The sequence below is a fragment of the Phoenix dactylifera genome, chromosome 2, assembly GCF_009389715.1.
Source record: "Phoenix dactylifera cultivar Barhee BC4 chromosome 2, palm_55x_up_171113_PBpolish2nd_filt_p, whole genome shotgun sequence".
Taxonomy (NCBI): Eukaryota; Viridiplantae; Streptophyta; class Magnoliopsida; order Arecales; family Arecaceae; genus Phoenix; species Phoenix dactylifera.
This window is the reverse complement of record NC_052393.1, coordinates 22458898-22526099: the sequence shown is the minus strand read 5'-3', so window position 1 is coordinate 22526099 and position 67202 is coordinate 22458898. Positions and strand designations below refer to the sequence as shown.

Sequence of the window (67202 nt, the reverse complement as noted above, 5' to 3'; positions counted from 1 at the left end):
AGATGAAAAACTGAAACTAACTAATAAAACTGAAACCTTAATTAAAGAAAATCAAGAACTAAATCAAAGAAATCAACTTCTCACTGAAAGCCATGATAAACTTAAGAAAAATAATGAATTACTTTCAGAAGATAACAGAAGATTAACTAAAGAAGTTGACAAATTAAAACCTGTTGTTGAAAGATTTACCTTCAGCTCTGAAAAATTGAACCTTATGATAAATAATCAAAGAGCTGAATTTGATAAAGTTGGATTAGGATATCAACCTTGGTACACCCAAAAATCTTTCAAGAATATGTCTGTTAAAACAGTTTTTAATTATTCTAAAACAGATTCTTATAATACTGATAAGCAGGAACAAAAGCTAAGTAAAATCTCTTCTATTGTTCCTAAATCTATACATTACAAATTTGATGAACCTAAAAGGCAAAAACAGAAAACTGAAAGTTTATCTACTACTTATGTTAGATCTATGTTTGTTAAATTCAACAAGAGGATACATAAATACATCCCTTGTAATCCTAAAATCTGTAAATTTATGGACAAAATAGCTATTAAGAAAATATGGGTTCCAAAAGGAACAATTATAGCTAACCTACAAGGACCCAAAAGAGCTTGGGTTCCTAAGTTGAAAATATGATTATTTTTCAGCAAGTATGTCTAGCTATCCAAGGTTCTAATGAAAGATGTTTTCTAAATAATGGGTGCTCTAGACATGTGTTAAAGAATTGAATTTAAAATGTAATTAAGAAGAATGATTTAAATGAAAGAAATAATCAAATAAGTAATTCTTGCATCCTCTCGTATTGAAATTACTTTATTAGTTGATTAAAACATAACTTGCAAGAATTAATCATTTTTGTGATATAAGTGATATTTTTGGTATGAAAAGAAAATATATTCAAATCACTTCATTTTATAGTATGCTCTACTCACTATTGGATAAGTTGCTAAATGATTAATTAATTAAAAATAACATTATGAATTCTCTATATGCTTGATTAAAAGTTTTTGTCCATGGCATTATCTTCTATTGATCATAGACATAATAATGTGTACTTGGTATGCTTTTGAATATATGCACTATGAATACCAAGATTAAAGAAACCATCTTTGGCCTATAAAATCAACTCATGCTAGTATGTACTTAATTTCAAGAGACCTTGCCATTGGCTTACTTAGATTATCTTCTGAAAGGTCAAAGTTTGCTATGCATGTTAACTAAGGAAACAAACAAGAATCAATCTCTAAATCTAAAGATGTTGTTTCCATCACTAAGTTTTCAAAAGCTTACATTGGTTTTGTTCTTGGCAAATAAAATTGAAGTATTTTCTGTATTTGCTAAATCCTGTAAAAGTGTTTCAAATGAAAAAGGTTTCCAAACTGTGAAGATAAAGAGTATCATGGCACAGTGTTGAAAACCAAAATCCTGATAAAGTTTATACAGAAAATAATTATTTCAGCACCAAGGACACCTTAAGTAAAATAGGGTTAATAGAATTCTTGAAGAAATGAAAAAGACAATTGTGTATGATAGTCATCTACTTAAATGATTTTTAAAAGCTATCATCACTGCTTGTCATACATATGATTTCTATTAGATCTATTTTTGATGAAAACTCCTTTTATTCTTCTGAAAAATAGAAAATGAACTATTGCATATCTTTCATATTTTTCAGTCGTACACGTTATGCTTGATATGTTCTTATGAAAATAATGCCAAACCTGATAAAGATATTTCTATCCTTGGATATCATTCATCAAGCAATACATATAGAATATTCAATGAAAAGATTCGAGTTGTAGAAATATCAATTCATTTTATTCTTTATGAGACTAATGATTTATTATCAAGATACTAAAATTAAATTATATATGTATATGGTTCTTTTACATATAACAATCTGAAAACTTGTTAATAATTAGAACCAAATTGAGTTTTTCAGAAATGGACTTAATGAAGAAAAATTGATAACTACTAAAAGACTAAATCAAGAAAAGATGAAATAGATCTTGAAGAAACTCTTGCATGATTAGAAGTAAAGATCACCATTATCATTCGCTTGCTTTATTAGCTTTATATTCTATCAAATGAATGTGTAGAATGCACTCCTAGGTGCTTATTAAAGAAGATATATGTTAAATAACCACCATATTTGAAAACACTCATTACAAATATGATAAAGCAATACATAATTTGGAACAAGCATCAAAAGCAGGATATAAAAGCCTAAGTAACCTTTTTTTTTATAAAAAGTAATAGTGATAAATCTATGCATCAAAAAGAAGAATTTGTGATATCTTATTTGCTCAAGGTATGCATTGATGACATTATTTTTGGTTCTACTAATGAAGAGTTATATGAAGATTTTACTAAGCTCATGCAAGGTGAGTTTGAAATATGTATGATGAATGAATTAACATCTTCTCATAAACTCCAAATTAAGACAAACAAGAAAGGGGATCTTCATTGACCAAAGTTAGTCCATAAGAAAACTCTTATAGAAGATTGGCATGAAGAAGGTATGTCTATGACCCCATCTTGTAGAATTTGAAAAGGGTGAGCAAAGTAGATCTATTGTTTTAAAGCTGTATTGAAGCATGATAGAATAATTATTTTATCATACAGCTAGTAGACCAGATTGTATGCTCATTATGTGCACTTGTGCAAGACTTCAATCTAACTCTAATGATTCATAATCTGAATTTTGATAGAAACAACTGTTTAAGATAAATTGATTAAAACTTAGCTAACATGTCTTATTGATAATTATCTTAAGCAAATAGAATCTAAGCTAAATTGATTTTGAAAACAAGAAATTGATTTGATCTTGATAAATCTTCCTAGTGCCTCACATGCTTGTCCTTGAACCATCTTGGTTAATGAAACTATCTTTTTAGTTCAAGTGATATGTGCTTGCTTATATTTAGGCAATCTCTTGAGTAAAGTGACTCAATATTCAACTATTGTCATATCTTATTTTGAGTCACCTAGTTAAAAAAATATGTTGGATGAATGGTTTGTATCTTGAAGAAACTAATGACTCTCTTTCAGGAAAGAAAAGGAGTTTGTTAATAATGCAGGATCCTTGAGCAAGAAAATGAGAGATTTCAACTTGAAGGACACCTCCACATAAGATACAATAAACATTCACATGCAAACAAGAGAGAGGACCTTCTTCAGCCAAAAGTTCACACATAAGAAATCTAGTTTGGCTTGAAGAATATAAAATGAATAGGTAATTTTAGATACCTCTCTCATAAATTAATTGAGCAAAGTCAATAACTTAATCTTATTATGGCATGATTAAATTCTTTAATTATTATGTGGAGTGATTGATTATAACCCTATTTGATTTTGATGAGCTCAAAGCATTTGAGTATATCTTTTGTTTACTAATGAATTCAATCTAGTGTTTCAGTAAAAATCTTATAAATTTATGGTTAAGTGTCTCTAGATTTGGTTCAAGACATTTTGGATAAGTTAAGAAGTCAACTTGAACCAAAGTCTGAGACTCGAGTCGACTCCGGGGTATTACGAATCGACTCCAAGCGTATCAGAAGCACTGGCACAGGCTCGAGTCGACTCCGGAACATTTCGAGTCGACTCCGACTGAGAACAGACAGACGAACAGAAAGACCCAACTCAAAACCTGTCAACGAGTCGACTCCTGAAGAGCGCGAGTCGACTCCGATACTTGCCGAGTCGACTCCAGAGTAGGATGAGTCGACTCCAGGAAGTTACAGACAGAAAGACAGAGAAGTCATTTTGGACCCTGAGAGCCCAGTCGACTCCTGAGGTACACGAGTCGACTCCGATGGTTGGCAGGTCGACTCCAAAGGAAGCGAGAGTCGACTCTCAGTGTTATACAAGACAAAAGTCAGAGAGCAACTTTCGAACACTGAGAGCCGAGTCGACTCCCGCAAAGCTCGAGTCGACTCCGAGACAGCGCGACCCCAAAAAGACAGAAGACAGTATTTTTGTCTCTGAGACGCGAGTCGACTCCAAGACAGTTCGAGTCGACTCCAAGGCAGCGCTACTCCAAAAAGACAGAAGACTGGTTTTCGGATACTGAGAGCCGAGTCGACTCCCAAACAGTCCGAGTCGACTCCAAGACTGCACGAGCCAAAAGAAAGAAGACCGGGAGTTCGGGCTCTGAGCGCCGAGTCGACTCCCAGAATTTCCGAGTCGACTCGAGTGAGCGAAGTTGAAGAATACCTCTATGGATTCCTTGGAATGAGTCGACTCCAAAAGTACTAGGTCAGCTCCAGACTTTGGGGAGTCGACTCCGAGTTAAGTCGAGTCGACTCCCAGTCGAGAAGACTACTTTAATTCAAATCCGGAACAGTTGCCGAGCCGACTCCAGAAAAGCATGAGTCGACTCCTGTTACAGCCGAGTCGACTCCAGATCGCGCGAGTCGACTCCGATCCCAACGGACACATTGTCAGGATGTGCAGAATGTGCAGAACGGCTAGTAAAGTGTGTCTAACGGCTAGTTTCCGTGGGGAATGGCTTAAATAGCCACAGAGGACTGTAGCAAAGTAGAGAAGTAACATTCCTTTCAAAGAAAACACAAAAACTTCATCTGCCAAAGGGATTTCAACAAAAAGAAGGAAGAGGGCCATTAACTCCAGTCAACCAACTCTTCCCAGCATTAAAGAAGTCTCCTTCAGCCTTCAAGTCTTCAAGACATTCAAGAGGAGACCCAGAGTTCAAGAAGCCCTCCACTACATCATCATAAACTTGTTTGAGGGCTCTTAACTTTTCTCTTATTTATATCGCTGTACATCTGCTTTTTAGAAGCTCTATTTTTCTGTTTGTCTTTGTTCAAACTGTTTGGTCCTTACTTGATTCAATCAGGGGATTGAATCAAGGGTGTAAAGGTTTGTTGGTGAGCCTAGGTTGAAACCAACGGTGTAAGGGTTCGATTGTGATCCCGGGAAAACAATCGGGTGGTTCTAGTCGGTGAGCCTGGGAAAACCGACCGAGTTCGTTGTGACCTCGTAAAATAACAAGTTGGGTTGTGAGCTTGTAAAACAACCGGCTGTAATCCGAGGGATTATAGTGAATTCCCAAGTGAGGCTTGGGGAGTGGACGTAGGAGCAAGGGTTAGCTCCGAACCACTATAAACTTCTTGTGTTTGTGATTGCTCTGTTGTTCCTTATCCTCATTTCATACACAGCACATAGCATCTAATTAATCAACTTGCAAAAGGTGTTAATTAGTATTTCATAAATCATTTAATTGTAATAATTATTTTAAAACCCAATTCACTCCCCCCTCTTGGGTTGTCTATCTGGGCAACAAGTGGTATCAGAGCCGGAACTCCTTTACCCAAAGAGTAAAAGATCAAAATGACAACCCCATTTGGATCTTCCCACATTGAGGGCCAGTCCACCCAAAGACCCCCATTCTTTAATGGATCCGACTACTCATATTGGAAGGCTAGGATGAGAATATTTATCCAAGCCCAAGACTATGAGATGTGGACCATTATACTAAATGGACCATACATCCCATCCATTTATGTAGAGGGTGTCACTGTACCCAAACTTGAAAGGGATTGGGATGACAATGACTTTAGGAAGGCACAACTCAATGCCAAAGCAATGAATGTGCTTTACTGTGCATTAGATAGAAATGAATTCAATAGAGTCTCTACTTGCAATTCTGCAAAAGAGATTTGGGATAGACTTGAAGTGACCCATGAGGGCACGAATCAAGTCAAAGAATCCAAAATAAATATATCAGTTCATAAGTATGAATTGTTTAAGATGGATTCTAATGAAACAATCACTTGCATGTTCACTAGATTTACTGACATTGTCAATGGCCTAAAAAGCCTTTGCAAAAATTATACTAACAGTGAGCTTGTCAGGAAGATTCTTCGTTGTCTACCAAGGTCATGGGAAGCCAAGGTGACGGCAATCCAAGAAGCCAAGGACTTGAACAAGCTTCCACTTGAGGAGCTTCTTGGATCCCTAATGACGCACGAGCTCACAATGAAGCAACACAGCGAAGAAGAGTCCTCCCACAAGAAAAAGGTAATAACTTTAAAATCTGTCTACTAACAAAGATTTGTCATGCAGCAGTAGCAGTGAAGAGGAAGATAATGAGGGAGATGATGATGAGGCTCTCCTTGTAAGAAAATTCAGAAGATTCATCAACCGGAAGAAGTCCTCACATCAAAGGAGAGGCCCCTCAAGTTCCTATCACAAGGATAAAGGTAAGGAAAAGGAAAATGAGGGGATAGGATGTTATGAGTGTAAGAAGCCGGGGCACTTCAGAGCTGAGTGTCCTTTGCTGAAGAAGGGGAGCAAGTACAAGAAAAAGAAAGTCCTTGTCTCCACCCTATCGGATTCCGACACATCATCATCATCATCGGATGAGGAACAAGAAGAAAAGGCCAACCTTTGTTTTATGGCTAACGACAATGAGGTAACATCCGGAACACATTTAGATTTTACTTTCGATGAATTATATGATGCTTTCAATGAATTAATGGACGAGTACAAGACAATAAACCTTAAAAACAAAGAATTAAAAGTAACTAACCAAACTCACCTCCGTAAGTATGATACATTAGTTAAGGATAAAGATGTTTTTATTAAAGAAAATGCAGAACTTAAGACAAGCAACCAAATCTTGATTCAAAAGAATAATACCTTAACTAAAGATAACGAAATGCTGAACAAAGAAATATTAGAACTTAAAAACAATAAACATATCTTAAAAGAGAGTCTCACAAAAGAACTAAATAATCTAAAAACAAAAAAACAAAAATTGACACTAAAACTTGAAAAGTACAAGCCTTTTGTAGAAAAATTTACATATAGCTCAGAAAAATTAGAGATGATACTTAATAGTCAACGAGCTGTATTCAATAGAGCGGGTTTAGGGTATAAACCTAAAAATAAGCAAAAACTCCTTAGTAATTTTTTTGTTAAAGCATGGGAGAGTAAAACTAAGAAAATAACATGTTTTTGCTGTGGAACATTAGGACATAAAGCAAATGTGTGTGATTATAGAAAAGAAAAAACTAAAAGAAAAATTAAAAGGGTTTGGGTTCCAAAAGGAACCAACATTACTAACCATGAAGGACCCAAGAAAACTTGGGTACCTAAAGTTGTATGATTTGCTTGTGTAGGAGTGTCTTGCAGCCAAGGTAGACAAAAATTGTTGGTACTTGGATAGTGGCTGCTCAAGACACATGACGGGTGACAAGGATCAATTCTTCACCCTTGAAGCTAAGAAGGGAGGTGCCGTGACTTTTGGAGACAATAACCAAGGTCACATCATTGGTATAGGTAAAGTACAAATTACCCCTTCAACCTTTATTGATAGTGTTCGATATGTTGATGGTCTTAAGCATAATCTACTTAGCATTAGTCAATTATGTGATAGAGGTTTTGATGTTTTGTTCAAACCATCACTATGCATCATAACCAACTCAAATGACAATAGTTTAGTTTTTAAAGGAATAAGACGTGGAAATGTGTATGTTGTAGACCTTGAGGATCTTGCCAAACATAACCCATGTTTAGTTGTTAACGAAACTAAGGATAATGATGCTAGTTGGTTATGGCACCGTAAGTTAGGTCATGCAAGCATGGACACAATATCAAAACTAGTTAAAAGAGATTCCGTGATAGGTTTGCCAAAACTAAAGTTTGAAAAGAATAAAATTTGTGAAGCTTGTCAATATGGCAAACAATTAAGGAACTCCTTTAAATCCATAAAGTGTGTCTCTACCTCTAGACCTCTAGAACTACTACACATGGATCTATTCGGACCAACTAGAACCACAAGTCTAGGCGGAAATAAATATGGTCTAGTTATTGTAGATGATTTTTTTAGATATACTTGGGTCATGTTCTTAGCTCATAAAGATCAAGCATTTTCGATATTTAAGAAATTTCATAAGGAAGTAACAAATGCTAGAGATACTTCAGTAATAGCTATTAGAAGTGACAATGAAACCGAATTTGAAAATCATTTATTTGATGAGTTTTGTAGTAAAAAGGGGATAACTCATAATTTTTCTGCACCTAGGACACCACAACAAAATGGAGTTGTGGAAAGGAAAAATAGAACTCTAGAGAAAATGGCTAGAACCATGTTATGTGAAAGTAACCTCCCTAAGTACTTTTGGAGAGAAGCCATCAATACCTCATGTCATATATTAAATAGAGTTTTATTGAGACCCACTATAAAGAAAATACCTTATGAACTTTGGAAAAATAGAAAACCAAAAGTGAAATATTTTCATGTCTTTGGATGTAGGTGTTTTGTTCATAATAATGGGAAAGATAATCTAGAAAAATTTGACTCCAAATCTGATGAGGGTATATTCTTGGGGTACTCTACAACTAGTAAAGCCTATAGAGTCTTTAATAAAAGAACCCTAGTTATAGAAGAATCCATACATGTTGTTTTTGATGATTCTAGTGATATCTCTTCTAGTAAGAGAGTCAATCTTGATGATGATGCTGAAATTCTTGAAGAAAAGATTGATGAGATGACATTACAAGATGATGAACAAAAATTAATTGGAAATGCATCATCAAGCCAAGAGGCTATTGTGGATCATGGGATGACTAAGGCTTGGAGGTATGCTCACGGGCATCCTAAGGAATTAATTTTAGAGGATCCATCTCAACCTATTAGGACTAGAGCATCTCTTAGGAACTTAAATAATCATCTAGCTTTTGTCTCACATTTTGAGCCCAAACACATAAAAGAAGCTGAAAAAGATGTAAATTGGATAAATGCAATGCAAGAAGAATTAAACCAATTTACTAGAAACAAGGTATGGAATCTAGTTGAACGACCTTCTGAATATTCAATTATAGGTACCAAATGGATATATAAAAACAAACTTGATGAAAATAGAATTATAATAAGGAATAAGGCTAGACTAGTAGCAAAGGGGTATAATCAAGAAGAAGGTATAGATTTTGATGAAACCTTTGCTCCTGTAGCTAGACTCGAGGCAATTAGATTATTATTAGCATTTGCATGCTCTAAAGATTTCAAATTATTTCAAATGGATATAAAAAGTGTATTTTTAAATGGGTATATTAATGAGGAGGTGTATGTAGACAACCTCCCGGTTTTGAAAATCATCAATACCCTAATCATGTGTATAAACTGAACAAAGCACTTTATGGTTTGAAACAAGCACCTAGAGCATGGTATGAAAGACTTAGCAAATTTCTACTAGAACATGAGTTCTCTAGGAGAAATGTAGATACAACACTGTTTCTAAAGAAGAAGAACAAAGATATGTTAGTAGTGCAAATTTATGTTGATGATATTATTTTCGGTGCTACTAACAATCGCCTCTGCGAGGAATTTGCTGATTTGATGCAGAGTGAATTTGAGATGAGCATGATGGGAGAGCTGAACTTTTTTCTCGGGCTTCAAATCAAACAATCTGAAGAAGGGATCTTCATCAATCAAGCTAAATACATCAAGGAGATGCTTAAGAAGTTTGATATGGAGGGAAACAAGTCAATCAGCACACCCATGAGCTCATCATGCAAATTAGACCAAGATGAATCAGGTAAATCTGTAGATCAAAAGATGTATAGAGGTATGATAGGATCTTTACTGTATCTCACTGCAAGTAGACCTGATATCATGTTTAGTGTACGCATGTGTGCTAGATATCAGTCTAATCCTAAGGAATCTCATCTAATTGCAGTCAAGAGAATCTTTAAATACCTAATAGGAACAAAAAATATAGATTTATGGTATTCTAAAGAATCTAGCCTGAACTTAATAGGATACACAGACTCGGATTTTGCTGGTTGTAAACTTGATAGAAAAAGCACCAGCGGGTCATGTCAATTTTTAGGAAAAAATTTAATCTCATGGTTCAGCAAGAAACAAAACTCGGTTGCATTATCTACTGCTGAAGCTGAATATGTTGCAGCCGGAAGTTGTTGTGCTCAAATCATGTGGATCAAACAACAATTGGAAGACTATGGCATTAAACAAGATAAAATTCCCATTAATTGTGATAATACAAGTGCCATTAATCTAACTAAAAATCCAATTCAGCATTCAAGAACTAAACATATTGAGATAAGACATCACTTCATAAGAGATCATGTACTGAATGGTGATGTGACACTTCAATTTGTTTGCACTGATGATCAATTAGCTGATATCTTCACAAAATCCTTGAGTGAAGAGAGATTTAGTGTGCTTAGGAGAGGATTAGGAGTGATTGATCCATCCTAGTAATAATCTCTTCTAGTTCATTGATTTTGATGATTAGATTGTGCTAAATATGGAGTTTCTCATCTATAATCATCAAATCAGATCATAACTTAGTGATTGTCCCTTAGTTGGTACGAAAATAGCATGATTTTTTGGTGCGTGCCAGAGTTCGAGGCGACTCGAGTAAGTTTCAGAGTCGGCTCATAAGGGGGAGTCGACTCGTACATAGACGGGAGTCGACTCGAGATCGATGGCAGCATAAGGGGAGTCGACTCGCCCAAAGACGGGAGTCGACTCGAGGTCGATGACAGCATTAGAGGAGTCGACTCGCGCATATTTTGGAGTCGACTCGAGGTCGAGCCGACTCGCAACTTACTGGAGTCGACTCGCGGTCGGGATCCAAGTTTTTAATCCTAATCCAAGCATTTAATCAACACTTCTATTCACCGCCTCCACTGTTCACAAACCCTAGAGCCGTCTCCGACAACGTCTCCGACCGTCGTTAGGCCTTGTCCGTCGACCTTCTTCCGTCCCTTAGGTTTTTACCCCATCCCTAGGTCAACCATGCCCCGTAAGTCGGTTGTCCCAAGCCGGAAGAGGCCCCAACCCGCGAGCGGCACCGAGCGACGGTCCAAGGCTCGGAACGATCCCGTGAGGCCACAACCTCCGGTTCGTTTCCCGCCGAGGCCGGTTCCCTCGCGACCGTGCGCCGGGAAGGCGGTCTCCACCGGGAGATACGTCAACTTCGACTATCTCTCCCGGGAGGGCTTCACTATAGGAGATAGGTTGAGGGCCCAGGGACTCGAGTTTTTTTGTTCATTAGATCTCCCCACATACCCAGGTCTAGTTAGGGAGTTCTATGGAACAGTGCATAGGGGCAATGGGGGGATACAGGGAACCGTAGCGGGTGTCCCGTTATTTATTTCGGAGGATTTCATTGCTCAAATCCTCCATCTTTCCCAAGTTGGGGTATCTCCTACACACCCAGAGGATAGGACTGAGGCCCTTACGACGGCCATTTTAGGGAGTCCACCCCAGTCCCCACTAGATGAGGTGTCCGCTGGCTCCCTTTCTGTTGAGATGCGGCTCCTCCTGAGCATTATTTCTAGGACACTATTCCCTAAAACCGGCCGTTTTGACTTTGTGTCTGAGAGGGACCTAGCCCTCATGTATTACATTCTCCAAGACACACCTATTAACTTCCCCAAGATGATCTACAAGTACCTTTGTGAGCCACTAGATAGACCTAGGCTCATCCTTCCTTATGGGATGATGTACACCCTGATCTTTAGGGAGTCCGAGATCCCCATTCCTGAGGGGGAACCCTCTCGCGCACTGCGATGGATAGATCGCATGGGTGAGGGAACCCTACACAGGATGGGATTTCATAAGGTAGAGGGAACCTGGGTCAGGAAACCATCCTCCTCCACACCTACCACTAGACGCTCCCCCAGTCCTGACCCTGATTCAGACTTCCCCACCTTTCCCTCCACCTCAGCTCCATCCACCTCAGCCGGACCCTCCACCTCAGCTCCACCCACTCAGCCGATGGAGGTCCAGATTTCTCCTGAGCAGCTCCGGGAGTTGCGGCAGGAGATTGTACGGGATCTTCGGGACGACCTGCTGAGGGAGCTCCGAGGTCCAGCCACTGCCCCTTCTTCTGCATTGGTTCCCTCACTTTCAGCCGTGACCGAGATGACGGCTCATCTGAGGGAGGAGATCTTCAATGTCAGAAGCCTGATACAAGCCCAATTCTCCAACATGAGCGATGTCACAAGCAACACACGGAAGATGCGAGATGACATCCGACACGATATGGGCACTACTAGTCAGGGGGCCGAGCGCTTGGCGAATGTGCTGATCGCCAAGCTGGATACACTTCAGGAGACTCTGCTTGAGCTCTCCACGACCCACAGTCGGGCCACCTCGGCCATTATCACCCAGCTGGAGAATGTTACGGATGGGGTCAGTCTCCTAATGGAACAATTCAGACTGAGGGGAGGAGCCACATCCTCGAGGAAGCCCTAGCTTATTTTATTTACTTTGACATGTATTTACTGCTTTACTCTTTGTATTCACAAATGTAACTACAAATACATCAATACAATGAGTAGACAATTTTCTTCAATACTGTGCACATTAATCTCTAATTGCTTGTGTGTTCTGCCTACTTCCTTTTTGATACGATGACAAAAAGGGGGAGAAATATCTTTAATAGATATGTAAAAGAAATCAATGAAAATCAAGAAAACTTTTAAAACACACAATAATTTGTTCTTAGTGGATTCGATACCTCGAGGCTCATTATCTCTCTGTTGGGGCTCCTAATAGAGTAATCTCCAGAATCCATTCAAGGGATATTCGGAGATTAGTTGAATCCTACTTAAGAACAAATTGGCAGATTTTTCCTCTAAAAATCAAAAATTTAAGTTCAAAAGCTTCAATGCACTAAAAGAAAATTCAGAGAATCAAAACAAAGTTGAATGCATATGTTGAGGGAGAGAATCTGAATTATTAAGAAAGCAAAATCATTAAATATATATAAGCCAAACAATTGATTGCATGACATGAAGGCTTATATAATTCCAAATGAAAGGGGGAGCTTTAACTTCGAAATTTATTGTTTCACACCTTTCAAGTTTGGATAAATTAAATAACCAGACACTTGAATTCTTTTTAAAAATTTTATTATAAATTTCCTTGTTTGTTGAGCAATTCACTTTACATATACTCAATGTTTTGTCATCATCAAAAAGGGGGAGATTGTGGAGTGATTGATTATAACCCTATTTGATTTTGATGAGCTCAAAGCATTTGAGTATATCTTTTGTTTACTAATGAATTCAATCTAGTGTTTCAGTAAAAATCTTATAAATTTATGGTTAAGTATCTCTAGATTTGGTTCAAGACATTTTGGATAAGTTAAGAAGTCAACTTGAACCAAAGTCTGAGACTCGAGTCGACTCCGGGGTATTACGAGTCGACTCCAAGCGTATCAGAAGCACTGGCACAGGCTCGAGTCGACTCCGGAACATTTCGAGTCGACTCCGACTGAGAACAGACAGACGAACAGAAAGACCCAACTCAAAACCTGTCAACGAGTCGACTACTGAAGAGCGCGAGTCGACTCCGATACTTGCCGAGTCGACTCCAGAGTAGTATGAGTCGACTCCAGGGAGTTACAGACAGAAAGACAGAGAAGTCATTTTGGACCCTGAGAGCCGAGTCGACTCCTGAGGTACGCGAGTCGACTCCGATGGTTGGCAGGTCGACTCCAAAGGAAGCGAGAGTCGACTCTCAGTGTTATACAAGGCAAAAGTCAGAGCGCAACTTTCGGACACTGAGAGCCGAGTCGACTCCCGCAAAGCCCGAGTCGACTCCGAGACAGCGCGACCCCAAAAAGACAGAAGACAGTATTTTTGTCTCTGAGATGCGAGTCGACTCCAAGACAGTTCGAGTCGACTCCAAGGCAGCGCTACTCCAAAAAGACAGAAGACTGGTTTTCGGATACTGAGAGCCGAGTCGACTCCCAAACTGTCCGAGTCGACTCCAAGACTGCACGAGCCAAAAGACAGAAGATCGGGAGTTCGGGCTCTGAGCGCCGAGTCGACTCCCAGAATTTTCGAGTCGACTCGAGTGAGCGAAGTTGAAGAATACCTCTATGGATTCCTTGGAATGAGCCGACTCCAAAAGTGCTAGGTCAGCTCCAGACTTTGGGGAGTCGACTCCGGGTTAAGTCGAGTCGACTCCCAGTCGAGAAGACCACTTTAATTCAAATCCGGAACAGTTGCCGAGCCGACTCCAGAAAAGCATGAGTCGACTCCTGCTACAGCCGAGTCGACTCCAGATCGCGCGAGTCGACTCCGATCCCAACGGACACATTGTCAGGATGTGCAGAATGTGCAGAATGGCTAGTAAAGTGTGTCTAGCGACTAGTTTCCGTGCGGAATGGCTTAAATAGCCACAGAGGACTGTAGCAAAGTAGAGAAGTAACATTCTTTTCAAAGAAAACACAAAAACTTCATCTGCCAAAGGGATTTCAACGAAAAGAAGGAAGAGGGCCATTAACTCCAGTCAACCAACTCTTCCCAGCATTAAAGAAGTCTCCTTCAGCCTTCAAGTCTTCAAGACATTCAAGAGGAGACCCAGAGTTCAAGAAGCCCTCCACTACATCATCATAAACTTGTTTGAGGGCTCTTAACTTTTTTCTTATTTATATCGCTGTACATCTGCTTTTTAGAAGCTCTATTTTTCTGTTTGTCTTTGTTCAAACTGTTTGGTCCTTACTTGATTCAATCAGGGGATTGAATCAAGGGTGTAAAGGTTTGTTGGTGAGCCTAGGTTGAAACCAACGGTGTAAGGGTTCGATTGTGATCTCGGGAAAACAATCGGGTGGTTCTAGTCGGTGAGCCTGGGAAAACCGACCGAGTTCATTGTGACCTCGTAAAACAACAAGTTGGGTTGTGAGCTTGTAAAACAACCGGCTGTAATCCGAGGGGTTATAGTGAATTCCCAAGTGAGGCTTGGGAAGTGGACGTAGGAGCAAGGGTTAGCTCCGAACCACTATAAACTTCTTGTGTTTGTGATTGCTCTGTTGTTCCTTATCCTCATTTCATACACAGCACATAGCATCTAATTAATCAACTTGCAAAAGGTGTTAATTAGTATTTCATAAATCATTTAATTGTAATAATTATTTTAAAACCCAATTCACCTCCCCCCCTCTTGGGTTGTCTATCTGGGCAACATATTAATTTTTGATATCATGTCTATATATGTATTGATTGACTTATACTTTTAGAAAGTGTTTCATGGTTTGCCCAAACTAAATTATTTCTTTGCCTATATCATAACCATGAAATACACAAGTATATGCTTAAAATTTTGATGAAAAATAACTTGTGAGAAGTTATGAATCCTTGAGCACAATGAAAATGTTGTTTGCATGATATACATCTATATGATACATAAGATTATTTCTTTATTCTGCTCTTTCATGTAAATTACTTGAGAATAACAAAAAGAGAGAGAGATAAAGAAAAGAAAATGGATATTATTCAAGAGAAGTAAAATCTAAGTAAAGGCAAATACTTCAATCTTAAGGAAAAGCAAAACAAGCATAATATATTTGGCACATTTATGAGACTTGTGAAAGGGATAAAATCCGTAATTAATTACACTTAAACAGGAAGAGTTTGAAGTGAACATTTTAACCTTTCTATATTGCTCATCATAGGGATGGTGCCAATGGGGAGGCTAGTGGTAGTACCCGGCACTATTTGACCCAACTATTCGGTGTAGGGTATATTAGGGACGGCACAAGAGAGAGGCTAGTGGTAGTACCTCGTGCCCCTTCCAACTCCACCGGATAGGGAGCAAATAGAGTATAGAGCATAAGAAAGTAAAAAGGAAAGACAAAGTTAATGAAAGTATATAAGAAGAATCAAGTCAAAATTTTTAATTACTTGAAAACACAATTTAAGGATGAAATCAATGCAAGAGTATGTTTAAATAGGGAGAGTTTATTTGAAAAGAATTGATTTTGATCATTGACATGCTTGTTATTTTAATGTATGACTTAACACATAATATATTTTGCATGTGGCATGATGTCTTGAATTATGGGTTCTCAATATTTTGTAATGCTCCATGCTTGGACAATTTGATTGAATGTTTGGAATACTACATAAAATTTTTGTTTGGTATTATTGAAAAGAAATTTCAGATTTGTCGTTCACAATCATCGTTAAAATCTGAAAGTTGAATAAATTTGTAAAAAGGAGAAGAGAAGGATATCTCGATTTAGGCAAAATGAATTGAGTTTGTTTTATCCTTCAACTTGCTTAACTTTGGTATATAATGTTCTAATTCATACCAAAACTCAACATAAATACAAATATTCTAAATATGTTCTTATATGTTTGAAATATGTGTTTTCAATCGTAATGATTTAAGATGAGCTACAATGTGGAAGATACATATCTCAAATCATGACTTTGAAAGCCTCTATTGAAAATCTTTATGAAATTCAGAATCCGATTTTGTATAAAAGCTTAAACTCAATATGATTTCTAAATAAAATCTTAATTTAAGAAAAACTGAATTAATTTTGATGCCTTGGTTGATTGCTCCGATACGCATCCGAAACATATCATTTCTTATCTTCAAAGTGTACTAATATTGGTCCAAATGATGTGTCTTTCGATGATCTTGATTGCAAACAAAAATTTCTAAATATATGATTTTATTTTGATATTAAAAAGATTTATTATGTTTCATGTATACATTGCTGAAAAACTATGATTAAAAAATTGAGTTCTATAAATATATATACCTCAATAATAATCTATATGTTTTTCTCTCCTACATTCTTAAAGACTTCCATCAGAATATATATATAGAGTGAATGATCTTAAAGCTAGAAATAATTCAGCTCACTCAAATGATTCTTAAAAGAAAGAAAATGTAAATGCTTTTGAAAGAAACTGAGCTTCAAATGAATCATTTTCTGATTAATATTTCTATACATTTTTTCTAAGATTAAGAGAAAGCACAACTTGTTCTTGAAGGATTAGAAAAAGTAATTGCTACAAATTTTGAATAATGCTAGATTACTCTACATTCTCGATATCATAGAATTTCAGTTTTATTCACGTTTATCATTAAAATCTGAAATTCAACAATAGAAAAGAATGATTAAAGAAGAATGCATCTTTTGAGGGGGAGCTTTAGATATTCAGTATCTTTTGATGCATACCTTGATTTTTATGGATTGATTTTGATGAACCTCCTTATATTGCAAGACTTGCTTTAATTATATAATAAGTTTATACCTTGAGATGAGTTCTATAAAGGTTGTCTTATCTCAAACATTGAGTCTTATGAAAATAAGCTAAAATTTATAGAAAATATATTTTTTTTGAGATTGACAATTTTATTGAACATTATCTTCAAATTCTAAACTCTTAAATGGAATGATCAATTAAGGGGGAGAAAGAAAATTTCAGAAGGAGAGATCTTATGGAACTTAATCGCATAAATCTATAACTAAAGGAGAAAGAAAGAATACTAAATGAAAAGTGATCCTAATACTCTCCAATATGTATCATCTGAAATCTAAATCTGAAAATCTTTATGATACACCTTGAGGCTTATTATTTGGTTAATATATCTTATGCATAAATCATGAACCAAATTTCAATTCAACAGTTCATCCTAAGAGCCTCTAACTTAATGAAAAAGGGGGAGAATAATGTGTTGAATTTTCTTGAGTATCTCTTAGAAAACCTATTTTTGGAATTCACTAATGAGTTCTTATTGGCTTGTTCTTTAGAACTTCAATTTTTATGCCAATTCATTATTATATGTACCAAAATGTGCATCTTTTTTTTTTAAAGGATTAAAGTTTTCATAAGAACCTTCAAAGCTTTGAATTTTATGTATGCTCTAAGATATATCATAAATTGCATGAATTCATGTTTTGGCATTTATGCCACAATATTTTTACACCATAAAAGAACTTTGCAATCATACTTAATATACTGCTCTTATACTCTGAAAATTAGTTAAATTGCTCTCATGTTGCTAAAATACTTAATATATTGGGCAAGAGATCTTAAATGAACAAGCTTTCATACTTATTATTGAAGAGAGGTTAGATTTCCATTCGTGCTTTCCTTGAATATCATTTGTGGTACTTCTTGAATTAACTTAAGAAAGATTCCATCTACACTTGAGTTGCACACTATCCTTGGAATCACATTCAATGTGCTCTCATCATAATTTGCTCTGAAATTATTCTAAATGGCTCTGATCTATGCTCATTTATCTTTTTCTAACATTATTGCCTTGAGTTATATGATTCATATTCTTGTAATAATTTGACATGCAAATTATTATGAGCATTCTTATCTTTGTGCTTAATGTTTCACTATCTTTTTGATGTTGTCAAAAAGGGGGAGAAATATCTGAGTATATGCTCATAATGCTTTATGTGTTGATTATGTTAAGATTAAATCTAAAAGCATTATCATGAAGTATATTTTAAAGATATATATTTTCTACTTCAAACAACTTAGCTATGCATTACTTCTAGAACACAATATATTTTATATTGCATATACTCCAAGTTTTGTCATCATCAAAAAGGGGGAGACTGATGACCCAAAGATTGATTTAAAGATTGATTTTGATGATCACAAAATCTTGAAGTATAAATACTAATGTTTATGTTGCAAGGAGAAAGATATTTATTTTGCAAGGAACATAGCAAGTTGGAAGAATGCAAGAAGGCCTCCAAAGCTCTCAAGAAAAGTTGGAAGAAAGCTACAATTTATTGGCCCAAGTTTCAAGTTTAAAGTATTCAAGTTGGAGGAACAAATTCTAAAGAAAAATTCAAAAGAATAGTTCTCGAGTCGACTCCTCGAAAATTCGAGTCGACTCCGATACATGCCGAGTCGACTCCCAACGTTTCCGAGTCGACTCAACAGAGTAATAGAGGAAAGACAGAACAATGAATTTTAGACCCTGCAACCGAGCCGACTCCAGAGGACCACGAGTCGACTCCGAAGTCAGGCGAGCCGACTCCTAATTGTGCAAGAGTCGACTCCCAGAGAAAAGCAAGGCAAAAAGTCAGAGAGACAATTTCGGACACTGAGAGCCGAGTCGACTCCCGTAAAGTCCGAGTCGACTCCGAGGCAGTTCAACTCCAAAGACAGAGGATCAGTTTTCGGGCTCTGAGAGCCGAGTCGACTCGAAGAGAATCCGAGTCGACTCGAGGAAGAAAATCAGAAAGTATGTCCTCTGGATTCCTGAGAATGAGCCGACCCCCAAGTGCCCGAGTCGTCTCTAGCTATTGGCGAGTCGACTCCAGTTTGGTCCGAGTCGACCCGAGGACAAGGCATGCACATTAATTCAAATTTGGAACAGTGGCCGAGTCGTCTCCAGTCAAGCACGAGTCGACTCCTGCAACAGGCGAGTCGACTCCTGCAACAGGCGAGTCGACTCCAGATCGTGCGAGTCGACTCCAATCCCAACGAAAATATTGTCAGGAGGTACAGACTGTGTCCAACGGCTCTATTTTCGTCTCTAACGGCTAGATTCTTGTTTGCACGCCATCTAAAGCTATAAAATCAAGAGGAGAGCTAGGGAAGAAGGTATGGAAGTAGGAGAGAACATTTAGGGAAGAGATTTCAAAGAGATTACAAGAAAAATCTTCCATAAGCACAAAAGGGCCATCCAAAGCGAAATAGAGAGAAGAAGAGCATCCAAGTGAATCCCAAAGCTTCCTCTCCATCCGTGTGCTGCCTCAATGATCCTCTACCTCGTGCCTAATCAGAAGAGGGTCAAGTAAAGAAGAAGCCGAGTTCCTTCATCTTCAAAATTCGTTTGAGAGCTTCTCTTTACTCCATTTGTTTATATTTGCTATATTTGCTTAGTTAAGAAGTTTGTATTTGCTTTAAATTCTTTGTCTAATATCTTGTAACTTGATTCAATCAAGGGATTGAATCAAGGGGTTAAGGTTTGTTGGTAAGCCAAAGTAAAAACCAACGGTGTTAAGGTTTGTTGGTGAGCCAAAGGGAAAACCAACGTTGTAAGGTTGTGGTTGGTGAGCCTTTGGGGGAAAACCAACTGGGTTAATTGTGAACCCGGAAAACAATCGTTGTAAGGTTGTGGTTGGTGAGCCTTTGGGAAAACCAACTGGGTTGGATTGTGAGCTCGTGAAAACAATCGGTTGGTTCTAGTCGGTGAGCCTGTGAAAACCGACCGAGTTCGTTGTGATCTCGCAAAACAACAAGTTCGGTTGTGAGCTTGTAAAACAACCGGCTGTAATCTGAGGGATTATAGTGAAATTTCCAAGAGGTCTTGGGGAGTGGATGTAGGTGCTGAGATGCACCGAACCACTATACTTTTGTTGTGTTTGTGATACTCTTTGTTGTCTAACCTCCTCACTCACTTACTTACTTAGATACTATGCTTGCTTAACTCTTCTCCGTGCATCCTTTAGTTGCAAGCATATTCAATTTACTTAATCAAGTCTCATTCAATTGAATTGCATACTTGGGCAAACTTAGACTAATCTTTTATTGAGTCCGCTGCTTAATAGTTGATTAGATTAGAATCATACTCTTGCTAAGTTTAAATTCCACTAAGCATCCATACAACTTAGCTTAATTAACTCTAAAAGATTAGAAGTAGTTGAAAAGTTTTTAAAAGACCCAATTCACCCCCCCTCTTGGGTTGTCACCTTGGGCAACAATATATAATTCGTATTATACCCTTAATAAAAATTAGGTCTTTAATGACTTTTTAATGCTTCTTTAATGCTGAAGGGCCCTTTTGAGAAAAAATAAAAATAAAATGATTCCCGCCTCATGAGAAAGTAACTTTTCCATGTTTCTCATGGGAAAGACTTTTCCATGACATGTGAGAATCATATTTCCATAAGAATACAACTTTTTTCTCTCTCCTTTAAAAACTCCAACCAAGTAAGAGATATCTCATTATTTTTTCGTTGACCACACTTTTGCTCTTTCTTTTTTCGTGAGCCAAACGGGCCCTAAAAGGGAAGGTTAATATGCCATCAACCCAAACTCCACGGACCATAAAAGAGCAATGCACTTATCCAAAACCAAGTAGTAGATCCGTCCATCTCCATCCAAAACGAAGGAGCCATATTCCACGTGTCTGATAGGGCAATCCAAAAAGGAAAGATAGAGAAGATGCCACGATGGTCTCAGTTCGCTTACCGATGGAGCGCGGTTCTCTTCGCCCCACAAAAGCCTACGACGTCCCTATCGCCAATCGACCGCCAGTGCCGCAACGTTGACACCTCATACGATCCACATTGTCACTGTGACGTTCCCAGATTTCTCTGCCGGCGAATACGTATTCTAACCGATCCACTTCTTAAACGACCGAGACGGTGGCCTAATACTTCGACCCAAAAATGACCCACTGTAAAGAAAATCTCAAAAATAAAATAAAAAGAAAAAAAAAGTTTCTTAATAAGTTCGTCTTAAACGGCCACTATAGAGGAATTATATAATAAGTTCGTCCTCTTTAAGCATGTATTTAGCGGCTTCTGAGCCACCTTTTTTATACCCAAAGAACGCTACGGAGCCCAACATAGTATATGAAGCATGCCAGATGGCGCGAGACGTAAGGTGGGATCGTCTTCATGACGCGCTTCAAGAGAAAAATTTGGGCGGGGCTCTTATTTTCCCACTCCCGCGCCTATATAGCGCCGAAACATCGCATCACCCGGTCACCTACTCTCACCTTCTCCTTTCCTCCACGACTCCACCCTCCTCCTCTCTCGCGGACCCGGCGCCCCCCCCCCCCCCCCCCCCCATTCCGGAGTCGCACAAACCCAACGGCATTCCCTCCTATCGAATTAAAAATATCCCAGGAGGCTTTTCTGCATTCCTCCCGCTCCCCGTTCACGTACGTCCTCCGTCGCCGCCGGAGATGTTGCCGTACGAAACGATCGCCGCGGCGGAGGCGGCGTTGGGGCGCAACCTCACCGCCTCCGAGGCCCTCTGGTTCCGCTACTCCGCCCGGATGCCTGACTTCCTCCTCTACTACCACAACATCCTTTTCCTCTTCATCATTTTCACTCTCGTTCCCCTCCCCCTCGCCCTCCTCGAGCTCCGCCTCCCCTCCGTTCTTGTCCCCTACAAGCTCCAGCCTAAGGTCCACCTCCCTGCGTCCTCCTTCTTCCAGTGCTACAAAGACGTCATGCGCGCCTTCCTCCTCGTCGTCGGGTCCCTCATGATCATCTCCTACCCTTCCGTCAAGGTCTCGCTTCCTTCCCCACCTCCACCTTCTAGGGCCTCCTGGGGTCTGGGTTTTCTTTTCGATCGGAAAAGTTGCTTTGTTCTTTTTTTTTCCGAGCAGGATTCGTCTTTCTACCGATTACTTGCTTGAAAAGACCGAAAAATATGAGCTTTTTTTTTCTTGTTTTATGGCTGACACTGGTGCAGCTTGTGGGGATACGGACGGGGTTGCCGCTGCCGTCGGCGGGGGAGATGGCGGCGCAGCTGGCGGTGTACTTCTTGATCGAAGACTACACAAACTACTGGATCCATCGGCTGCTGCACGGGCGGTGGGGGTACGAGAAGATCCACCGCGTCCACCACGAGTTCACGGCCCCGATCGGGTTCGCCGCGCCTTACGCTCACTGGGCGGAGGTCCTCATCCTCGGTATCCCCTCCTTCATGGGCCCCGCCATCGCCCCGGGCCACATGATCACCCTGTGGCTCTGGATGGCCCTCCGCCACGTCGAGGCTATCGAGACCCACAGCGGGTATCATCACCGAACTTTCGATTTACTTTAGTTTATAAAAGTTGCATCCTTTGACGATTTTTATAGTTTATAATAAGATCCGTTGAGCCGTGACTTATGGCCGGTATGGTTTGATGCCGAACCAATTCCGACAGAGATAGGGCTTGCCGATTCCATAAAATATTTAATTGATATATCATTTTTTATTTTTTTATAGTTTATAATAAGATCCGCTGAATCGGTATCGAGATCTATATCGATCAGTGGCCGGTACAATTTAGTATCGAGCCAGTACCGATACAGGTAGAGCGTGCTAGTTCCATATTGGCACATTTTTTTTTGATTTTCAAAAATATTGTAATCACTTTTTTTAAACTTTTTTTAATAATTTTAAGTCTAATTTATTTTTTTTGTATTTTCATGATTTTTTATGTTTTTATAATCCCAGTTTAACCTATTCTATGATTTTAAAATGATACAAATTACAAAATGATTAGTAAGATATTGCATGTTATAAGTAATATAGAATATTTTCAAATCAAGTAGTGACGTAAAAAATTATAAAATAATATTATCAATTACATACATTTAAAGTACAGTATACATACTGATATCTAAAATTACGTCGAGTGGCGATGACTTTCGTAAATATTCGGATTATCTCTCTACATGTATTATAACTGCACCTAAAAAAGGACATCCTAGTGCACAAGGTTTTTGCAATTGCAGGATTTAAAAGGATCAGATGTATGCAACCTTACCCCCACATGCAGGAAGGTTATTTCCATGTTTGAACCTGTGACACCTATGTCATAATGGAGCAACCTTACTTTAGGAAAGAATACATTCGTGGTCCATGGGTTTCTTACGCAGCAAATCCGTATCAGCTAAGGTATCCTGCCGGGAGAGGACGTAAAATCCTGCGCTCTTTTGAGAAATTTCTCCTTAGGCGCATGTCTCAGCAACACAAAATGAGGGTCTCGCTCGTTATAGGACTTGACCAAACATCTCACGACACGAGCTGACGATAGCCATGCAGCACCAGTATGAAAGTCAGTACCATCCAGGAGAGAAAGATTTAATTAGAGATATTCCCAATACCCGTAATATAATAATAGTTAGAACTCTCTTCAACCGGCTCTTTTTAAGCTAGATAAACAGGCTGAACTTAATTGTTACATTGAGTTGGGGAAGCCTCCTGTTCTTCCTATCCTGTTGAAAAAGAGACAACTCCCAGCTCCTCTTCTTCGTATGAAATAGTAGTGCCTACCTTTCATTTCGTCGAATTGGTTTTATCTCTTGACTACTTCTCCTCTTTAGATTCAGCTGCTTATGTTGCCTCTTCCGATAGGGATGCTAATAATGACCCATCTTCCTTATCAGGTGGATTTGACAAATCATTCATGAAGGCCCGCCAGTGTATTATAATTGCACCTATAAACCAGATTTATTTATACATGTATCTGTATCTATTTATACAATACCATAACGAGTGAGCTGCTGTCTTTGGTTCTGGTAAATTAGCCCTTGAGTGAAACATTGAAATAGTTGTTGTGGAAAACTTTATTATAGGATAACTACAGAGTATGAATAAAATCCTGTTAAAAAGGTATCAACTAGCTGCCTATCTATCTGATACCTTTCTGTAACTGATCTCATCTCTTCCAAAGTCTTCTGTCCAGACCCATTCAAATTGTTGATATCATAAATCTCATCTTGCCCATACCCATACACAATATGTATGTCTATGCATCTTTATGTACATATATATTTACGTATATTTTTATATATAATATATGTAATGTGCATGTGTATGTTATTGGCACGTTGTGTCAGGTGAGGTTTTGAGTTTAATATAGAAAATTGATGACTTTTTTTCTCAATACTTCTCATGTATTTGAGTTTTAGTAGGTCCACTAACTAAATAGTAAATACTACAAGTTTGAGCCCCTATGGTTATTGAAACTGCTTGCTTAAATTAGGAAGTATATATTAGTTTATTGCACGATAATTTTATCAATAAAAACAAAAAAAAGGGTAATCAGGAACTCGAGTCATTTTGTATTCCAAAGATGTTGGTCAACAAAAGCTTTCGAAATGCAAAATACCAAACTGTTTTATTCTTAGACTAAAATGCCGAGAACATGTATATATTTGAGTTTGAACAGCCGTCTCCGGAAAGCCTCTAAATTATTTCAATGCTGGGGTGCTGTATGATCAAAGATTTGCTTATGAAGCAGCTTAAACATCCAAGGAAGGTTTCCAAACTGGATAATTTTTTTCCAGAAACTCCTATTTGTACCTTGTATGTCATCCATTCTCATTCTTTCTCAAGATGTAAAGCGATGCACGACTCTTATTGCCTGTTATGTCACACTCCTATGGATTGAACTGAATAGAGCAAGCTTATCAGAAGAATTTGTGAAACAATTCTTCCAGATCTTTGTGGATGCTAGACGTGAAACTAGCGAATTACTTATTGAAAAGAATGCTCATGAAGTCACTGCCAGATTTCTTCTTTCTTTCTGAATATTAGTTTTATGTGGATGGGAAATGATGGTCATCTCCCTGCTGGCATTTCCCATTTTAGCATATATTTTTTTTTTTTTCTGCTTTGTTTCTTCATTTTAGTCCATACCAGAGCTTGATCCCTAGTTAGCATCTGTCTGCTTTGTGTCCACAAAGCTAATCACTTGCTTGAGCAATTATTGAATCATATTGTTTTCACTGACACATTGGTTTCAAACAGCTATGATTTCCCTCTAAGTCCCACAAAATATATCCCATTTTATGGAGGGGCTGAGTACCATGATTATCATCACTATGTAGGAGGCCAGAGCCAAAGTAACTTTGCTTCTGTCTTTACCTACTGTGACTACATATATGGAACTGACAAGGTGAGCTAGTCTTATAGTTTTGAGTGTAATTAGCTTTGAAGGAAGAGATCTGGTATACTGATGCTATACTTGTTTCTTTATCATCTCAGGGTTACAGATATCATAAGGCGCACCTTTCAAAGGTAGATTTCCAACCTTGTTTTGCCCATGTCTTTAAATACTAGGTTTCTTCATTCAGCAAGTAACGCATTTCAATCTATTTAAGCATACATGGACATGCCTGCTAATCTTTTTCAAAACAAATGTCTGCAAGATACTCTCTTTCTCTCTCTCTCTCTCTCTGTGTGTGTGTGAGTGTGCGTGCATAACATGGTTGAATGTTGCTTAATTTAACACATGTATCAAGTCTGAACTAAATGGCGAAACATGGATACATTAGGTGATTTATTTTCAGTTGTCTGGAAAAAAATCGTGCACTGAGACTTTAAAATTCCAGGTATTTCACTATACAAAGTTATAATTGAAATGAATTCATGCATTTAGGTTCGAAGTTATAATTCTATCATTATCTTTTTATTCACTTATTCTGTTGTCATCTTTAACAGTTAAGGAAGCAAAGGGGAGCAGATGGTGAAAATAGAGAAGCAAATGGCTGGAATTATAATGAGAAGTTCGAGTAGGATTAGATCTTAAAGCCCCTGTGCCTCAAAAATTTGTATGCTTATTGGTGTGACTAGTGAGCTTCAGCTACTTTGCGCCAAATTCAGGTCATCATTCATTGGTGGGCCATACGAAAGGCAGTCTTTAAGCATCGCTCATCTGATTTTTGGCGCTGCAATGGTTTTAGAGGATGTTTCTGTTTCTTCTAGGCAGTCTTTAGGTATAGTCGTCTGTCTCCTTGCTTTTCTATTGATGCTGTGTTTTTAGTTACTAGACTGCTTACAAAAAGAACATCCGGTCTCCTTGCTTTTCTATTGATGCTGTGTTTTTAGTTACTAGACTGCTTACAAAAAGAACATCCGGCGATGGTATTTTGTTCAAGTGCCAATTTGTTTTTTTTTTTTTTTTAACACGAGTTTTTAGTACTGTTTCCTTATGTTGGTAAGCTGTCTTCCTCCTTTTAATCAGACAGTCGTTGTAATGAAAGTTTTTAGTACTGTTTCCTCATGTTGGTAAGTTGTCTTCCCCCTACTTTAAATAAGACAGTTGTTGTAATGGAATCATTAATAACCTTACGACATTCCTCCCTTTAAATGCGTGGAATTCATGCTAAGGTAATTCTCCTAACACCCATCAGTCGCTATGGCTGCTTAAAACTACATTTTTTAAGACAAAACTGGTTGATTCCATGAACAAGCATAAGTCATGCTTTCTGAACCAGCGAAAATAACAAACTATTTGTCCCTTGGACATGTTCGAATGCTTTTCTCCCCAGTTCGGATGTGCTATCAGTAAAGTATTATGCTACACCTATTAATTTTGTAATTAGATTAGGTTGAAGGATCGATAAGCATTGTCAATTAGTAAAGCTTCGTCCAAGAAATATTGCCTTGAAAATTAGCAAACTGGGTTGTATTTGTCACGCCCCCGCCTGCCCGGGGCACGTGAGGCACCCAATGAGGGGCCACATGAGGGGGAAACACGGGGCTCCTCTGGCAGATATTCTTCGGTTCCGGGGCCCGCACGCGCACGCACGCGCCGCTCGGACTTCTTTCCAATTTTGTTTTCCATCCAAAATGCGTCTGCAGAATTTGGAGACACCCGCCTCATATGCTCAGGCTCTAAAATGAGTCTAGCCAATATGGAATTTTTATTCACCCATCCTCGGACTAGAGCCGTCCTCGGCTCTGATACCAAATATCACGCTCCTTCCTGCGTGGGGCACGTGAGGCACCCAGCGCCCGCATGAGAGCCCCATGAGGGGGGAACATGGGGCTCTCCTGCCAGATATTATCCGGTTCTGGAGCCCGCACACACGCCGCTCAGACTCCTCTCCGGATTTGTTTTCCATCCAAAATGCGTCTGTAGGATTTGGAGACACCCACCTCATATGCTCAGGTACTGAAACGAGTCTAGCCGATGTGGGATCTTTCAGTATTAAACTGAGGCAAATATTCAAATCATAAGTTGGCTGGTAGCAACTCATTCAGACGAGTTGGTTTCTTAGTTTCAAATTAAGCAAGTTCTAGGGTTTAGGAAAACATTGAATTTAGTATACAAAACTTGATGTCACCTAAATAATCTGCAGTCTTTAGGTATAGTTCTTAGTTTTGGAGGATGTTTCTGCTTCTTCTAAGCAGTCTTTAGGTATAGTCGTCTGTCTCCTTGCTTCTCTACTGATGCTGTGTTTTTGGTTACTGGACTGCTTACAAAATGAACATCCAACGATGGTACTTTGTTCAAGTGCCAATTTGGTTTTTTTTCTTTTTTTTTTTTTTTAACACGAGTTTTTAGTCCTGTTTTCTCATGTTGGTAAGCTGTCTTCCTCCTTTTAATCAGACAGTTGTTGTAATGAAAGATTTTAGTACCGTTTTCTCATGTTGGTAAGTTGTCTTTCCCCTACTTTTAATCAGACAGTTGTTGTAATGAAATCATTAATAACCTTACGACATTTCTCCCTTTAAATGCGTTGAATTCATGCTAAGGTAATTCTCCTAGCACCCATCAGCCGCTATGGCTCCTTAAAACTACATTTTTTAAGACAAAATTGGTTGATTCCATGAACAAGCATAAGTCATGCTTTCTGAACCAGCAGAAATAACAAACTATTTGTCCCTTGGACATGTTCGAATGCTTTCATCCCCAGTTCGGATGTGCTATCAGTAAAGTATCATGCTAAACCTATTAATTTTGTAATTAGATCAGGTTGAAGGATCAATAAGCGTTGTCAATTAGTAGAGCTTTGTGACTTTGTCCAAGAAATGTTGCCTTAAAAATTAGCATACTGGGCTGTATTAAACAGAGGCAAACATTCAAATCATAAATTGGCTGGTAGCAACTCATTCAGGCGAATTGGTTTTTTAGTTCTGGATTAAGCAAGTTCTAGGGCTTAGAAAAACATTGAATTTAGTAGAGGTGGGCATTGGGCCGGGCCGCCCATGGCCCGGCACGGCCCAGCACGAAACGGGCCGTGCCAGGCACGGCCCGCTTGCTACAGTAACGGGCCGTGCTAGGTACAGCTCATAAAAGGGGGCCGGGCTGGGTTAAGGATTTCTGGCCCGCGGGCCGAGCCCGGCACGTCCCATAAGGGCCTGGGCTGGCACGATTCGTGGGCCAAGCACGGCACAGCCCGCGGGCTAGCCCGGATTTGGATATTTTTTTTCCAAAATACCCCTCAAATTAGCCGTTTTATGGCTGTTGGAGGGGCAAAATAAGTAAAAAGCCACAAATAGCCATTATGGGCCAAAAAAATAGCCGTTATGGGCCACCCATAACGGCTATTTTTTTTGGACAGACGGGCCGTGCCAGGCACGGCCCGTTTCGTAACAGGCCGGGCCAGGCATGGCCCGTTTGGTCTGTGGCCCGGTGGGCCTGGGCCGGGCCCAGTACGGCCCGATGCCCATCTCTGAAATTTAGTATACAAAACTTGATGTCACCTCAATAGTCTGCCTAGGATCTTCTACTAGCCTTCTGGAAACCTCGAGCTGTGAGAGGGCTGCTTCTGGTTCAAGGATGGAGGGGCTGAGTACCATGATTATCATCACTATGTAGGAGGCTAGAGCCAAAGTAACTTTGCTTCTGTCTTTACCTACTGTGACTACATATATGGAACTAACAAGGTGAGCTAGTCTCATAGTTTTAAGTGTGATTAGCTTTGAAGGAAGAGATCTGGTATACTGATGCTATACTTGTTTCTTTATCATCTCAGGGTCACAGATACCATAAGGCGCACCTTTCAAAGGTAGTTCTCCAACCTTGTTTTGCCCTTGTCTTTAAATACTAGGTTTCTTCATTCAGCAAGTAACACATTTCATTCCATTTAAGCATACATGGACATGTCTGCTAATGTTTTTTAAAACAAATGTCTGCAAGATACTCTCTCTCTCTCTCTCTCTCCCTCTCTGTGTGCGCGTGAGTGTGCATACATAACATTGTTGAATGTTGGTTAATTTAACATATGTATCAAGTCTGAACTAAATGGTGAAACATGAATAGCATTATGTGATTTATTTTCCGTTGTCTGGAAAAAAATCGTGCATTGAGACTTTTAAATTTCATGTATTTCACTATGCAAAGTTATAACTGCAATGAATTCATACATTTAGGTTCGAAGTTATAATTCCATCATTATCTTTTTATTCACTTATTATGTTGTCATCTTTAACAGTTAGGGGAGCAAAGGGGAGCAGATGGTGAAAATGGAGAAACCAATGGTTGGAATTATAATGAGAAGTTTGAGTAGGATTAGATCTTAAAGCCCCCTGTGCCTCAAAAATTTGTGTGCTTATTGGTGTGACTAGTGAGCTTCAGCTATTTTGCGCCAAATTCAGGTCATCATCCATTGGTGGGCCATATGAAAGGCAGTCCTTAAGCATCGCTCATCTGAGTTTTGGCGCTGCAATGGTTTTGGAGGATGTTTCTGTTTCTTCTAGGCAGTCTTTCTTCTAGGCAGTCTTTAGATATAGTCGTCTGTCTCCTTGCTTTTTGGTTACTGGACTGCTTACAAAATGAACATCCAATGGTACTTTGTTCAAGTGCCAATTTCTTTTTCTTTTTCTTTTTTTTTTAACACGAGTTTTTCTTTTTAATCAGACAGTTGTTGTAATAAAAGTTTTTAGTACTGTTTCCTCATGTTGCTAAGCTGTCTTCCTCCTTTTAATCAGACAGTTGTTGTAATAAAAGTTTTTAGTACTGTTTCCCATGTTGGTAAGCTGTCTTCCTCCTTGTAATTAGACAGTTGTTGTAATTAAAGTTTTTAGTACTATTTCCTCATGTTGGTAAGCTGTCTTCCCCCTACTTTTAATTAGACAGTTGTTGTAATGAAATCATTAATAACCTTACGACAATCCTCCCTTTAAATGCGTGGAATTCATGCTAAGGTAATTCTCCTAACACCCATCAGTTGCTACGGCTCCTTAAAACTACATTTTTGATTCTATGAACAAGCATAAGTCACACTTTCTGAACCAGCAAAAATAACAAACTATTTGTCCCTTGGATATGTTCGAATGCTTTCCTCCCCAGTTTGGATGTGCTATCAGTAAAATATCATGCTAAACATATTAATTTTGTAATTAAATCAGGTTGAAGGACCGATAAGCATTGCCAATTAGGAAAGCTTTGGCCAAAAAATATTGCCTTAGAAAACATTGAATTTGGTATACAAAACTTGATGTCACCTGAATAATCTGCCTAAGATCTTCTACCAACCTTCAGGAAACCTAGAGCTGTGAGAAGCTGCTTTTGGAACAAGGATGGTGCATAACAATAGAAATCATTAGGTTGCAAATGTGCCTCCTGGTTTTATATTCTCAAATCAGCAGTTGCTTCTGTAGCAGAATAGCAGTTGAACCAGTCATTAGATAGAAAAGACAATAGTACCATATCTGGAAGCAACACCTGTAGAGCAACCCGGAATCCCAAAGACAGCCAAATTGTTTCCAGGTGAAAAACCAGTCAAATTAGAACAAGAGAAATACACCATAAACTTTAATTATTAACTGTTACAGGTCTAGAACGATGCCTCCGGTGAATCCAAATTCATTCAAATGACAAAAGATGACCAAACAAATAAACTCAAAATGCAGTTCATCTAATATTTTATCAAAAGTTCAGATGTAGAGCTCCATAGCATCAATTTAAGCTGCCCACCATTTAGTACCTCCGAGGGCCACGGATCAGGAACCTCCCAGATGGACACTCATACGCCAAGTGACCCCTTCCACCACAATTGTGACAGATCATTAAAGGACCCATGCAGTCCCTGCTCATATGGCCTAGTTGGTTGCAACTCCGGCACACCACATCCCTGTATCCTGCACGAAGCCCGCCACCCCTTTCACCAAGAACCTCCGCCTTCGGACACTGCCTGGCCACATGCCCAGCGACATTACACAGGTTGCACACAGGCTCATTTTGGCAGTCACGAGCCAGGTGCCCAGTCTTCCTGCAGTTGTTGCAAGCCTTCTCGTTAGGGCAGTTGGCAGCAATATGTCCTTGCTTGTAGCAATTGTTGCAGAGCCTTAAATCACCCGGCGGCAGCTGGGGAGCACTACAGTCCCTCGCAAGATGACCCACCTTGCCACATGCATGGCAAATACCCTCATTCGGGCACTTGCTTGCCGTGTGGCCAGGCTCTTTGCAGTTCCAACACAGAGCCTTTGTCGTGCATTCTGCCGCTATGTGCCTGATTAAAGGGATTATGCAGTAATATATATATAGAACCAATGAAAATCAAGGATAAAGTATCGCTCCTTTGCAAATAAAATTATTCATGTAAGAATGTATCCGAAAAAAATGAAGATTTGGCAAGCATAACAAGCTAGCAAAATGTTCTTCTGAACGACAACCGGAAAGACTAGAGGATGTAATTACAGCTAATTTGCAGTTCAAAAGCAACCAGATGTAATTCATGATTCACGTTAAACTGCAAAAACAAATGCCAAAACCCATTCAAACTTATTATTACCATCAAATAGTGTATTTTATCATGGGAAGTTGGAAACTGCATTGGGATTATGACTGACATTCGTTTAATTTTATGATGAATTGATGCAATGTAAATGAACAAAGATGTGAGAAATATGTACACTGCCAGTCTACCGTAAAATCCACAAGTAAACAACCAAGTACTTGCAAACTCCAAGCCACAAGCCTAGAAAGACCATGATTTATGCTAATGTCGCTTAAATAGATAGTAGATGCATACTATATTCTGATTCTTACCCAGGAAGGCCACAATTATTGCAGACAGCCACATTTGAGCAATCCCTAGCATAATGTCCAGGTCGCTTGCAATTCTTGCACAGATCAAGACGCCTATAAACAAACAGAAAGTGACAATGGTTTAAATATCGAAACAATCTCTCTCTCTCTCTCTCTCTCTCTCTCTCTCTATTGACTGATAATTTTTTATTTTAAAAATAACATCACTATATGGCTACATGCATCCAGGACCATCCACAAGTAGTCAATAAACAGATGTCCGTTGAAAGTAATAACAAGGTCACCATGTAAGGTAATCATATCTTCTGCTCTTATTGCCAGAATTGGGAGAAGATGTGGGAGCAGGTGCAGGTGCAAGTGCAGGTGCAGGTGCGAGGAAGAAAATTAAAAAAACATTTTAAGAAAATACTTATAAAGAAGGCACGAGTTCAAGTTTCCAAGGAGTTCCCAAAGTATCTATATTGCCCTCGGTCTAAGTTTCCAGCTACTAAACTTCTGCTACGTTAGTAATCAAATCCATGTTATTAACTAAAATGCAACTAACACATCAATAGAGTAATTTGCCATATCAACCAAAAAAGCAATAATAGATGCAAAACATAACATATTCACATAGCTCATTCTTGGGATAAAGGTAATTCATCTAGGCAAGATACAACCAGAAAAATCAAGGTTAGAAAAACCCATTAGCAATCTTGAAAACTTCATCCAATAACTCTTTCAGATACCTTCCTCAACATCCAGTACAGGTTTATATGTATTCCCAGCTTTATCTGTCAACACAAATCACAAACAGCCTCATTAGAGCTGCATTTGATTTTATGAAGCATGACCAAATCTGTTCCCCATCTCAGTAACTTCATCTACATGCAATTTCTAGTCTTCCTAATCCTAAATTCAAAGTCCAAGTCAACCTACTTTTTTTTGCTTCTCTTTGCTTCTTATTTTTAATGGTAGGATCCTCTTAATTCCTCAAGTTGTAGGATGCTTGCAGACACTGCCATCTTACTTTTTCTAACCAGCAAATGGAGAACAAACAATGCTCTAGAAGTGCAAATCCATTATCTCCATCAAGTGGCATGCACACGCACAATTCTTATCCTTAATGGGAGGGCCCTCTTTACAACAAAAACTGATGTTTTTTACTTTGTAACCAGCAAATGAAAATCAAACAATGCTCTAGAAGTGCATATCTATTGCCTCCACCAAGCCACAAACATCCACATGCACATTCATGATCTGAGACTTGCATGTTTACACACATTTACAGAAATATCAAAAAAAATTATGATCTATGGAGAAAGACATTTAGAGACAAGAAAGGAAAAGAAAGGAAAAATGTCACCTGTTCCTCAAAATAAAGGAATCAAATATTACTTTTAGAAATCTTTGGCTTTGACAGCAACATTTCGTGTTTAGTCGTTTTTGTTCAGGTGGATTCAAAGACATGTAAGTAATGCACGACATTCTATGGGGGTGCATTTAAGTTAAGTAGATTAACTTATTCCTCAAAAGACTCAAGTAATATAGGGGAATTATGCTTTGACACAAAACAGTAGCCAAGAAGAGAGATATTTATGAAGCTTTTTCTTAATTAGGGGGAATAAGTGGGTAGGTGGATTCAAATCATACCAGAACCAGTTTGTACCTGACGAATAATTACACTAAAAACTTAAGCAGTTCATGCCAAACACTGTCAGTCATGCGTCAGTATGGTATGCACCTCAAACCTTCCCATGCTGACATGCAAAGGCAGAACCAAGGATGGCCATGCCCCCCAAGATTTACAATATCCTCTTAAGCAGTCTCAAAAAAAATTCACTCCTCCGCACCCCCCACCCCCTTCAAAATTCTCTGCACGCCCTTCCTTATTTCCATATCTATAGATATTAAGATCCCTAAATTTTTAAGCTGCTGAGTTATCACATAATTAGTTATTTGATGTCCATCTTTTATGCTCGTTTTTTATTATTATCCCACCTACGTGACTCCCATCAGGCCCATGCCTGTCCCTACTGAATATCCTCGTAATGGTAAGTCAATTAAATATGAGCATATGGGGAAACCTATAGATGCAAGGATTGTATCATATCTTAACAATCTAAATGCTGACGGTGGGGATGGGAATGATATTATGGAAGCCACCTCTTTGGTGAGCCTCCAAAATATATATTTGATATGATATTGCAGGGAAATCAAGTAAAATTTCAACCCGTATTATGAACTAAACCAAAATAAAAAAGGGCAAGAAGACAGAGTATGAGGATGGAGATTTTTAGATTAGCATCAAAGAGATATATTATTCTCATTTAGGAGCTTACTTTCTATTTATTGCTACAAAAACAGCTATTACAATTATTAATATTACTATGTTTATTAATCATTGAGATCCATATCATAATTAAGTTATTTGCTTGTCCTCTTTTAAGGAAACATCCATACACATCATATATTCCTTTTTATGCAGCATATATTTATATATATTCAAAATTTTCTGGTGTTTCCTTATGATAAAACATTTAGTCAATCATTATAAAGTTTCAAAAGTTTTGTTGTTTAAAAATTAATACTTCTAGATAAGTAGGCTTTTTTAATCTTTTAATATCCCCCCATAAAACCAAAAAAAGGGGCAAAAAAATCTGGTTTCTTCCTTGATGACAAGCGCCATGAACTGGCCCATAGGGCCCTCCAAAGCACGTGCTCTACCTTGGCATTCTTTTTTTTTGGGGGGGGGGGGCAGATTTCTTTAGTTTTATATAGACCTCTTAAGCTGGTTAGTAGTCGGTTTTGTGCAGATAACAATAGATTAACAGTAGCCTATATCATCCCAGTAATGTAGAATTGTAGATTTATTTCTGTTATTTTTTTTGATTCTATTACTTTTTTATTTTCTTGCCTAATATGCCCTTGATCTTTTAAATGCCATTTCAGTTGGCTCCCCATTTCAACTTAGCTTAGTTCGCTTTTGAAGCATACAATGGATTTAGGCTTTCACCTTACAAGCACTTGGACAACGACACGCAGATGGATATACAAGGTCAGATTGGTCTATTAGATATGCGACCCAATAAAAAGATGGAAATCAACATGACTCTGCCATGTGATCTCCATATAAGTATATCATGCACAAGAAATCAAAAATATTATTTAAGTATATTATGCACAAGAACTCAAAATATCAACTTTATGGTAACTTACTACTAAAATTCAGGAAGACATAGCATGGTGCATGTTATTTAAAGATAGTATAGGTATGATTGATGAAAAAAGAACCAGATTAAATATTAAATTGGATATATGGAAGAAAGCTTTAAAGACGAGAGATTAAAACTTAGTAGAACTAAAAAGAGTATATGTAAATTTAGTGAGAATGGAAATGAAGATGAGGTCCCAATTAAGACTGATAGATAAGAGATACCGTAGAGTGATTGAATCAAATATACAAAATAATAGAATTAGAGCTAGTTGGATGAAGTGGAGAGATGCATTCGCAGTACTATGTGATTGATGCATACCTTGGAGACCCAAGGAAAGATTTACAATGCAGTTTAATGTGCACAAAATTATATGGCCCAACGTCGGAGAATAATGAGGGTTTAGGAAAACAAGTTGAAGGTAGAAAACATAAGAATGTGTTGTAAAAATAGAAAGAATTGGTTGAGAAATGTATATAGTAGGTGAGATGCACGAGTTGCACAAATTAAGAATACAGTGATGGAAAAACTGATTCATATGATAAAGGCACATAAAACAAGGATCTCAAGGGGCTCCAAGAAGAAGTGGTATTTTAATCTGTGTTGAAAGTTAGAAGAAAAGGAGGGAAAGACATTACTGATATAATATAGATGAAGGTTATGAGAAAAGACAGAGGCGCCATATATAGCATCAAAGGTTGCCTAAATATGAATACTTGAAGGACGATATATAAACCAAGCCCAAATTGTTAGGGTTATGGCATCTTATTCAAGAACCTATTTGAATCTTTATACAAAGTTTAGATCTTTACTATCTAAAATAACTTAGAGAAGTTCATACACATGATTATATAAAGGTTCAATTAGTCCAGGAAAAAGATTGTCTCCATATAGCACCACCATATGAGTTTCATACAATATAACTATATAATCCAAAAGACACATTACAAGTTGCCCATTTTTTGGACTCACTTAAATCACTCCCCTTAACAAGATCTTTATCACTAAGGTTATATTATACACATAATTGTCAAGTAGACCTAGGCAATTGTAGCAAATAGAATAAGCTACAACCTTGGTGATTTCCCGGGCAATAGACAAAGGCATCTAAGCTCTCTTCAATTCAAAAGTTTCATTTATATCAACATGTTTTTGTACTATTCCAATAACTTAATATTTTAGCATAACTTGAGGTACAAATGACAAAGATAAACAAATTAAAAAGACTTCAGGTAATATATTCAATATTTAAAAATTAACTCAACTCATATATGTACGCACGCGCGCGCCCCCCGCACCCACACACATATATAATAGGGCTAGCATACCGTTGCTGTCTTATTCTCAGGTAATAAATATAGTTGTCCATCTTGCTAGAGACTACAGAGATGGTTGAGGGTCTTTAATGGAAAACCATTCATTGTAATATTTAATACTTAAGTTTGCCTACTCTTTTTAATACAATCAGATTTTTCCTCGGGGTTCAATCAATTATGTTTTTCCCTTATAAGCAACAATATGTCATCCATAAAAGAATATCTACAATAAAAGATTATATAGGTAGTAAATATCCATATCTGTGTTTATGTCTCTCTCTCCCTCTCTCTCTCTATATATAAATATACCTATTTTGAGGAAAATTTGTGTGCATCTGTATGTATGTGTATACATCACATACATACACATGTTATACATACACATAAAAGCTGATAATTGGGCTTGCTCTTTAAGCCAACAACAATGTAGAAAAAGGACACTAAAGACTGGATATAAATAGTATTCTGCATGTGTAACTTCCAATTGTACCCGTTCATGCAAGGGGTATTTATGTAATATTTGCTTCAAATCCTCCATCAGACATTTTCTTTGTGGTATATCTTAACTGGCTGATAATTTTTATTTTGGGATATATTAACTCCATTTTCTTTTACCGTAGTAGTGCTTCAGATTTCTCACCTCATATATAAATGCATAAGACAATACTAAATTTGTGATTCCAACATTGCACTTTTACATTTCTTTTACTTCTATTAGTTTCCAATTATATTAAATTTTTATTTAGGATCTCATTTTCGAAATTACATAGCTCCATGGAGAATTGTTGTTTAAAGAATTTCAAAAAATCTATTTCAACAACCAATTTCTGAAGTTTTTTTTTCCTAATTTTGTTAGCATTATCATATACGATTAGAACATATTTCATAGTTATAAATGTTTTTCACTTTAGAATCCCTGCAAAATATATAAGCTCAATATTCTCACCAGGACTATGAATTGCACTTCTATAATTCCGGAGACTATGTCTCATTGAAGAGTAAGAGTGTGTTTTGTGTTGCTTCTGCTTCATAAAAAGAGAATAACAAGCCAGAAGCTAGATTTTCTAGCTTTTCTTTAAAGAGCTTTTTTGACATTTTCTTCTTATAGAATCAGTTTTTAGGCTATACATTAAACACTTACTCCTTTTGGGGGAAGCGTTTTTTTTTTTTTGCTTAAGGAAGTCACAAAACCACATCTTAAGTATACCAAACATGCCTTAAGAAAAAGTAAAATAAGAAAGTTAATGCTGGTTGGAATAGTTATTGCACAATTTATTCATTTTTTTGTGGCTACAATTTTTGGAGTAATTTTAGGTTGAGGGAAGGTTCATGCCAGAAATAGTTAATAAAGTATTCAATATCATGCTTTTAACAGACTGTATGTTTAATTCTTCAGAAAATTGTTCTATTTCTGAAACTAGTGAAGAATTTGCTTCCAATGGACTGTATGTTTAATTTATGACATTAGATTTTGAGACTAAAATAATTCAAATTTTAAGGTTTGCCTTATATCTTAATACTTCATGGTTTTCACTTTCAAGTTATGCATGAATACTGTGGCTCACATGGCACAAGACATTTTTTATTATTTTGCCAAAGAAAAAGCAAACTCAAATGGGATATTGAAACTGTGTAGTATAACAACTTAGTTGACAATAATCAAATATGAATGAGTTCAGATGTGTGACCATGTTCAAATATAAAGTCATAAATATTAGCCAAAAAATACATATCTTGAAAAATGATTATCAAAAAAATAAAGTTGAAAGCTTAAAGAACAAAAAAAAAGAAAGCAAGATGGAAATAAGCATGAACATAATCCTAAATAACAAAAATTCCTGAATTTTTACGTTGCAGCTACATAGATATGAGAGGATATTAATAACTAACAGAAATCAAAGTACAATAGGGTACTACTAATAAGACAGGGAAAAGCCATTGAAAATATGACACCAGCACAAAATGATGGAATTCCTTCAATTATTACTCTATAAGGAGTCATCCAAATAACAATGAAATAGGATCTCCAATAAAACAATTACGAATATAATTACAAAAAGTTAATAAAAGTAAAAGGAAAATACAATACAATATCACAAACACGGCCGCAGTAACCACAAGAGATGAAGAATATGAAGTATAAATCATAAATTTTCTAGGTAAAAGGTATGTTTGAACATGATAATAAAATACAAAAAGAACACAAGTTAAAGGTTCAATCCACTATGTTCAATAAGCTACCAACATAGAACAGAGCGCATCTTCAGAAGCTTCTACATTATGGTGGCATTAAAGAGAACCTAATTACATGCCTCAAAAAGTGATATAGCATAGGCTGAAATAAGGACCCAACAGAACTGTTATGCAACAATCATAAACATAAGTTATGCACAAACTTGATCATGCTCAGGTTTCTGCATGCAGTCAAATCATATTGAACTCAGACAGCCGTCATATAAATTTCATTCCTCTTTATTAGGCTCCAAATTATGAATAAGCTAATTAGACTTTTTAAAACAAGTCGTAGGACCTCATCAACTAGGAGAGGGCCTGTTTGAGGGTTGATCTATACAAGTAGACTTAATCTTTGCTTAATATATGTGTAAGCAAACCATTCAAGAGAAGTTATGTTTCAGCAAGTTGATAATATTTGGAACATTTAATATGACAACAAAAAAAACATATGCACATAGTCTGCCCATCACTTAGAGTGTTATGCTGGATCACATCATCCATCATTTTGATATAGAGATTGACCACTAGTAATTTGATGCTTCCACAAAAATACCTCAGGATACATATGTTGCACTCTGAAAGTCTTGAGATCAAAATTTACACAACGGCCAAGGAGGAGGCAAGGATATGTATAGCAAGAAGAGGAGGAGAAACAAAGGTTGAAGTAAGAGAAAACAATTGAGAGACTTGAGCTGTTTGCCTGAATTTCTTATTTTTTCTCAACTGCGGTGTTTACCTTTGTAATGGATATCTGTTTTTTTGTTCCTTCATTTTTATTTTTTCAGCCCAATGCAGCTAAAGGAAGACAATGCACTGTTTCTTTTAGTATGTCATTAAGGTATTATTCAAAGACAAATTGTCACTTTTCCTTGTTGTTAAGTAGATGTCCAGCAGAAACATGTTTCCAATTAAAGTGTCATTTCATAGGAAGCCATGAAGGCTTCATGTCTGACTTTGACATGGTCCAGCTAACGTACACCAGATTGGTGCATGAGGTCTGCATATCCTACGCATGTAGGAAAAATTGTCTGCATACACATAAAGCCCTCATGAAGTCAGTGATGCATTAAATACATGCAGGACATGCAATATGGCATTTGTGTGCATATATTAAGCGTGTATGAAAAATTGTCTCCATCCAAACTGAACCACATAAAACCCTCATGAAGTAGGATATGCATTAGATACATGCAGGGCACATGAATCAAGGGGTTTTGATGAGGTCGAGTTGCATGTAGGAAGTTACATTGTTGTTAAAAAACTTATGATCCATGATATACATATACATACATACATACATACATACATACATACATATATATATATATATATATATATATATATATATATATATATATTGACAATGATCCTAGACATTCTAGAACTCACTTTGGATCAGGATTAGTAAGGAAATAAGATCCAGATCTGTATTGTACATGATATAATCCCTTGGATCATAAGATCTAACTTGATCATGTTATTTAAATATGGAATCTTATGGAACTGGAACTATACCACTTTCAGAATCATCTTGAATAAGCTTGACCATTTTTACATCATAGGATCCCTTGGATCATAATATCTAACTTGATCTTGTTCTTTATTTAGATAAAATCATGTGGAACTATATGGCTTTTAGAATTGCTTATTCATCTCTAATAAGCTTGACCATATAAAATTAGCAGACTCATTGCAGTTTTTGATCTAAAAGTCAAGAAACAGGAAAATATGGCAGTAGGAGCAATAGGCAAATTGTCATACTTTTAGATACATTTTTAAAAATCTAATTCTTTTTTCGTGAAAATATTCTGCCTAAAAGGACTATTGGGTTGATAGGTTGTGCTATGCATGGGTTTCTAATTTTAGAAGCTAGACTGCTTACATGTATGGCCTCTTATTCTTCACTCATCTCCTTTATAGCTTACTCATTTTCAATTTTTAATTTATTTTATATTTATATAATTTTGTAGAAATTGAAAAAAAAAAAAATCTTATGAGCAGAAATTCAATCCATGATCCCATCAAATCTAAACCCTTCTGTGATTTATGATTCGATACCAATCATGACAACACTAGCTGGCTAGTACATATGCATTTTGGTTTAGCTGCTAATTGGTGCATGTAAGACATTTGGCATTGATTAAAAATAGCATACAAAAAATAATCATGTATTTCTTCGACATGGTTCATTTGTAGCAACATACAGAACTTTGAATGAATGAGTCTTATTTTCAATTTTTCACTCTCTAAAAAGTAAAAAAATACATAAAGGGAATCCAGCATAAAGGGCCTGAGAGGAATCCTTTCCATTGCAATACAACATGGGCATCTTTGATCCCCTGGGGGACAAATAATTCAGCATATAAATTATTTTTCAGAAAGTTCTCAACATTTATGCAGCATGAAATGCATTTCAGACTGAAATAGCAATTGCTTTATATAGAACTGCAAATCAGGACGTTAAAGTCCAAAAGAAGTATAAAGGGCAACATACAGTTGAAACATAAAAATATACTGAAATCTGCAATACAAGGCCTAAGATGCATTTAACAAATAGGTGTGTCATGTGTCGAATAAATGATATCACAGATTCCTATGATACTCATCTGGTCTCATAATAAGAGCCAAGAAAGAATGAGGACATGTAAAATGAATAAAGACCTGGAACCTCGGCGAATATCTCTCCTGTATGGCGCATCACGATACGAGGAACGTTCAGTGCGGATCCTGCGGTCTCTTGGAGGGCTGCTGCTGCTTTGACTCATCTTCAATCTTTCTCCTCAACACAACTGGCTGCCACCAATCTGCACGGCCACCAAGAAAACCGCCAACACTACCACTACAACCGCCGCTACAACCACCACCAACACATTCCTCCCTGTCCACAACAAAACCAGATATCCAAGCCACCTCCATGAGTCCAAATCAAACCACCAATTCTTTCCTTCCAAAAAAGAAACAACCCAAATTCCAACACTAAACACAAGCTGCACCAAATAAAGTTACCAAATTCTCCAATCCAGATTACTATTACACCCTTCCCCACAAATCCATTAACTTTTAAACCTGTGGCTTCAACTACTCTACTTCAGTCAGTCAAACAGCGAAACAAGACCCATTCCACATGAAAAATATACCAAATACCAATACAAAACCAACCTCCTCCACTACCAGACATTCATACATCCGACACTTCAAATTTAAGCAGAGTCGTGGATCACATATTTTTGACCCAATATGGTATCAACATCTGAACAAAGCAATAAAAGGAACAAACCTCAAAAAACTCAAGCAAAAAGACAAACAGAAAAGGTAGGGAAAAAATCATCCAGCATGCATATATTCAAAGTAAGCATGCTTTCTGTTGTTAATGCACATTATTATACAATTATCGCATATACAATAAAATAGTAAACCAATTTAGAAGGTGAGGAAAAACCGCCTCAAAAGACAAAAGAATAAAAATTAGAAAAGAAGCAAATTTTCTTGTCCAAACATTCTATCCAAAATTCAATTTGGCAAGCGCACCGTGTTGAAATTTGAGATCCAAGACGGAAAACAAAAGGGTTTTTTACCGGCAGAAGAAAAGGGTCGATAGAAGAATCTAGTTTAGTGTGCCAAAAAATGACCAAATTCTGAAAAAAAATTGACAACAAGAGAAACGAATCTAAAGCAGCAGTAAACCTAAAAATGAAGCACGAATGTCAGAAACAAATTGTCCCCGCCCCTCTCCTTCTCTCCATTTCTTCAATCCATTTACAGATCTCAACGGCACCACTAATCAAAACAATCCGAGCACCAATCTCCATAAACAGGTAAAGAATTAGCAACAAACGCTCATCGATTTACCGAAAACAAGAGAAAAGGAAGAAACTTTTTATGATCCACGCAACACAACCCCTCCGATCTCCCTCCCCCCATTTCTCGCGAGAAAATTAACGTAGTATTGTTTGCGATATACCGACCTCGACTTTGGCGCCCGCTAGGGTTTCACTGCTTCCCTCTCGCCTTCGATTCTCCCACGGCGAGCTTTACCCCTAGACTAGACTTAATTAAAACAGGGGGAAAAGAATACTTATCTCCCCACACTTTACGCCACGGTCCGGGCCCAGAAATAACACGTTTCCCGTTTCTCATCTCATCGACGATTTCCGTTTCCCTTTTGGGTTCCCGTGCCGGGTTCCTCTGAAACCAATCCCCATCACGTGATCTGGGAGCGTCTCCAATACTTTCTGGGAAATTCCTCAAATCCCTCTTTTTTTCTCTCCCACGGCGCTCCCTCCCTTTTACGAGTTCCTTCCAAAAAAAATCCCAATTAATTCCACCGATGGAGGCCGGGCGGCGGAAGGCGGCGGTGGAGGCGTGGACGCCACCCTACTGCACGGTGGTGGGCGTGGACACGAGCTGCGGCTTCTGGTACCGCGCCTGCTCCAACTGCGAGAGGACCCTCCCCGACGACCCTCGCAACCCCAATTCCAACCCTACCTGCCGCCTCTGCAGCCAGAAAACCTTCGCCGCTCCCTCCAAGCGCCTCTACCGCCTCCTCGTAATCACCAATCCTCCTCTGAAAAAGGTCTTGTTTTTTCTACTTATCTAAGTTGCTGGCTTTCTTCTATATATAGGTGTCGATTGCGACGGTGGATAAGGTGATGGTGGTGGTGTGCTTCGACCGGGCGGCGCGAGTTCTGATGGGGTGCTCCGCCGACGAGTTCGTGGACTTCTGTAGGGCCCACCCCTTGGCGGCGGAGAAGGCGGCGGAGATGCTGGAGGGGGAGATGTGCCGGATGACGCTGGCTTCCTCCAAGAAGGGCAATGCCGAGCACCTCCGCGTGGCCGCCGTGGAGCCGCTCCGGACTGGGTTCCGACCGGTCATCGAGACGCTGAGGAAAATGTACGGCGCCGGTACTTCAAAGACCAAATCTTGATAACTATTTTTCCTGCTATGGCTGTTTTGTTCTCTGCAAACGAAAGCGGCTTTGTTACACTAGGCATTTTTCAGGAGACTCTTCTTCTTCTTCTTCTTCTATACCTCGCTTCCTTTCATGAATTAGGACTCGCACAATACTATTTGTCCAAGAGAAAGGCTCAGGCAAGAACATGGGGATGTATTTTGGAATTATGCATGATGATGTAATGGTTGGAGGCTTGCATGAAATATTTGGTGCAATGTGATAGTTACAGTCGAAGCACAAGTTGTAGATTGGTTACAGCCGGGTTGGGTGACCACGAACCGAGCATGGCGAAGAACAAGGCTTCTCTCAGTTCGAATCTGAAGTGCCATCACATTCAAAGAACTAATGGTAAATCCAATTAAACTTCTGTTTTTCTATTCGATCATCAACAAATCCGAATGATCTTAGCGCATGATACTTAACAAATATATGTTATCTTTGATGCTTGTACTAGGTAATAGAAAGCTTTTCGCTCGGTTACTATGCAGCAAGAAATTGCATGCAAAGACATTACTGTTATTTAGTCACCCAAAAAAAAAAGAAGATATTATTATTGTTGCTTCAATTTCCACAATCCACATGAAGAGGCCCAAGTTGTATTTACTAATTACATTTCAGCAAGTTCCAGAAGATTCCCTTGAATCCACCTCTTCAACATCTCCAGAGCAGCCTTAGGTTGATCCATTGGGACCATGTGACCTGCATCATGAACCTGTTGCAAATGATGCAGAAAATTAGGCTCCATGAGTTCCATCATCGAACTAAATCCATATTGAAAATTAAGGAAAAAAAGGCCTTCCTTGCTTGCTTTCGTTAGAGGCTTAACATATGCTGGGTGGGGAAATTCACCACAGTAATGGTTGGACAAGAACAAGAGATCAAAGAGAACAAATGTACCTTCAGGAAACTGAGAGGCCCATGACTCTTCAAAACACCTGCTTCTTTACCGTCCACGGTAAACGATTGTTCTGGTGACGACACAAAATTTGGCTGGCCAGACCACTCCATGGAGTGAACCCATCTCGAGTTACCTGCGCAAAGGAGGCAGGATATGTTATATGTTAATGTGTGTCATTTTCACAATATCAAGATTTGATGAATGTTACTATTTAAAAAAAAGCTAAAAAAACCAAACAAACAAGTTAAGGATGCAAAATATGATTAGTGCATGCTCACCGAGCCAGTTGCATATGAGATCATACTCCCCAGCATAAACAAGCAGCTTGATGCCATCCTCAAGAAGAGCAGGAATTCCCACTTCCAAATTTCTCATCCAATCCGTAAGCATGGCCTGGTACACAGTTGGGCTGCAAGAAACAAATTCAATATCTCCAACTCCAAGGGACTCTCTAACAGACTTCAGGTTAAGGAACTTTTCCATGTTTGAAAAATCATAGCAGAGGCTCCCTTCGCACTGCTTCCTAATGTCATAATACTACAAAATTCCAGAGTACAAAGTTAGTGAGACTCCAGTATCATATGCCACGCAAGAAACAAAAGAAATAACAGCCATATGTCCTTACATTTGTATTTCCTGCTATTTTCATGATTGAATTGAATATGGTATTGCAAACCAAATAGGAGGCTAGGCAAGATACCGTCCCTGATGTACCTGAAACATGACGTTCGTGTTATCAGTATCATTACCCATTCAACAAATTTCATGGTAATAAAAGCCTGAGACACGTTGAATGTGCTTGAGAAGGTACTAATGATTGTATATATTAGCAGAGAAGTAGGAGAGTTGACAGTCGAGCACGATAGCAAGTGCACACGCATTGTCTCAAAGGCAGAATAAGAAATGTTACTAAAGATATATAGAAAAAAAGAAAACAAAGGACAGTGACCTCCCATTATTTTCATTTTCCCCTTTTTTTTGGTTGAAATTCATTTTCCCCTTCAGGAGGTGATTCCCAGGTGAAAATGCTAATATGAAAGAAGTCAATGATGAGAACATGGGAATTAGTGCAACTTATAAACGTGGAAACAATGGAAGAATCTACAATATTCCCAGTAATGTGTGACTGTGGGTACTATTGAATAATTTAATATGCTTTCACTAGTAAATAAAAGAAAAACAATGATTGAAATGTTGACTATGAAGGTTGGAATATCAGATTACCGCAAAGTTTGATGGCATATTCACATGTTGGATAATACTTGTTGATTCTTTTGTAGTCTGATTCTTTGATTATTCCATTATCCAATGCATAATCAGTGTATGCTTTATACTGGATTGCTGGATCAGTAAGTCCATTGCCAATGGCAAAGCCCTGCACGACCAAAATCAAACTAAGTCCAGAAGATATAGTACAAGTCATAATTTGGACTATAAATCAAGAGCTGTGAAAAAATATACCTTCAAATGTATGTGAATGCCCTCTTTCGCTTTGTTTCCTTGGTGAACCCTGCTTGCAAAAGCTGGAATGTAGTGCCCAGCATATGATTCTCCAGTTATGTAAAAATCATTATTTGCATATTCCGGGTGCTCAGCAAAAAAGGCCTGAGAATATAAGAAAAAAGACAGAACCCCCTCATGAGAATTAGGCACTCCTACCCTTCAAAAAAGAGAATTAGGCACTCCTACCCTTCAAAAAAGAGAATTAGGCACTCCCATTCAGAGACTCTAGTACAACAGGAGGTACAAGTGGAACGAATCTAATCAGAGCGAAAAACAAAAGATGACTGTTTTATTGCAAAGTTGAAAGAAACCTTATTAGAGACACTTTGACATGGTGAGTGGGAGGAAACTGCAGGCCAGATTGAAATTGCATTTCTAGACATTTTTATCTATGTTCTCATTTTTCTTCAATATAGTGCTGGGATTTACAGTCAAGTCTTGCCTCATCGATTTTCTGGGCAAGAAATATGAAAAACAAGCATGACAAAACACCAGCACATACTGTAATTTGATTAATATTTCAATTCTACCGAAAAAGATGATCAAATCATAAAAACAAAGAATAATTGACTGTGAGATAACATTTACATTTAAAGCTCAAAGAGATGCAGAATCAAATTCATAAGTCATGAAATTAAGTAAGCTCCGGCCTTCCTTTCCTCAAAGAAAAAGGATGGGATGTCACGAAGAAAATTGACTTGAATTCATATAATTCATTCAAAGAGTCAGATAAGCTTTACAAAAAATATACGTCAGGAAACCAAAGGCAAAGACAGCACTTACCATCTATTAGATCTTCTTTATAAACAATTTGAAATCTCAATGCCAGCAAATTAATTTAAGCAATGTTTCAAGTTTGACTCACTCTGCTACCAATTTACAGATATTAATCACTATATATTTGGATACCAAAAATATATGCAACACAGCTTGTCACAGTAGCAAAAAAGCAGGGGATGGTGAGAAAACTTACTAAACAAGGAGAACAAAATGCTAAAAGAAAAATAAGATACGTACAAATAGCAAAATACTAGTTTTACATAAAAAATTTGAGAAATATTTGTCAAACATCAACACTTTGACCATAAATTTATAAATAAATGTTTTGTCAGGAAAATTCATGATTGAATGAGAAAATGTGGCTTTATATCAGAAGTTCTGAGAGTATTTTTTTAGTTAACAAGGATAATTTTAGTGTATTGATAGCACTTTCCCATATAACATTGGTGGTTGTCAATAACAGATAAGATGAAATGGTTCAAACACGACTCAGAATAATCATAATGTATTATAGAAATATTGGGTACCTGCAGAAAATCATACAGGTCATCGCTAACACCGCTTTCATCATGACGAATGTCACGGCTATCTGTACTATAGCTAAAACCAGTTCCGGTAGGCTGATCAACATATAAAAGGTTTGATGCCTGCAGAATTCACAGAGAAAAGAAAAAAGAATTATATTTTGTTTATTGACAATTGTACAAGAGAAAAAGAAATCATCCAGCAAAAAAGCATTGTATAGTTTCATCTGGATTAGATAATTATAAATAACTTTTAAAGAAAGGAAGATGTGCAAATGCACTTCCAGGTTTCGTAATTGTATTGAAAGCTAAATTTAGACAATTCTGTTCTAAATTTGCAGAAATTCCATGAGATAGCAGAATGTTAAAGTAGTTGAAAGCTGGACGCATGGTTGATGCAATGGATACTTGTAATGGCTAATTCAAGTACCTAAAATTCAACTGACATGTGTTTACCACTAAGATTAGATACTACACACAACACACAACACTACACACAACACACAACACACACACACACACACACACAGATATATATATATATATATATATATATATATATATATAGATATATATATATATATATATATATATATATATATATATATATATATATATATATGCTTAGATAAGGAGTTAACACAAAGACTTTTATGTAGCAAGAAGCATTACAACGCTACTCTGTGCGCGCGCGCGCGCGCGCACGCACGCACGCAGATATATATATATATATATATATATATATATATATATATATATATATATATATATATATGCTTAGATAAGGAGTTAACACAAAGACTTTTATGTAGCAAGAAGCATTACAACGCTACTCTATGCGCAACAGAAGATGTGTTACAGTCAATACGCAGAATGCAAAAAATTTAAATTTTTGTCATAGGATGTTTCAGCCCTGCCTGTGGCCGTAATTATACAATCCTTCCACTTCATATAATTTTGGCCAAAACCGAGAAAACATACTTAGAAGACATGCATGATAGACTACCTTTATATAATCAATTTTATGTGATCCTAATCCGATTGGTTCTTATCTAAGACTGAGCTTTGAGAAGAAAACATAAAAATTAACGCATCTTTTTGAAAAATAGTGTTGCACGTCTACAAATTCACTACTTGGCATTATTAAAGTATGTGCATTAACGTTTTGATGAAGCATCAGAGCATGTAACTCTATGTGCATCGATGAAATAGCAAATAAGAAGATGGAATTGCAAAGATATGGAAAAAGCATCCGATCTCCTAGAAAGAAACTTTAAATTTTCTACCGATACTAAGTTCAAGCTGCTGCTGTTGCCCTACCAAGGTAATCACACCATACAATGAAAAAAAAAAGAACATTTTAAATTTTATTATAACTTATACCTGGTCCCAACCAAATTCATTCCATGCGAGCGACATATTGTCAGCAATAGTAAACGGCCCATTTTCATAGAAAACGGCCAATTCACTGCTGCAGCCGGGCCCTCCCGTCAACCAAATAACAACCGGGTCCTTCTTGCTGTGCCTCGACTCAAAGAACAGGTAGAACATCCTACAATAAGCACCCAATCCCTCAGTCAAATTGCATGCAAAAACGGAGCAGCATGAACACGAATCGCGAAACCCTAGTTGCAGAACCGTGCGAGTTTCTCATCAAAACACAAACTTCTCGATCCCCATTACCCAATTACCATCCAAATTACCCACAAGACCAGGAAATCAGGGGAAGGAGGAAAAGGGGCCTCACCGGGCGTCGTGGCTGTGGGGGAGGCGATAGTAGCCGGCATGGTGACCGAGGTCATCGCCGGAGAGTCCGGCGAGGTTGAACCGGCGCTCGACGATCCCCTTCGCCGGTGCATCGGCGGCGGAAGCGACGGACTCAGGGGAGGGGTCCTTGGGGAGGAGATTGAGGGATCGGATGAGCTTCTCGGCTTGGGCGGAGGGGAAGGTCGCCGACGAGGGGAGGCGGAGGTCGTCGGGGATCAAGACGGCGGAGGAGAAGGGGGAGAAGTGGAGGAGGGCAGAGAAGAAGAGAACGAGAGAGAGGTTTCCCATTGTTTTTACTAGAATTAGAGGAAGAGGAAAGGAGAGAAGAAGGGAACGCGGTTACAGGAGAAGGGAACGAGGGGTTTATATCTAAAGTCGGGGAGAGGAGGACAGAGAGAAGGGGAGTGGAATTCAATGAACCGAGAAACATGACGTGAGAGAGAGAGGGGAGGAGGAAAGATCGGTTGGAGTAGAGGGTGAAGCGAATGGTTGCGTGCAAGGGAGATTTTAAGGAGATATTTGTTGCGGCTACTTTTTCTCTCTTGATGAACTTTTGTGCCACCTCTACGGGGCGTTTGGCATGGAGTAATCTCACATATTCAAAAGTAATATGGATAGGGATGATGAGATCACTACATTTAATTATACCACGATAATTTTATGTAACAGTAATTCTAAATCATCTCCACTTCTCAAATCACCGTCCAATCCGGTGATAGAATATCCGTCCTTGAAGTCGGAGATCCAAGATCACTCCAAGGCAGTGATCCAAAGACAAAATGTGGAGTGATTGGTTATACCCCTATTCGATTTTGATGAGCTCAAAGTATTTGAGTATATTTCAAGTTGTACTAATGAATTCAATCTAGTGTTTCAGGCAAATATATGTGAATTTATCTTTTAAGAGCATCGAGCTTTTGTTCAAGGTCATTTGGCTAAGTGTTGAACTCAATTAAGCCAAAGTCTGAAGCTCGAGTCGACTCCGGAAGATTGCGAGTCGACTCTAAGTGTTTCAGAGGTTCTGGCACAAGCTCAAGTCGACTCCGGTACACTATGAGTCGACTCCGACTAAGAACAGACAGAAGGATAGAAAGATGATTTTCAGACCCTGTCACCGAGTCGACTCTTTGATTTCGAGCGGACTCCGATGCTTGCCGAGTCGACTCCCGACGGTTCCGAGTCGACTCCAAGGAGTAACAGACAGAAAGATAGAGTAGTGTTTTCTAGACCTTGTTACCCGAGTCGAGTCCAGAAAAATTCGAGTCGATTCCAGAAGGATTCGAGTCGACTCCAACGTTTGGCGAGTCGACTCCTAAACATGCAAGAGTCGACTCTCAGAGGAAAGCAGAATGAAAGGCAGAAAATCAAACAAAGTGACTCTGTGAACGAGTCGACTCCGAGAATACGAGAGTCGACCCCAAGTTAGCCGAGTCGACCCCAACAAAGTGCGAGTCGACTCCGAGGCAGTTCAACTCGAAAGACAGAGGATCAGTTTTCAGGCTCTGAGAGCCGAGTCGACTTCAAGATAATCCGAGTCGACTCCGAGGCAGTTCAACTCGAAAGACAGAGGATCAGTTTTCGGGCTCTGAGAGCCGAGTCGACTCCAAGATGATCCGAGTCGACTCGAGAAAGAAATGCAGAAAAATAGATCTCTGGAATCCTGAGAACGAGTCGTCTCCAAAATGCCAAGTCATCTCCAGATCTTGGCGAGTCGACTCCAGGTTTGGCCCGAGTCGACTCCAGGACGGGACCGCACTTTAATTTAAATCCTGAATAGTGGGCGAGTCGTCTCCAGTAAAGCATGAGTCGACTCCAGCAACAGACGAGTCGACTCCAGATCGAGCAAGTCGACTCCGACCCACTACTAGAAAACACGCGTATAGTGACGAAAAATTAGTGACGGCCCATTATCAGTCACTATTTGTGACGGATTAGTGACAGACAGAAATTTGGTCACCGTGGCGTGAACTTAGTGACAGATTAGTGACCGACCGGTCACAAAATACGCGGGTAGGGTGGGTGCCAAAACTTAGTGACCACCGTAGTGACGGGATATCTATCACAAAACTGGTAACTGAAATTGCAACGAGACAGTGACAAATTCATCCGTCACAAAAATCGTAACCCAAATGTTTATAAATTTTTAAAAAATTATTTTTGATAGTGACGGATTATTGACAGAAATTTTCGTCACCAAATTTAATTTCTAATTCTAAAAATATTAAAAATAATATTTTTGAGTAATTATAAATAAAAAAAGAAAAAAGATAAAAGGAGGAAATCTAAAATGAACTAAGAGTGCCGCGCTTAATTTCTAATTCCCCCCCCCCCCCCCCCCCCCAGCGCCAACACCAAAATTCTAATCCCCCTAACCCTAGCCCCTGCAGCCGCCCCTCAACCCCCCCACACCACACCCACACCCCCCCCCCCCCCCCCGGGCGATCCCTAACCCCTCCTCCTCCCCCCCAACCCAAATCCAACAAATCCCTAACCGGAAGGCTGTCCACGGCAGGGATGACCGTCCGGATTTCCTAACCCCTTCTCCTCCTCCCTATGCCGACGAGAGCTACCTGATCTTCTTCGAGTCTCCTCGAATACGGATTCTCGCTTCGAGAGCTCACGTCCGAGGCCAATCGCGGGATTTCGTTCTGGAGCCCCAGTTTAGATTCCGATGGTTCTTTCCGGTTGCTCTCGATGCGAGCATTCTAAAGGCTGGTCATACATTTGGGGTTTTTCAATCTTTTGTTTAACCAATTGCAAAAATCAGACATTTTCTAGATTCCAAATGGATTTTGAGCATCGGCGAGATGGCACTGTTTTTACTTCTTTGATTGTCAGATGACCTCATTCTATGATTTTTGAGTCTTTCCCATTTGGTAGTCCCCTGTCACAACTCCAACAAATTTGATCTGACACCTATTCACCCACTATATGCAACTATATGTCTTTAGGTTGTGTATGTCTTGTAACAACATATGATTATGAATCTTGTAACTGCATACAACAATATATTTTTTGATTTGCCTGTCTATGCTCATTGGTATCAACACAATGACTACCACATTTGTCTCTGTGTACTGTAAATGTCATCAGCCCGCTGTTGCTCGTAAGTTATTCGATGAAATGCTTGAGAGGAATGAGATTGGAACCATGAATTCTAGTGCTGGATCCACTAATGATGCACAATATGTAGTGCTATCGAATATTTATGCTGCTTCAGAAAAATGGGAAGAAGCAGAGAGGATAAGGAGGAGAATGGTGGAAAATGGAATACAAAAAATGTGTGGTTGCAGTTCGATCATGAAAGGTAAAAATTCTTTCATCATTTCAAAAAAAAAAAAAAAAAGGCCCCTCCTTAGTGAGTTTGCCTTAGGCCCCCAAATGCATTGGGCCGCCCCTGCTTAGAATCAGTGGACTTGTTCCTTATACCATTTGATGTAGAAATTTTAATTTGGTAATTTATTAAGTATTTGTTGTCTATAAAGTTAAGTTTTTTTGTTTTGCTTTGAAAGGTGCATTGTGAGACCGTTACTGATGGGAGTGCCAGTGACACTCTGGAGCCATGGAAATTTAAGGTTTCATATGACAAATTGGTCATTGCATCCGGAGCAGAGGCCTCGACCTTTGGTATACGTGGTGTAAGAGAGCATGCGGTCTTTCTCCGTGAGGTTCACCATGCCCAAGAGATTCGGAGGAAGCTCCTTCTCAATCTGATGCTGTCTGATGTGCCCGGTATGCCATTTCAGAAGATAGGAAACATCATGGATGTTATTGCATTAATTAGTACCTTGTGTAAATTTGTTTTCTTATAATGATTTCAGCCTGCTATGATATTTGTTTTTTGCAAATAATGTTATGTAGTTCAAGCACTGCCAAATCCTGCATTTGTGCATTCTTTGAACAGCAAATATTAGAGTATACAGTGATTTGGTGTAATGCATTTAATACTTGATTTTTTTTTTGGCAAATATAGGCATATCAGAAGAAGAAAAGAGGAGACTGTTGCACTGTGTTGTTATTGGAGGTGGTCCAACCGGTGTTGAGTTCAGTGGTGAAATTAGTGATTTCATCATTGGAGATGTTCATCAACGTTACTCCCATGTTAAAGACTATATCTGTGTGACCCTAATTGAGGTTTTCCTGTCATACCTCTCCAGCATGATTTTATGAACTTGAATTATTTTTTCCTCTATATCTCTTTTTTATTCCTCTAATGGAGTGTTTGATGCTATAGCTCATAAAACATCGCGTAATTTAGTTACTTGAGAAATTTATTTCTAGTCAATCTTGTCAAGAACATATGTGGATAAAAATCATCTGAACTCTTTCTTTTTTGTGTTAGGCAAATGAAATTTTATCATCTTTCGATGTTCGACTCAGAACATATGCTACAAAACAACTCACTAAGGTCAGTGATTCTAAGCAAGGGATTGTGCAATCTCTTCTTTTGTTGATTTTCAATTGCTGTTTGTTAAATTGCTTGATTGCTCTCTGCATTTCCATTTCCCTTAGTCCTGAATTTACTTCAGAAACTTTTTATATGAAGAGCATCATTTTCTTTTATGCTGATATTGTTTTCAATGTTCATTGCTTTTGTATTGACCTTGTACTATCCCTTGTTAAATTGCTATTCGATTCTTTCTCCTTGAGAATTCAGTTCAACCTCAACGGCTCCTGAAGAACAGCAAGCAAAGGTAAACATACTCATTTTAACCAACTAAATGCTTCTATTTATGCCTCTTAAGTTTTATGCATGACATCTTCATTCCGAATTTTGGTTATCACTTGAAGCATCTTATAGTGTTCACTTGAAAAGCATCTTATAGTTTTCACTTGAAGAGCATCTTAAGCTCCTTCCTTTTTCTGAGAAAGCATGTTAAGATCTTTATGGAATATTATGTCTCACAACATTGTTAAGGGGTTCCTGTTGTATCATGCTTATCATATATAGGTAATGTTGATGCCTTTTCCAAGCAGATAAATGAAGTTCGAAGGATGAATGGTCCATTGTCGGAAGCACTGCCAGACTTCTATTCAGATGCTTCAATATCAAGGTACCTCCGGTCAAGAAACTGGAATGCAGAAAAGGCAAGTAAAATGCTGAAAGCGACTGTGAAATGGAGATTGAAATACAAGCCAGAAGCCATTCGCTGGGTATGGGTAGTTCTTTATGTTCTTGAAAAACTGTAGTTTAACACAAGTTGGTCACTGACCAATCAAATTATTTCTGCATCAAATTTTTATATCTCCAAAGCCCTTATTTTGAAAGAAAGTGCAGATAAGTTGCTATTTATCAACTACATAGAATTTTTAGAGTCCACTCATTCTTGATATTTTGGTAAAGCCTACATGATTACAAGTTTGTTTGTAGCTTTCTGTTTCCTGATGTAATTTCTTGTTGACTACCAGGAAGATGTTGCCCATGAAGCTGCTACCGGAAAGATTTACCGGGCTGATTACTCTGACAAATATGGAAGATCTGTTCTTGTTATGAGGCCTGGATTTCAGGTGGGAGGGAAATATAAGAGAAAATTGTGAATATTTAATAGATTTCTTCATCATCTGACTCTCAGGTTTCTGCATGACATGAAAGCCATATTGTGACTTTTTGCTTTTAATTTTGTATACGTGGTGGTTTTCTCCTTGAAAAAAGAATGAATGAAAAAACAAAGCTGTGTGGGCCACGTTCATTAGCGTTTCATCGTTCGAGTGTTACTTTAAAATTGTACCAGTAGGTTGTGGTGATAATTTTCAAAAACAAAAGTTCTGAACTGGTGGACCAAAATTTTTCCTGTGTCTTTCATTTTTGGGATTATAGGTCTTGCTCGCATGTTATGTTTCAACAAGAAGGAACATGTCAGAGATAACGACCTTTTATATATTACTGTCTTAGGGATTGGGAACCATTTAGTGAGATTATCAGGCTTGTAATTGTTGTTTTGTTTTGTTTTGTTTTTCCAGTTCCAGTTTTGTAATTTCAACCTACTTATAATAATTCAAAAGGTTTCACTGTTTTTGTCTTCCCATCTTCTTTTTTTTCTGGTGCTGCAGAAGGAAGGGAAGCTCTCGTCAACTGAGTCTGCAGTGAGGAAGGCAGAGGATGTGGTGAGCAGCATGCTGGCCAAGGGTTTTGTCCTGAGCAAGGATGCCCTCAAGAGAGCCAGGTCCTTTGACGAACGGCACCATTTTATGTCCGGCGCCTCAGCTATGGCTTTAGTCCCCTGGAGGATCTCACTGGAATTATTGGGCAATCATCATCCTCTTCTACCTCTACAAGTCAAGCTCCAGAGCTGTACTCGCGTGAAGACCTTCTAGGTATTTTTGAGCACTAAAAGAAAAAATGGCAAGAGGAGGTTCTTCAAAAGATGAGAGAAGAGATTGGCTTTGGACCATGGCATGCAGAACGGGGGGTAATGGTGATTCTGGTTCTGCTGATCATGCTTCATTATAATTGCTTTTGCCTTAGATGATAGGTCTTTGCATTTCTAGGAGGAATGAAATCTCTGTTATGACATACTTTTTGTACTTTGATTTTGATGGATTTAGGACATGTTGATGCCTATTTTGAATGACATGTTAAAAAACTTTTGCGTAATGTTGAATGCCTTTGCTATTAATGATATTGTTATTATTATTATGAGCCAATCAATGTACCAAATGTACCAGGTTATTGGAATGTGATCAGTGACTAAATTTGGTTACTGAATTGTTTACCAAGTATTGTGACGAGCAGCCATAAATTTAGTGACAGAGTTTTGGTTACTAAAAATTGATTATGCTCAGTGAGTTGTGACAAATTAGTGACGGTAATCTTGTTACTAGATCAGTGACGGAATTAATAACAAATTTAGTGACAAAATTTGTGACCATGTCTGTGACGACTAAATTTGTCACTGAAGGTTGTGACGGATCAGTGACCAAATTTGTGACCGAATTCTGTGACAAAATCAGTGACCAAGTTACCTTCGTCACTAACTCAATGACTGGTTAGTGACGGAAAATACATAATTTCTTAAATATTTAATTTTTGGATTTGTAATGGTTTAGTGACGGTGATTCTGTCACGGAGTTTAGTGACGGGAATCGCCGCCGTCACTGAGAATTTAGTGACGCGTGTTTTTGTAACCAATTCAGTGACGGGAGCTCCGGTCACAAATTCCGTATTAGTGACCGGAAACATGGTATAGTGACGGGAATTTTCGTCACTATACGCGTGTTTTCTGGTAGTGACCCCAACGGATACATTGTCAGCAAATGCATACTGTGCAGAACGGCCACAAATCAGTGTCTAACGGCTATTTTTCAAGAGGGACTGTTTAAATAGCCAGAGTGACAGTAGTAGACATCAAGAGAGTTACTCCATCTGTGCATTAAGTATTTTCCAACTACCAAGAGTCTATAGAGAGAAAAGACAAGCAAAAGAAGGAAGAAACGCATTTAATACATTCCTAGAAGTCTTCCCTTCGCATTCAAGGCTCTTCCTCTGACATCAGATCTTTAGTGCACTCAAAGAGGAGACTCAGAGTTCGAGAAGCCCTTTCTTCCTCTTCCAAAATCTGTTTGAGGGCTTCTAACTTTACTCTATTTATATTGATTCATATTTGCTTGTTAAGAAGCTTTCCTTGTATCTTTTCTCAAACTATTTTCTTGATTCAATCAGGGGATTGAATCAAGGGTTGTAAGGTTTGTTGGTGAGCCGAAGTTAAAACCAACGGTGTAAGGGTTCGATTGTGATCCCGGAAAAACAATTGGGTAGTTCTAGTCGGTGAGCCTGTGAAAACCGACCGAATTCGTTGTGATCTCGCGAAAACAACAAGTTGGGTTGTGAACATGTAAAATAACTGGCTGTAATCCAAGGGATTATAGTGAACTCCCAAGTGAAGCTTGGGGAGTGGACATAGGAGCAAGGGTTAGCTCCGAACCACTATAAACTGATTTGTATTTGTATTGGCTGCTGTCCTCTCTCTCTCTCTTCATTCACTTCATCTAGTAACTTAACTAATTTGCTTGCATTAGATTTAGTTAATTACTAATCATAGTTTTTAATTGGTCGAGAATTAATTCAAACCCAATTCACCCCCTCTCTTGGGTTGTCTTCTTGGGAAACACAAAAATATCCCTCAATTTAGCAGAAAAATTGATATATCAATATACCATCAATATATTATGTCAACGTTATATATATATAAAATATTATGTTGATATTATATATTATATTAATGATATATATTATATTATAATATATTACTAATCATCATATTATCATATTATTATTGAAGGATAATTTTAAATTATAGTAGAAATATATTATTATATTTTATATTTATATAATGAAAATATTTAATATATTACTCCTATTTACCTTATTTTTCTAATCAAAATAATTATTAGTATTAAAAATTATTATAAGTATAAATAAAAATATTAATTCTATAATGAAAAATAACATATTTTTATAAGATTAATAATTTATAGGAGTAATAAATATATTTTTATAGAATATATTAATAATTAATATATTGATAAATATATTAATATTTTATTATAATATATTTTATATGATTAATAAATATATGATAAGGGATACTAAAAGTAGAATATGTGACAAAATTATGGAGCTATTATAGATATTAGCATATTAACTTACATTTTTGATTCATGAGAATTAAAAACACATAAAAAATTTATCTAAGATATATTAGGAGTATTTGTGGTATTATGTGGTCGGTGATCTTGGATCTCCGTACCATACCAAACAAATTATTCATGGATACCCAGGCATTTTTAATTATTAGACCATGACCTACCAAACATATTGATCTTAGATCACTGGAGATCAAATCACTCTAAGATTTGCACAATTAGGAAGAGCTGAGATATGTTGCATTTCTTTAATCATGTGCACTTGGAGTAAAATAAAGATCTCACTCGCTCATCTATTAATTGAATTTATGTTGATGTGTTTAGATGCTTATTAGCACATAAGTAGAGTCATGTGATCAAATTATGGATATAGTCATGCAATCAAATTATGGATATAATAAGATGTAAGGTTAATTAGATGTGCCAGGTCCTTATATTTGCAGAAATTCCTCATCTATTTTTTTTTTGTTTCTGCATAGGTCACTCTTTTTTTTCTTGGAATGACCCATCCATATTTTTCGGTCTTTACCTTTTTTTGGTGAAATTCAGTGTTTACCTTTGACTCTACCAATATACTCCAATGATTCAATATAAAAATATATAATCCAACACATATTAGATATTTATGTCCGGTTCTAGAAATATGTGCACTCATATAAAAGTTTGTATATTCATTATCAAAATATATGCAATTTTTCTCTATGCAAACATATTAGTAGAGTGTATCCTTTGGAATTAGGGACATTGATTTGCTTTCTATAAAGCTTGTTCAGTCCATCTAATACTGAGATTACTAGTGATAAATAAAAAGTACAATAATTTTCTTTATTTTGTGCCTTATTTGTCCATTCCTGTTTTTTTCAAACCTTGTCATTAGGAGTAAATGACGATTAGCTAAGGCTATTGTTGGGGGAAGAACCCCAAGCCATACATTCACGGAGGCGCTCGGCCGAAGAGCGCCAGCCGGAAAGTTGCTCGGCCAAAGAGTGCCGAACGGAGAGCTGCTCGGCCAAAGATCGCCGACCAGAAAGCTGCTCGGCCAAAGGATGCCGACCAGGAAGGCGCTCGACTAGAAGGCGCCGACCAGAGTGCGCGCCAAGAGGTGCCCAACCAAAATAAGCTGCTCGGTTAGAAAGTGCCGACCAAAGACAGCGCCGAGGCGCTCTGCTAAAAGGTGCTCACCTAAAAGGCGCCGACCAGGAGTACTCAAAGCAGCCCCGCCACAGGGCGCCCCATTGGGCGATCAGCTCGGCTCGGCACCCTTGCCGAGCCGATGCCTTAACCAAATGTTCAACCTCCGCCTAAAGTCCGAGGGACTTGACAACTCCTACGGTTTGCGACCTGCCACTATCTCCAAGCCATCAAGGCATAAGATCTCCTCAGGCGTTCGGCGCGACCTGCCATTAATGCATGAGACTCCCTCAAGTCTCCGGTGCACTCAGGCATTTAATGAACACGGCCCAAGACGATCTCCGGATCACTGAACCATCAGAACGTATGGCTCTCCCTGACCGCCGGTTCATTCGGTAATAAATGCACTTACCATCCACGGACCCCAGGCCCACCACAGCCGGCGGTTCAACCACTCCAACAGGTCCGATCGACCGTGACAACTCCCTGATTCCGGTCTGATCCGGTCCCGTTCTCCATTACGCCATTAATGGGCCAAATCGTGCCCAATTATTACAAAACAGGACAAACCTCCTGTCACCTCCCAGGTAACAAAAATCTTCCTATAAAAGAAAACCTGGAGGGAAAAGGGAGGGAGGACCAAAAACCAGAGAAAAAACCCGGAGCTGGAGAGAACCCTCCTAGACCGGGGGAAAAAGGAAGAAAACAGCACAGACACAATTGAACACGGAATTCTCTTTGTCTTCTCCACATACTCTCTCCCCTGCTCTCTCCACATACTTGCCCCCTCTGACTTAGGCATCGGAGGGCCGGCGCCGGGGAGCCCGGCCACCAGTTTTCTTTGCAGGACTTGCACACCCCCCCGCAGCGGAGGACGCAGCCAGCCGGCGCACCGCCGTCCGCCCCCCGCAGCAGCGGAGCTCCTCCTTCTCCGGCTTCACGGCGGCCCCCGGGTCCAATTTCCAGCAACAGTTGGCGCTAGAGGAAGGGCCCGAGTTGCTGCCATGAAACTAAGAAGCAAAGGGGCTTCCAACGCCTCTCGACGTCCTCCACTTAGTCCTGGACACTCTGTCCAGAACTCGCCACCTCCGGCCGAGTTAACCCCTCAAGTTCGGCCGGAGCAGTTTCATGCCCTGGTGCAACAGGTGCAGGCCTTGGCTACCGTTGTCCAAGGCTTGCAACCTAGGGGCGCCCCGACGGTACCGCCCCCTCCGGCCCCAGTTCAACCGGAGCCTCCTACAAGCGGACTTCCCTTTCGAGGTCAGGACTCTCAAGTCCAGGCCTCCCTCTGGAGAGAACACCCAGCTAGAGGACCTGGTGGCTGGCCCCAACCCCCAGAGGCCGAGTCAGTTCCAGGGCAACTTGCACCAGAACGGACCGCTGTAGCGATCCCCCAGAATGATGAACTCGACAAGAAGGTCGAGGAGCTGGAGCGCCAGATCCAGGCACTCCATGGAAGGAAACCGGGACGTGATGGTGACTTTGAGTTCACCACAAAGTCCCCCTTCTCCCAGCAAATTGATGACGAACCAGTCCCGCCGCGGTTCAAGATGCCCCAGGTGGAGCCTTACAACGGCAGGGCCGACCCCCTCGACCACCTAGAAAGTTATCGGGTCTTAATGGCCCTACAAGGAGCCTCGGAGGCCATGATGTGCAAAGCCTTTCCAGCAACGCTCCGAGGACCGGCCCGGCTTTGGTTCACCGGGCTGAAGCCGAGTACTGTCTCCTCCTTTGAGCAGCTCGGCAGGCAGTTTGCCAGTAATTTTGCCGCTAGCCAGCCCCAGCGGCGGACGTCGGACTCCCTCCTTGACATCAAACAAGAGGAGGGAGAGTCCTTCAAGGAGTACTTGGATCGGTTTACTGCCGCAACATGGGAAGTCCGGGAGCTGGACCAGTCAATCGCCATGTCGGCATTAAAGACTGGAGCCCGGTCTTACAGGTTCCTCTTCTCTATCGAGAAGAACTTCCCTGCGGACCTCACCGAAATGTTGGCCCGAGCTCGCAAGTACGCCAAGGCTGAGGAAGCCATGGCCTCTCGGCGGGAGGAAGCCGAACAACCTGCCAAGATGCAGAAGAAGCACCAGGAGCACTCCCAGCCAAGTAGCAGATTCCCCTGGCATGAGAAAGAGCCTCCTTGGCCCAAGAGCCTAGCTCGCCCGGGGTCTCCCCTCCAAAAATTTCAGACGTACACTCCTCTCACATCCACCCGAGCAGAAATCCTCATGGAGATTGAGGGTCGGGGCTACCTCCGACCTCCATTGAGAATGCGTCCGACAGAGTCGCGGAAGCACTCGAAAAAGTACTGCCGCTTCCACCGAGATCGCGGCCATGATACGGAGGATTGCTACGAGCTTCGTGATGAGATCGAGGCACTTGTCCGCCGAGGTCGGTTGAGTTATTTTGTCCGTGATCATGCCTACAGGAGAGAGCCCGAGGAACAAAATCCAGTGCCGCATAAGGAGCAGAATGACAACTGACCTCTCACGGGCATCATCAATACCATCAGAGGGCGGGCAACTAGAGGCACCAGAAGCTCCGAGCTCGAAAAAAAGAGCTTCCTCAAAGCATCCGTGCTCTGTGAAAGTCACCTCTCCTTTTCTGACGAAGACCAAAAGGGTATTGAGCCCTCTTTATGACGACGCTGTAGCTATTTCCCTCATCATTGCAAGGTTTTAAAAAAGGATTTTAGTACATCATGAAAGCTCGGCTGATGCCTTATTTTGTATGCCTTCCAAAGGATGAGCGCTCCTCTGGCTAGATTCATAGGAGATTCTACCCCAAGAAAGTACTATGAAGCTAAATCCTTTCATGGTCCAGAAGGCTGCCGAGCTCAGAAGGCCGTCGAGCTCAGAAGGCCGAGCTCCGAAGGCCGCCGAGCTCAGAAGGCCGAGCACCAAAGGCCGCCGAGCTCCGAAGGCCGCCGAGCTCAGAAGACCGAGCACCAAGGGCCGCCGAGCTCAGAAGGCTGCCAAGCTCCGAAGCCCGAGCTCAGAAGCCCGAATGCAGAACACCTCCCCCAGAAAATCGAGCCAAAGAAAGCTAGTGCCAAGCTAAGTCCTAAGGGACTTCGAAGCTCGGAAGCCATCAAAATATCTCCAAAAGGTACAGGACGCCACTTTGGTTTCAAATAATTTCAATATTTTATCTATTTTCAGGTCGGAGAATCCAAAAAACGACCAATGTCGCCCCGAATAGGGCGCACGATCGCCAACGGACGAAGTCCGTCTCCTGTATGCGTCTCCAATGATGCTCTAGCTTAGCTCGGGACGCCGATTCGACGCCATTCGACGCCATTCGACGCCACTCGACGCCACTCGACGGCACTCGACGCCATTCGACGCCACTCGACGGCACTCGACGCCATTCGACGCCATTCGACGCCACTCGACGCCACTCGACGGCACTCGACGCCATTCGACGCCATTCGACGCCATTCGACGACATTCGACGCCATTCGACGCCATTCGACGCCATTCGACGACATTCGACGCCATTCGACGCCACTCGACGCCACTCGACGCCACTCGACGACATTCGACGCCATTCGACGACACTTCGACGCCACTTCGATGACACTTCGACGACACTTCGACGACATTCGACGACATTCAACGCCATTCGACGCCTTTCCACGCCATTCGACGCGTCCTACGACAACACGCCCTGATCTGAGTGGGGGCACCCTGCTGTGTTGACCACAAGCCAAAGAAGGCCGCTGAGTCGACCTAAAGCACTATAACTCTAACTGCATGAAAGGTACATCCTGCTTGGCACGCACATCTCCATATATATTTGGCTATATTGCAGGATGATCGACGACTGGACTACTTCCTTCGTCCGAGCCAAAAGACAGCTCAGTACTACAACGCCAGGGTCAAAGTCAAATCTTTCAGACCAGGGGACCTTGTCCTAAGAAGAGCTGAAACCTCCCGACCAACTGAGCGAGGGAAGCTGGCCCCGAATTGGGAGGGACCATACCGAGTCACGCGCATTCGCCGACCCGGAGCTTATCAATTGGAGTCTCTAAATGGGACTCCCATTCCGCGGAGCTGGAGCTCTGAAAATCTCCGCGTGTACCACCAGTAGAACCCTAAGGGGTCCCTCATTATTCAACCATTAAATTCCATTCTATGAATTTCACTCTATGAATTTCATTTCACAATAAACTGATGGTTTGCGGACTTATTCCGAGCTCACCAATTTTCTTGATTATCCCATGGCATCAGGTTTATTCTCCTTCCCTAACCACGGTTGGGATGCCCTGATACCTCGGGATGATGGAGTACCTGCGTGGACTCCCTGAAGATGTCCATGAGTTTATGGTGCGCTCTCCATCAGCGAGCTCGGCTCGTTCTCCTACCCTGGCCACGGTCAGGATGCCCCGAGACGTCGGGACGCCCCGGTTACCGGGAAGCTCGAGGCGTCGAGACATGAGTAGCGGTCCTCTCTGACCGGACGAGCTCGGCTCGTGCTCCATCGACTATTGAGTAGCGGTCCTCTTTGACCGGACGAGCTCGGCTCGTGCTCCATCGACTATTGAGTAGCGGTCCTCTCTGACCGGACGAGCTCGGCTCGTGCTCCATCGATTATTGAGTAGCGGTCCTCTCTGACCGGACGAGCTCGGCTCGTGCTCCATCGACTATTGAGTAGCGGTCCTCTCTGACCGGACGAGCTCGGCTCGTGCTCCATCGATTATTGAGTAGCGGTCCTCTCTGACCGGACGAGCTCGGCTCGTGCTCCATCGGCTATGAGTTAGCGGTCCTCTCTGACCGGACGAGCTCGGCTCGTGCTCCATCGGCTATGAGTTAGCGGTCCTCTCTGACCGGACGAGCTCGGCTCGTGCTCCTACCCTGACTATGGTCAGGATGCCCCGAGACGTCGGGATGCCCCAACTATAGGGATGCTCGAGACATCGAGATAAGTCAGCGGTCCTCTCGGACCGAACGAGCTCGGCTCGTGCTTCATCGGCTTCAGCCAACGAGTCCGGCCCGCTCTTCGTCATTGGATTTCTCTGTCGACGCCCTCCAAAAACGGAGTCCGAGCAGAGAAGCGTCTTCAGTCGCCTCGGCGCCAGGACGCACACGGTACAAGGTACCTATTTATTTAATGTCTTTACATTACCCATTATTGGATTTCTCTGCCGACGTCCTCGAAGAACGGAGTCCGAGCAGAGAAGCGTCTTCAGTCGCCTCGGCGCAAGGACGCATACGGTACAAGATGCCCATTTATTTAATGTTTTTACATTACCCATTATTGGATTTCTCTGCCGACGTCCTCGAAGAACGGAGTCCGAGCAGAGAAGCGTCTTCAGTCGCCTCGGCGCAAGGACGCACACGGTACAAGGTACCCATTCATTTAATGTCTTTACATTATTTTATTCTTGGACTCTTCTCTGCCGACGTCCCCAAAGAACGGACTCCAAGCAGAAAAAGCGTCTTCAGTCGCCTTGGTGTAAGAACGCTCACAGCACCAGGACGATCGATGACTGAACTACTTCCTTCGCCCGAGCCAAAAAGCAGCTCGGACTCGGAAGTCGGGGGGTAGTGTTGGGGGAAGAACCCCAAGCCATACATTCACGGAGGCGCTCGGCCGAAGAGCGCCAGCCGGAAAGTTGCTCGGCCAAAGAGTGCCGAACGGAGAGCTGCTCGGCCAAAGATCGCCGACCAGAAAGCTGCTCGGCCAAAGGATGCCGACCAGGAAGGCGCTCGACTAGAAGGCGCCGACCAGAGTGCGCGCCAAGAGGTGCCCAACCAAAATAAGCTGCTCGGTTAGAAAGTGCCGACCAAAGACAGCGCCGAGGCGCTCTGCTAAAAGGTGCTCACCTAAAAGGCGCCGACCAGGAGTACTCAAAGCAGCCCCGCCACAGGGCGCCCCATTGGGCGATCAGCTCGGCTCAGCACCCTTGCCGAGCCGATGCCTTAACCAAATGTTCAACCTCCGCCTAAAGTCCGAGGGACTTGACAACTCCTACGGTTTGCGACCTGCCACTATCTCCAAGCCATCAAGGCATAAGATCTCCTCAGGCGTTCGGCGCGACCTGCCATTAATGCATGAGACTCCCTCAAGTCTCCGGTGCACTCAGGCATTTAATGAACACGGCCCAAGACGATCTCCGGATCACTGAACCATCAGAACGTATGGCTCTCCCTGACCGCCGGTTCATTCGGTAATAAATGCACTTACCATCCACGGACCCCAGGCCCACCACAGCCGGCGGTTCAACCACTCCAACAGGTCCGATCGACCGTGACAACTCCCTGATTCCGGTCTGATCCGGTCCCGTTCTCCATTACGCCATTAATGGGCCAAATCGTGCCCAATTATTACAAAACAGGACAAACCTCCTGTCACCTCCCAGGTAACAAAAATCCTCCTATAAAAGGAAACCTGGAGGGAAAAGGGAGGGAGGACCAAAAACCAGAGAAAAAACCCGGAGCTGGAGAGAACCCTCCTAGACCGGGGGAAAAAGGAAGAAAACAGCACAGACACAATTGAACACGGGATTCTCTTTGTCTTCTCCACATACTCTCTCCCCTGCTCTCTCCACATACTTGCCCCCTCTGACTTAGGCATCGGAGGGCCGGCGCCGGGGAGCCCGGCCACCGGTTTTCTTTGCAGGACTTGCACACCCCCCCGCAGCGGAGGACGCAGCCAGCCGGCGCACCGCCGTCCGCCCCCCGCAGCAGCGGAGCTCCTCCTTCCCCGGCTTCACGGCGGCCCCCGGGTCCAATTTCCAGCAACAGCTATCATGGTGCAGTACTCTCTGATGGAACTGACACTTCGCTTCGATGCTATATTATCATCTCCTATTCCTAAAAGGGTAATTGAGTTTAAGTTGTGTTGCAAACTATCCGCTTTTCTTTAGAGGGTGGGCCTTTCTTCCCTACTCCCTCGATCTTAATTAACTCCCATCCGCTAACATATTCTATGTAACCATATTGTGGCACATCGATAAAACTAGTTAAATATCTTGATCCGACATCTCTGGATGAGCAGACCATGGCCAAAATCCTGAACTATTGAAATAGAAAAAAATCAATAAAAAGGTTTCTTGATAATCATATAAATTGACCAATGTTCTGGAAGAGTAGGAGGAAAAAAATGAGGAAAAATCAATGGCAGACCATTAATTCGTTTATGAAAAGCTAAACATATGGTAATTTATACTGGTAACGAGCATAATACCAATTCTATTATTAATATGAATAACACCAATAATAATTATCAAACGGAAGAGGTGGCTTTAATATGCTATTCACAACAACCGGATAAAACAATACAAAAATTTTGAACCAAGCCATCCCTGCATCATAAATTAAGCATCATTTGATAATATCACTCTTTGATATCAACATCCTTGGAAAAATTTAACATTTAGTTTGTATTGGAAAGAGCTACACTTACAAAAAATTTTAAGGATATTAATACAAAAGGATAATAAAATCATTTTATATCTAAAATAATTATTCTTTAATACCGTCAGCTTAAAGACCTGAAGGGTGTTCATGCAAAAAATAGGATAATTTAAGAGGTACATGTATGAATAATGATTTTTGAAAAGTAAATATATAATAAACTATATATGCAAGGGTATTACTTCTATAAAATTTCTAAGCCCGATGCTACCAATATTTATGCTATCAAGACGGCTCCCAAAAATTGCTGCCATGTGTAAATTGGAATTCGGAAATCAAATCGCTCTTGAAACATCTCTCATACATGGAGAGCAAAAATTTATATTAACTTTTGTCACGCAAACTTTGCTTGATAATGCGTTCATCTTTGTTCTTCTAAAAAACAAAGATTTTTTTTTCTCCAGACAGGATTTTACCATAAAGATTATCAAATTCATAGAAAAAGGCATCTTTGTTTTTTATTAAATTGCTCGTTTGGGACTGATTGTTAGACCGCCAGGGACTGATTGGGGATCAAAGCCTCACCTTAGAAGATACTGCAAGGCTGCTACTGTTGGGTTGGCAATATCTGGATGCATGTTTATGGAGAGAAACAGCAGTCCTCCGA

The 67202-nt window shown here is 39.8% G+C and overlaps 5 protein-coding genes and 1 long non-coding RNA gene across 8 annotated transcripts; 4 read left to right on the top strand and 2 right to left on the bottom strand.

Annotated features, from left to right (window-relative positions):
• Positions 1–21558: 21558 nt before the first annotated feature.
• LOC103714140 (very-long-chain aldehyde decarbonylase GL1-10-like) lies at positions 21559–26519 on the top strand. 2 transcript variants are annotated; one of them, XM_008801295.4, is made up of 6 exons: positions 21559–22028; positions 22214–22536; positions 25265–25412; positions 25502–25534; positions 25792–25848; positions 25958–26519. In XM_008801295.4, exons 1-6 carry the CDS (start codon positions 21699–21701, stop codon positions 26030–26032), a joined length of 966 nt encoding a protein of 321 aa, XP_008799517.1. In that variant the 5' UTR covers positions 21559–21698; the 3' UTR covers positions 26033–26519. The 2 variants fall into 2 exon arrangements, with proteins under 2 accessions (XP_008799517.1, XP_008799518.1); XM_008801296.4 differs by lacking the exon at positions 25792–25848 and having other exon boundaries at positions 21560–22028.
• A 2382-nt stretch (positions 26520–28901) lies between these two features.
• LOC120109917 lies at positions 28902–30152 on the top strand. Its single transcript, XR_005510727.1, has 2 exons — positions 28902–29253; positions 29680–30152. It is a non-coding gene; the product is annotated as an uncharacterized LOC120109917 (long non-coding RNA).
• Positions 30153–30946: 794 nt separating this feature from the next.
• On the bottom strand, positions 30947–43035 carry LOC103714180 (zinc finger protein GIS2-like). Its single transcript, XM_039123675.1, has 4 exons — positions 42948–43035; positions 41644–41860; positions 32238–32330; positions 30947–31698 (listed from the first exon to the last, which is right to left on the bottom strand). The coding sequence occupies exons 2-4, from the start codon at positions 41745–41747 to the stop codon at positions 31167–31169; spliced, it is 729 nt and encodes a 242-aa protein (XP_038979603.1). The 5' UTR covers positions 41748–41860; positions 42948–43035; the 3' UTR covers positions 30947–31166.
• Positions 43036–43088: 53 nt separating this feature from the next.
• On the top strand, positions 43089–44474 carry LOC103699189. The gene is made up of 3 exons (XM_026801807.2): positions 43089–43528; positions 43605–43873; positions 44034–44474. The coding sequence occupies exons 1-3, from the start codon at positions 43310–43312 to the stop codon at positions 44152–44154; spliced, it is 609 nt and encodes a 202-aa protein (XP_026657608.2). The 5' UTR covers positions 43089–43309; the 3' UTR covers positions 44155–44474.
• Positions 44353–49838, bottom strand: LOC103714138 (serine carboxypeptidase-like). Its single transcript, XM_039123672.1, has 9 exons — positions 49387–49838; positions 49023–49191; positions 47643–47762; positions 46294–46437; positions 46057–46207; positions 45458–45546; positions 45111–45369; positions 44832–44965; positions 44353–44646 (listed from the first exon to the last, which is right to left on the bottom strand). The coding sequence occupies exons 1-9, from the start codon at positions 49692–49694 to the stop codon at positions 44542–44544; spliced, it is 1479 nt and encodes a 492-aa protein (XP_038979600.1). The 5' UTR covers positions 49695–49838; the 3' UTR covers positions 44353–44541.
• Positions 49839–51846: 2008 nt separating this feature from the next.
• LOC113462369 lies at positions 51847–55740 on the top strand. Of its 2 annotated transcripts, XM_039123673.1 has the most exons (7): positions 51847–52713; positions 52919–53138; positions 53380–53540; positions 53749–53814; positions 54384–54560; positions 54816–54914; positions 55458–55740. In XM_039123673.1, exons 2-7 carry the CDS (start codon positions 53120–53122, stop codon positions 55719–55721), a joined length of 786 nt encoding a protein of 261 aa, XP_038979601.1. In that variant the 5' UTR covers positions 51847–52713; positions 52919–53119; the 3' UTR covers positions 55722–55740. The 2 variants fall into 2 exon arrangements, with proteins under 2 accessions (XP_038979601.1, XP_038979602.1); XM_039123674.1 differs by lacking the exons at positions 51847–52713; positions 52919–53138 and adding an exon at positions 54064–54100.
• Positions 55741–67202: the final 11462 nt, after the last annotated feature.

Excerpts from the sequence above, each read along its gene's own strand:
- LOC113462369 (XM_039123673.1), top strand. Across the intron at positions 53,541-53,748 it reads TCTGTGTGACCCTAATTGAG|GCAAATGAAATTTTATCATC; the intron begins GTTTTCCTGTCA and ends TTTTTGTGTTAG. Across the intron at positions 54,915-55,457 it reads TTATGAGGCCTGGATTTCAG|AAGGAAGGGAAGCTCTCGTC; the intron begins GTGGGAGGGAAA and ends CTGGTGCTGCAG.
- LOC103699189 (XM_026801807.2), top strand. The coding sequence starts at position 43,310 with ATGGAGGCCGGGCGGCGGAAGGCGGCGGTGGAGGCGTGGACGCCACCC. Across the intron at positions 43,529-43,604 it reads AGCGCCTCTACCGCCTCCTC|GTGTCGATTGCGACGGTGGA; the intron begins GTAATCACCAAT and ends TTCTATATATAG. Across the intron at positions 43,874-44,033 it reads ATCGAGACGCTGAGGAAAAT|GACTCGCACAATACTATTTG; the intron begins GTACGGCGCCGG and ends TTCATGAATTAG.
- LOC103714138 (XM_039123672.1), bottom strand. The coding sequence starts at position 49,694 with ATGGGAAACCTCTCTCTCGTTCTCTTCTTCTCTGCCCTCCTCCACTTC. Across the intron at positions 46,438-47,642 it reads ACCTGTATGATTTTCTGCAG|GCCTTTTTTGCTGAGCACCC; the intron begins GTACCCAATATT and ends TTATATTCTCAG. Across the intron at positions 44,966-45,110 it reads TCTCATATGCAACTGGCTCG|GTAACTCGAGATGGGTTCAC; the intron begins GTGAGCATGCAC and ends TCCTTTGCGCAG.
- LOC103714140 (XM_008801295.4), top strand. The coding sequence starts at position 21,699 with ATGTTGCCGTACGAAACGATCGCCGCGGCGGAGGCGGCGTTGGGGCGC. Across the intron at positions 22,537-25,264 it reads GCTATCGAGACCCACAGCGG|CTATGATTTCCCTCTAAGTC; the intron begins GTATCATCACCG and ends GGTTTCAAACAG. Across the intron at positions 25,535-25,791 it reads ATAAGGCGCACCTTTCAAAG|GTGATTTATTTTCAGTTGTC; the intron begins GTAGATTTCCAA and ends TGGATACATTAG.
- LOC103714180 (XM_039123675.1), bottom strand. The coding sequence starts at position 41,747 with ATGAGTCAAAGCAGCAGCAGCCCTCCAAGAGACCGCAGGATCCGCACT. Across the intron at positions 32,331-41,643 it reads GATATTCGCCGAGGTTCCAG|GCGTCTTGATCTGTGCAAGA; the intron begins GTCTTTATTCAT and ends GTTTGTTTATAG. Across the intron at positions 31,699-32,237 it reads AATAATTGTGGCCTTCCTGG|GCACATAGCGGCAGAATGCA; the intron begins GTAAGAATCAGA and ends CCCTTTAATCAG.